Source organism: Lycium barbarum, chromosome 11, assembly GCF_019175385.1.
Source record: "Lycium barbarum isolate Lr01 chromosome 11, ASM1917538v2, whole genome shotgun sequence".
In the NCBI taxonomy this organism is placed as follows: Eukaryota; Viridiplantae; Streptophyta; class Magnoliopsida; order Solanales; family Solanaceae; genus Lycium; species Lycium barbarum.
In genome coordinates, this window is record NC_083347.1 from 101705958 (window position 1) to 101769337 (window position 63380).

A 63380-nucleotide genomic window follows, 5' to 3' on the forward strand; every position below is an offset into this window, starting at 1 on the left:
GCATAATTTGTATAAATGGAAGACTCAGAATGGATGGAAGCAGGTTGAGATTGGAAGAAATGCTCAAAACCAGATTGCTTTGACAATAAGAAAGGAGAATGGTGGTGCAAATAGACCAAGTGAAGTACATAAATCTGATGTTGTTCAAACCATCAACAAGTTTGAAGCATTAGAAAATGATTATGGTATACAAGAAGTTATGGCCTTGGATGAGGTACAAGTACAACAAGAGCATGTAAATTCAGTAGATGCTCAGAAACAATTGGTTGTTTCACCTGTGGTTAATGAGGTGGAAGCTGATAGTGCAAAGAGGGTCTTGAATACCAATGCAGCTGTATTTACTCTTGGTAAACCACATTCTTTACCTCTCAAGACTAAAGAATGGGTTGAAACAGTTTTTCAATCAGGAGTAGATAAGGTCACCATTAAATCAGGCCTGTCATGATATTCCTTCAACTACATTTGCTGAGGATGGAGGCACTAGTAATGCAAGGAAGTTGTGGAGTGAGCAGGTAGAGGAAGATGGGGAGGAAGGTGAAATAGTAGGAGGCATAAAAGCTGATGTTACACAGTCTATTGACTCTATTTCATCTTCCCAAGAAATCCACAATATGTTTGACAGGATGGATGATGCTGTGGGGGAAAGAAATGTCACTCAGAAGCTGCTGGATCAAAATCATGATGGGGCAATGCAGCTGAACTATGTAGCAGATATTAAGGCCACTGAAACTCCATCAAAATGCCCAACCAAAAACCAATAAGTCATGAAAACAGATGTAGTGCATGAAGCTAAGAATAGTGCAAAGAGACAGGCTTATGCCTCTAATCAGTCTATGCATGGTGGACAGGACAATGCTGAAGTTCTTAGTCATCAACAAAGCCATGATAATATAGGTGGAAAGCAGAATCAGTTGGCAATACAAGTATCAGAAGGGCCTATTATTCCCAAGGTTGGTAACTTGCAAGTAGCAACAGTTTGAGGGGAAAAGCAAAAAATAGACTTAGATGAGGATTCAATTGCTCATAACTTTATGAATGCTGCAAGGGAGGGGGATTTATCTCCCAAGCAGGTAGAGAAGGTTATTGGTAAAGGAAGGAGAAAACCTGTCAAAGAGAATCATGCATCTCATACCATTGGGGTGCACACAAGAATAACTGCATCTAAATCCTAACTTTAGTGATGAATGCACTAATTTGGAACATAAGATCGGTAAACACTAAAAAAGCTTTCAAGAGGCTTTTAACAATGCATACAAAATATAAGTTCTTTCTTATAGGTTTGATGGAACCATTTCAACAGGCTTATAAGTTAGAATCTTATAGGAGAAGGCTGGGAATTAAGACTGCTATGAACAATGTTTCTGGGAAAATATGGGCTTTCATTGATGAGGAGTATGATGTCACAGTGTTAATGGACACTGATCAGCAGCTTACTTTGAAATTATTCAATTGCAATACTGATCTTGATATGATAGTCACTTTAGTTTATGCTAAGTGTGACAGAATTGAGAGAATTGAACTGTGGGATTCCATGTATAATCTTGCATCAGACATGGATCCCCCTTGACTTGTTAGTGGAGATTTCAATGTCATTGTAGAAGAGGAGGAGAAATATGGTGGCTTACCTGTAACTTTGAATGAAGTAGAGGATTTCAGACACTGTATTCAGACCTGTAATCTTAGTGACTTGGGTTATAAAGGAAGCATTTTCACCTGGTGGAATGAAAGGGCTGCAGATGAATGTGTGTTCAAAAGGCTAGATAGATGTCTTGGAAATTTTGAAATTCAACAACAATTTCCAGGCCTGGAAGTTAGTCACTTAATTAAGTTGGGATCTGATCACTCTCCACTTCTAGTAGAATGTAAACAGGAGGTGCAACAATTTAAGAAATCCTTTAAGTTCTTAAATTTCTGGACAAAGCATGCAGATTTCCTACAGGTTGTGAAGGATAATTGGCAGACAGATGTGGTGGCCAATTCTTTCATGACCTTTAATGTCAAACTTAAGAAGCTGAAGAAGGTGTTGTCTCAATGGAGTAAAATAACATATGGTGATTTCTTCCAGAATATCACTAATCTGGAAGAAGTCATCAAAGCTCATGAGGCATTGTTTGAGGCAGATCCTTCAAATGCCAATAGGGAGAAACTTCAAAAAGTGCAAGCTGAGATGACAAGAGCATTGCATATAGAGGAGGAATATTGGAAACAGAAATTTGGCATGACATGGTTCTAAGAAGGAGATAAAAATTCTAAATTCTTTCATGCACATGTTAAAGGAAGGAGGAAAAGGCTGCAGTTGAAAAGAATACAGGATTCTCAGGGTCAATGGCTTGAAAATGAACATCAAATTGCTGAGGATGCTGTGAGGTTCTATCAAGCTCAATTCCATGAAACAATAGTTCCTACTCAGTTTGATATTTTGAAGCATGTCCCTTGCATGGTCATAGATGAACAGAATGAAGAATTGACTGCTGATCCTACTTTGGAAGAAGTCAAGCATGCAGTGTTTGGCTTGAATAATGCAAGTGCTGGAGGGCCTGATGGTTTTACAGGCATGTTCTTTCAAGCATGCTGGGAAATTGTTGGAGGGGATATATTCAGCATGGTGTGGGATTTTTTCAGAGGACATGAACTTCCAAGGTACATAACTCACACAAATCTGGTGTTGTTGCCTAAGAAGCAGGATGTGCAGACCTTTGGTGACGTGAGACCAATAAGTTTGAGCAACTTTGTTAATAAGATTTTCTCTAGAGTTATACATGAAAGGATGGTTCACCTACTGCCTGATTTAATTTCTCAGAATCAAGCAGGTTTTGTGAAGGGGAGGAGTATAGTAGAGAATATCTTGTTGACACAAGAGATTATTACTAATATTAGACTCAGAACCAAGAAAAGGAATCAGGTTGTGCCTAATGTAGTGATGAAACTTGACATGACAAAAGCCTATGATAGGCTGTCATGGATATTTCTCACAAAAGTGATGAGGAAAATGGAATTTTGTGAGATGTTCATAAGTTTCATATATGAACTAGTTGGGAATAACTGGTATTCTGTGCTTATCAATGGCCAACCACATGGTTTCTTTCACTCAACTAGGGGTGTTAAGCAGGGTGACCCTTTGTCTCCTACACTATTCATCATAGCAGCTGAAGTTCTGTCAAGGGCCTTAAATTCATTGCATAATAACTTGTGGTTTACTGGTTTTGGCTTGCCTAAGTGGAGTCCAAAAATCAATCATCTTGCCTATGCAGATGATACCATCATTTTCACATCATCATGTGAGATTTCACTAGGCTTGATCATGAGGGTGTTGACTGAGTATGAAGCAACCTCAGGACAGTTGATCAACAAAGCAAAGAGTTTTGTGTACTTACATGATAGGGTAGAAGAGGAGATATTTCAAAAGGTGGAAAGGGTAACTGGTATTTCTAGGAAGGAGTTTCCTCTGATGTACCTGGGATGCCCTATATATTACAGCAGGAGTAAGATGGCAATTCTACTCAGAACTGCTTGCAAAGGTAAGAAACAGACTGCAAAGTTGGAAAGGAAAACTTTTGTCCTTTGGAGGAAGGGCAGTACTCCTACAACATGTGCTGCAGGCAATGACTATGCACCTATTGGCAGCTGTGGATCGTCCATCTTTTGTAATAGACAAGTTGCACAAGATCTTTGCTCAGTTCTACTGGAGTAATAATATAGGAGAGAGTGGCAGGCATTGGGCAAAATGGAAAAAGGTCTGTTTACCTGTGCAGGGGAGAGGTTTGGGATTTAGATCAATTGCAGACATGTCAATGGCCTTGTTTACTAAGTTATGGTGGAATTTCAGGACTAAACCATCCTTATGGAGCGCTTTCATGAGCAACAAATATTTAAAGAAGAATAATCCAATTCTTGTCCCTTGGAAACAAGGGTCTCATGTATGGAGGAAAATGTTGCAGGCTAGGGACCTGATGGATCATCAAATTTGGTGGCAGCTGAGAATGGGCTCTTCATTATTATGGTTTGATAACTGGTCTGGTCTAGGCCCATTATATTTCATTGTCCCTCCTGAATTTCAATGTAATGAAGCCATAGAGAATGTTTCTGATGTAGTTATTGATGGTAGGTGGCATGTGCCTGCCATAAGAAATAATTTGCCTGAGGATTTGGCTGAATACATCTTGCATGAAGTAAAGCCACCTGCTAAACCTGGAGAGATTGACAAGCCTTGGTGGATGTTGGAGAAAAATAGAGAATTTAGTGTCAAATCTGCATGGGAATATTTAAGGAGCAGAGGTGAAAAGAAGAAGGTGTACAAGAAAATTTGGGTCAAGGGATTTCCATTCAAGATAGCTTTTCTGATGTGGAGAGTATGGCATTTCAAAATTCCTCTTGATGAGGTTGTAAAGAGTTGGGGATATCATATGCCTTCCAGATGCTTTTGTTGTGTAGAACCAAAGGAAGAGAATGTTCCTCATATATTCTTGAGAAGTACCACTGCACAAGCAACATGGAAATATTTTTGTGCAGCAGATGGAATAAATGTTGATGGTATGCACTTGCATCAGTTGATTATGCAATGGTGGACAGCTGATGTTCCATCCAGACTTCAGAATATTTTCTATGCTATCCCATCTATCATAGTTTGGCAACTTTGGAAGAAAAGAAATGGAGATAAGCATAGGGACAAGGTGTCAACTAGTAGAGTTATTTATCAGGCTTCTACTGATGTTCAGCAGTTGGTGAGAAGTAGGAAGCCTGGAATCAAAACAATTCCACATAGGTGGCATGATATTCTGAAGATTTTGGAACAGTTTGTGCCAAAACTACAAGTCACCAAGGTCATGTGGAAATTTCCACCTGGGGTGTTTGGAAGTGCAACACAGATGGGGCAAGTAGAGGTAATCCAGGCAGAAGTTCCTTTGCCTTTTGTGTGAGAAATTCATCAGGGGATCTGATATATGCAGAGGCTAGGAGAATGGGAGAGTGTACAAATACTGAATCTGAGGCTAAAGCACTTCTGCAGGCTGCAAGATATTGCTTGTCCAAACATGTCTATTCCTTCTTTCTGGAAACTGATTCTTTACTATTAAAGAATATCTTGGATAGAGAGTGGAAGCCTCCATGGAACATTACATTTGAGGTTGAGGAGCTGCTAGATATCATGGACCATGAGAGGTACAGGTTTTGCATATTATGAGAGAGGGTAACCAGTTGGCTGATCATCTTGCCAACTATGCCATTGATCATAGAGAGGTAGAGGTCAACTCATTTGCAGAATTGGATTCAAAGGGAAGAAAGATTCTTAATAGTGACAAGCTGCAGTGTCCCTATTTAAGAATCAGAACAAAAAGGAAATATTAAGGATGGAGCCTGATGTGGAGTCCATCATGTCTCATCTTACTCAAGTCCATTTGGAGGAGAGTAAGATGAGAAGTTTTATTTCTAACCAGGTTTTCTTTTTTGCAGGTTACAAACTTTGCAGTGGGAACAAGGTACAAGGCATTAGGAAGATTCATACTTTGAATCATATCTGTCATGATATGGAACAGAAGTGGTTCAATGGAGAGGAGATCAATGCTACTTTGATTCTTGCACAGAACATGATAAGTATGCATTTTTATCAGTGTACCAAGGGCCAAGATTGCTGGTTTTTCATGGATTCACATGTGGAAATCCTGGAGAACCTGATACATTTGATAATTGCAGAAGCATTGCACACACATGAACTCTTTGGTATCAAGGCTGTAGTGTGTGGTATTAGCACTTGGTGCTCATTCCACTACAATTTTGGTATTAAGGAGGGAGTGTGGTGAAATTCATGAAGGTTTTGAAGGCAGGAGGATAGATATTGATAATTCAAGTACAGACAACTGGTTTGAATCTGAATTTGAGGGTCCTGTGCAACAGTGTGAAAAAAGTGATTTCCACAGAAGTTACATAAGGATGGCATGTGTACATGATTCAGATCTGGTGTCATGGGATTGAAGGCAATTTTCTACAAGGCCAATCAGTCTTTATATGCTGGCAAAACTTCATGCAGTGGTATCAGCACTTTGTGCTCAATCTGCAGAAGAACTGTCATCTAATGGAGACTGCCTTGGCTGCATCAAAGGGATTTATACATTAAGAATTCACCTATGCTGCTGCATACATAATTGCAAGAAGGTAACAAGGAACAGCAAGCAAAGGACAAATTTGGGACACAACTACATCAGTAGCAGCTGTATGGCCATGCAAAATTGTTTTTTCTGCATTTTTTGGTGACAGGTTGTGTGTACATATCTTACAAGGTGTAAATTCATAAAAGGAACCTTGGAGGCTGTTCATCAACACTCAGATCAATAGGACCACTCTAGTATTCTGCAGTATATCATGTGTATATTGCGGTATATCAGCTGGTTTTTTGAGTGCCAAACATGAGTTAGTGTTAGTTAAAGGTTACATAATTGCAGACATGAGGTTGGGCAAGATTGTAGAGGCTGATATACACGTGTATCATGCTGGTATACACAAATATACTGTTGATACACATGGACACATTGGCTTACAGGATGGGATTAGCAGATTTATTCTTCAAGTTTTAGTTTTTTACTACTTTGTTATTTTAGTCATTTGTAGTACCAACTTAAGCCATCATATAAGACTTAAGTTGGTCATTAGATTAATCATGATTTCTATTGGTCTATATGACCACCTTTGTAAAGACATTACCTTGCTTTGTTTTTGAGAAAATATATAAAATCAGCCCTAGGCCACAAGCCTAGTGGAATTTGTTATAAAAAAATAAAAGTGTAAACCACCACATCCAAACTCACGGGAAAAAATAAGTGGACCCCATATTAACAAAATCAAACAATATTAAAAAAAAAGTGAATCCCATATTAAAAAAATAAACAATGTTAAAAACAATTGTGGGCCCCATATTAAACATCAACCAGTATTAAAAAAAAGGAGAAGAAAAAAAAGTGGAATCCACCACATTCAAACTCACAGGAAAAAAAAAGTGAACCCCATATTAACAGAATCAAGCAAAAACAATTGTGGGTCCATATATATTAAACAACAATTAATATTAAAACAAAATTGTGGGCCCCATATTAAACACCAACCAGTATTAAAAAAAAATGGAACCCACCACATTCAAACTCACGGGAAAAAAAAGTGGACCCCATATTAACAAAATCAAGCAATATTAAAAAAAAAATGAATCCCATATTATTAAAATAAACAATGTTAAAAAAAATGTGGACCCCATATTAAATACCAACCAGTATTAAGAAAAAAAAGAAGAAAAAAAAGTAGAACCCACCACATCCAAACTCACGGGAAAAAAAAGTGGACCCCATATTAACAGAATCAAGCAATATTAAAAAAATAAAAAAGCGAATCCCATATTAATAAAACAAACAATGTTAAAAAACAAATGCTTAGAAGATCAAACAATTAAATCAATAATGATGGACTCATTGCCACATGCGTATCAACCCATTAGTGGGAGCAAATGAAATTATTGTACAGCAACATACTTAAAATATTTATATATTAAAATAAGATAAAATTTAATTACTTTTTTATTTTTTCCTTACTATAATAAATGTGAAAAGAGATTAATGTCATAAAAGAAAAAATAATATTAAATAGAGATCAAATAATTAATAAGCTAAATTAGTGAAATTATAATTCTAATTGACGATTCCTTAAAAAATTGTGTAAAAAATAACATGACAAGTAAAATGAGTTAAAAAAAAAATATTTACTAAAAATCCTTTGTGGTCCCACCCACTTTTTTATTTAAGGGCAAAAAAATGACGTTTTATACTTTATATTACCAACTCTTCTAAAAAGTAGATAGAAATATTTTATTATATTTCTATTTTTCTACTATATAGAAGCATCGGTTTACCCATGCTTCGTCGACAGTCACTCTTAAAAAAAAAAAAAAAAAAAACTGGACCCCACCATCTCCAAACTCATGAAAAAAATAAGATGGACCCAATATTAAAAAAAACAAAGGCAACGTCAAAAAAAAAAAAAAAAAAAAGTGCACCCCATATTCTAAAAAATCAAACAATATGCATGTAATTCCTAAAGTATCCCCATGGCCCCACATCCAAACTCACGGGGAAAAAAGTGGAACCCACCACACCCCATGTTAATAAAATCAAGCAATATTAATAATAAAAAAAATGAATCCCATATTAAAAAAACAAACAATGTTAAAAAAAAAAGTGCTTAGAAAATCAAACAATTAAATCAATAATGATAGATTCATTGCCACATGCGTATCAACCCATTAGTGGGAGCAAATGAAATTATTGTACAGCAACATACTTAAAATACTTATATATTAAAAAATAAGATAGAATTTAATTACTTTTTCATTTTTTCCTTACTCTAATAAATGTGAAAAGAGATTAATGTCATAAAAGAAAAAATAATATTAAAGGGAGATCAAATAATTAATAAGGTAAATTAGTGAAATTATAATTCTAATTGACGTTTCCTTAAAAGACCGTGTAAAAAACAACATGACAAGTAAAATGAGTTTAAAAAAAAATATTTACTAAAAATTAAAAAATAGAAGTTCTTCATTTAGATAAAAAATCAAATTTCTACTTTGTTTCATCTTAAACATGTAAAATTAATATAATAATTTGAATTAGAATTATCCAAATCAAAATTTGATAAAAAATTATATGTATTACTTTACTATTACTGCTATATAGAAGAGCCGGTTTATAGAGGCAAGATCGTCGTCCGTGTTCGGTCCTACTTTTTTATTTAAGAGTAAAAAAATCTTTTGTGGTCCCAGCCACTTTTTTATTTAAGGGCAAAAAAGTGACGTTTAATACTTTATATTACCAACTCTTCTAAAAAGTAGATAGAAATATTTTATTATATTTCTATTTTTCTATTTTTCTACTATATAGAAGCATCGATTTACCCATGCTTCGTCGACAGTCACTCTTAAAAAAAAAAGGTTGGACACCACCCTCCCCAAACTCATGAAAAAAAAAGTGGACCCCACCCTCTCCAAACTCATGGAAAAAAAAAAGATGGACCCAGTATTAAAAAAAAAAAAAAAAAAAAGAAAAAAGGCAACGTCAAAAAAAAAAAAACGTGCACCCCATATACTAAAAAATTAAACAATATTCGTGTAATTCCCAAAGTATCCCCATCAAGTCAATAATAGTGAATTCATTGCCACATGCATATTAACCCATTAGTGAGAGCAAATGAAATTATTGCACAGCAAAAAACATGGACCTCATATTATTACTTTTCTTCAAAATATTTAATTGTTGTATTTGCTATTCCGCCCTGCCATTTATTTGTTATATATTTAAAAAATAAGATACAATTTAATTACTTTTTTATTTTTATTCTTACTCTCATAAATGTGAAAAGATATTAATATCAAATGAAGATCAAATAATGAATAAGGTAAATTAGTCAAATTATAATTCTAATTCACGTTTCCTTAAAAAACCATGCAAAAGACAACATGACAAGTAAAATGAGTTAAACCGAGAATATTTACCAAAAATTAAAAAATAGCATTTATTCGTTTAAATAGAAAATTAATATCTACTTGGTTTCGTTTCAAACATGTAAAATTAATTTAATAATTTTAATTAGAATTATCCAAATCAAAATTTGATAAAAAAATAATAAGTATTTTACACTTTTAAATTAATCGAATTAAAATTGAAAGTATCAACTGATGCTTAAATATTGCTATTATTTTATCTCAAAGAGAGGAAAATAGTTTTCTTTTAAACAAGTCTTCTCTTTTAAAAAATATTAATAAATTTTCGTAGCAAACACGGAGCACAAACTACAATGTTATACTAATCGTATTTTGAACATAGTATATATATATATATATATATATATATATATCACTATCTAAACACAACTACATATACATAAATGCACTATAATCCGAAGTGTTGGGCCCGTGCGCAGCACGGGCATATGTCATCTAGTCATACATATATTAGTTTGTTTTTTACAATTCTGTGTTTTGGTTTTCCTTTTTCGACGCTTTGGACCCTTTCTTTTTCGATTTTAATAAAACTTGCCCCTTGGGGTTATAATTTTAAAAAAAAACATATCTTCTTCTTTTTCCTCTTTTCCCTTTTTTTTTTTAATAGAAAAACAAAATTAACAATTACAATATGAGACCAAAAAAATGGGAAAAGTCTCCGCTTTAATTTGGCCAATATGATGCCGCCACGAAAACCCCAATGGCATGTGCAGCCGTTAGATTCCTTTTAACCAAATTTTATTGAACTAATCAAAGGAACATGGTGGCTTCATATAATACAATGCAAAGCGAACGAACACGATTCATGGATGTTCAAGCAAAACAGAAAAAGAAAAAAAAAAAAAAAAAAAAAAAACTAGGAATTATCCCATTTTGCAACAAACATTCTAAGGCCGTGACCACCTAAGCAAAGCAAAAATCGATGTTTCTTCTTTTTAATGTCTTACTCATGTTTTTCATCCGTTAAATGAATTAGAAAAACAGAGCAATATACATAATCCACATATGTATATTCTAGGTTATCTAGTTAGATGCAAGTGCGGCTCTGATATCAATTGGTGGAATACAGGCATAAACAGCGGAAGAAAATAATCAGGATCGCACTTGCATATGATATAGACAACACATAATTAAGATATTAATCAAACATAAAAGTGATACTTATCTGTTGAAGCGTGAATGCAACCTCGAATCTAGCCTTCAGAGCAAAAATCATCCGCGCGTTCATCCTCCAGTTCCACGGTCTTCTACTGTCTAACTCGAATAATACCAGAATCTGTGAAATTCGAAAAAGTGTAGAAACTTGTAAAACCCTTAGCCTCCTTATGGAATAAGACCCCTATTATATAACTACATGTTTTAGGGTCTTCCTCCATTTCCAAAACCTGTTGGGTCTTTATTTTCCATCAAAAAATAATATTCCATTTAATTCTTTATTATTCGGGCACAACAGGGACAACAAAATTTAATTAACGAGGCTTCCTATTACGGAATTAATTCGAAATATCTGAATTAATCCTACCATAATAAATTACGAATTATTCCACTGAAAAATCATAATTGCACTCCTCAATTCAATTTCGAAAGCTTTCATTAGATCTCATTTAACTCCTCATGTTAAGATTACAGCTACCAATCAATTAAATTAAATTACTGACAATTTAATTCATTGACTAATTGGATCCTTTGTATTTCCGCTTAACTTATATCATGTGACGGATACAAAATCCACCTGCAGGGTTTTCACATGATACTTATAAGTATTTATAAAGGCGTATCATCAATCTCAAAGTCGAGACATGGATTCTATCAACTAATTATTATTTCACAAATGTATGTTGCCATTATCCAATTTACCAGGAATACATAGACCCGCAATGAGTCGTACCTTTTAATAAATCAAAATAATGAACAAATCACATTGATCATAATAATTATATCAAGATTAAGAGTATAAGAACAATTAATGAACTAGAGAATTTGTTTTATATATTTAGTACAAAAACACTTATTTCTACTTCGTCCGTTCAATACATACAAAATGTACTAGCACAAGAAGACGAAACTATACCGTTCCCGAAACTATACCGTTCCCATAGTGAAGATACATTATATTAATCTTGTGCTACAATCATAACGAAGGCTTTGTCCAAATTCCATCTTAGATTGTGAACATAATCTTTATACTTATAAGAATAGATGATTTAATATTCCGTGTATAAGCAAAACTCTATATACTAAATTATCTACTATATAAGTAAAGGACACACATACTAGTACATGATTTATTTAACTCTTTATTTAAAATTGAATAAATAATTGTTCCATAATAAATACAATATCCAAACACATGGTTAATAGTATATATCCCAACACACATAACATTGTAACAATATCACTAATTTGTTTTTTTGTTTTTAAAAAAAAAAAAAAATCAGTACAAACAAAGTGTATATATATCATGAACCAAACACAATAATTTAAATTAACACCTTGAAATAGTAGAGATCGACCACAAAAATTATCATAGCTTCTATCTGTGTGTGTGTGAACACAAACCATCCCATCTAACCCTCTGTTTGGATGGTTGTTTCCCGTGGTTCATTAATGTACAGTATGGTATGGTACAGTATGATGTTGTATTGTATTGTACTATATTAATGAATACAATGTTTGGATAGACTGTATCGGTTGTTGTGGTTTAATAACATTTGTATTGTTTGGTTTGACTGTATGGTACTGTATAATAACTTGTAAGTTTACTAAAATACCCTTAACTCTTAATTAGAAATAATTTATATATATTAATAAAACTCAGTGCGGGAAATGCGACTGAGATGGTTTGGGCATGTGAAGAGGAGAGACATAGATGCCCCAGTGCGGAGGTGTGAGAGGTTAGCCATGGATGGTTTCAGAAGAGGTAGGGGTAGGCCAAAGAAATATTGGGGAGAGGTGATTAGACAGGACATGACGCAGTTACAGCTTACCGAGGACATGACCTTAGATAGGAAGGTGTGGAGGACCCACATTAGGGTAGAAGGCTAGTATATAAGTCTCGTTATCTTTCCTTATTAGTAGGCGCATTAGTGCATTATAATTTCTTGTGCTTTGATTTATGTTATTATTTGCTACTTTCTGTACTTTGATTACTCTATTTTATCTGTGCCGCTTTCGTGATTTGCATTTCCATATCGCTTTGAATTCCTTGATTATCCTGTTTTACTGTGTCGCTTGCATTATTTCATTGCAATATCGTTTTAAATCTTTTAACCTTATCTGACCCCCTTTTTATGCTTCTATTGAGCCGAGGGTCTCTCGGAAACAGCCATCCTACCTTGGTAGGAGTAAGGTCTGCGTACATTATACCCTCCCCAGACCCCAAGATGTGGGATTTCACTGGGCTGTTGTTGTTGTTGTTGTTGTATATTAATAAAACTCAGGTAAAGAATAAAATAGGAACTTTAAAAAATAAGTAGGTAGTGGGTGGGGGAGGGGTGCGTGGTGTGAGGTGGGTGATTGTGAGATGAGAATAGGGGTAGTGGGTAGTAGGGTGGGGGTGAGTGGTTGTGGGGGTGGGGTGGGTGGTGGTTAGGGGTAGTGGGTAGGGGTGGTAGAGGGGTGAGTAGTGTGGGATGAGGGTGGGGGTGAGTTGTTGTGGGGTGGGGTTGGGCGGTGGTGAGGGATAGTGGGTGGTGGTTGGGGTGATGAGGGGTGGGTGGCAGAGGAGTGGGGTAGTTGGGGGGTGGGGGTGGGTGGTAGGGTGGGGGTGAGGGTGGGGTGAGTGGCGGGGGGTGGGTGGTAGGGCGGGGTGGGGTTAGGGTGAGTGGCGGGGGGTGGGGGTGAGTGGTAGCGTGGGGCAGGGGTGGGGGTGGGGGTGAGTGGTAGCGTGGGGCAGGGGTGGGGGTGGGGTGGATGGTGGAGGGTGGAGGGTATAATGGAAATACGTAACCACGGAAAACCATCAAATCCGTGGTTTAAAAAATTGGGACTTTTCATGGTTATATAACCATGGAATAAATCACGGGTTTACAACACCACGCCACATAATTTTAAGAACAATGGAAACAAACATGGTTTCCTAGAAAATCATACATTAATGAACCACGGGAAACCACCATCCAAACAGGGGATAACTAGTCGACATGTAAAACATGGGAGGGAAAAAAGAAAAAAAAAAACTGGCATTTAATGGTAAATGTAGCAAAAAGTATTATCCCTAGAATCAAGAAATTCACAAAAGAATGCCAGAATATGAAAATTTACCAGCGAGGACACGTTCAATACGAATGTGCAAAATCAGCTTTAACGATATGTAGTCGTAAACATTTATATTTGAGGAGTTTTTTACACCTAATCAGCAGAGAGAAAACTGAAAGTGCTTTTGTTCAAGTATTAAAAAAACATAACGACGATAATTCAAAGTACCTAGCAAGATGCTTCATCTTCTGATCCTTTGGCAGACAACATTTGGGCTCTGATTCTAAATATCATATCCTCAACAGCATACTATATGTAGTGTAACGTTCACGGTTTAAAGTATTTTTGTTCAAGTAGGACTGATATTACTATGAAAAAAGACCGGATATAATATGAATTTATGAGATATTTGTAAAATAAAAAGAATCCTACTCATATTCTAAAAGCATTTGTAAAAAGAAAATTAAAGTAGCACCATTCAATAAGATTAATATCGATCATTGTATAATTCTAAGTGTATTAGGATAGCAGCCCAACCGAATTATAATAGCAGTCCAAACGAATTATAATTCAAGTCCAATTGAAAATCCAGCTTGAAAAAGAATTCCACCTTTGGACAATTATATCCACTCCTATACAAATATTTAAGGGCATAAAAGTCGATCAACATTTAGAGGATATTTTCGTCATTTAACATTTAGCGAAAATTATTTGTGCTTTTAATAAATATACTAGTCTCTATGAACGTGCTTCGCGGGTTAATATCGTGTTAATTATAGCAAGTGCTTTGAATCACAAGACCATTTGTAAGTATCATAATTATAACAGAAAAGAGTCAAATATACCCCTGAACTTTGGAAAATAGTTTATCCATACTCTTCGTTATACTATTGGTCAATTATGCCCTTACAGTTATACTTTAGGTTCAAATATAACTTTCTTTTATACTTTGAGTCCAAATATACTCTTCATCTGTTAAATTTGTCCACATTGGACATGAGATATGACGTGGTACTAACAACTCGGTGAGGTGGACACCACATGACATGCCACCTCACCACCCCAACCTATTTACCCCTCTCTTCCCCTTCTTCTTCCACCACTACCATTTACTCCCCTCCACAACCTTTGGAGAGATCACAAGTTCTAGCATGAGCCAAGATTCTTTCTAAAATTTTAGATCGAATATATATATATCACTTTTCAATTGCATCCAAAATGATGAGGTGGATGGGGTGGTGAGGTGGCATGCCATGTGGTATCCACCTCATTGAGTTGTTAGTGTCACATCATATCTCATGTCCAATGTGGACAATTTTAACAGAGAAAGGGTATATTTGGACTCAAAGTATAAAAGAAGGGTATATTTGAACCCAAAGTATAACTGTAAGGGCATAATTACCCCAATAGTATAACGAATGGTATGCATGAACTATTTCCCAAAGTTCAGGGTTATATTTGACCCTTTTCCGTAATTAAAATTAGGTGGTAACCTAAAGTAAATTTGTATATTAACCAACAACTCCATTATAGGAAGTTTTGGTTCTTAAAATTATTATGCATCATAGCGTCTCAATCTTACTAATTTCAACCCTAAATACAAACGCTGCACCAAATATAATTTGCAAATAGTACTATATGCTTCAATTTTACAACTTGAATATTATAACAGACTCGATAAATTAAAATAAAACCTAATTGACAAACAAAATATTATTTGAGAATATCAAGAAAGAAAGAGAAAGAAAAAATATATTAAGTACTCAGGAATGGAATAAATATAAACACAACTGCAATTAAAATTCACCTATACCAAAGGAATGAAAATATTGGATAATATGATATTAGAGGAAATACAATAAACCAAATTTAATACATTTTCAAAGAATTAAAATTATCAAAAGCCTTAGTATACGTTGAATTGGTAGGGCTGCTTTAAAACTTCACCATTAGTAGCACACTAATTCTAAAACAGGTTGTAAGTTGATTACAATTAGAAGTGCACAAATTCACAATTTTACCCAATATGAAATTATTTATCAATACATTATTTATCTTTAAGGGTATAAAAGTCGTTCAATATTTAAAGGATATTTTGGTCAGTCAACATTCTAAAACAGGTTATAAGTTGATTAAAATTAGAAGTGCACGAATTCACAATTTTATCCAATATGAAATTATTTATCAATACATTATTTATCTTTAGGGATATAAAAGTCGTTCAATATTTAAAAGATATTTTGGTCAATCAACATTTATATTCATGCTTTAATAATAATAATAATAATAATAATAATAATAATATATATATATATATAAACAAACTGAAAAACAAAGAAGGAAAATTTTCCAGAAATTTGGAATAACCAAGTAGAAAATATTTACGATACTTTGCTCCAAAAACAAATATTGAAGTACTGGTACGTAACTTGATTGGAAAATCTTGATCAAAATTTAAGAGATCAAAAACTTATTACCATTGGCCTTTTACTTGAGTCTTCTTTATCCCCTTTTCTTTCTTTTTAATCAAGAAACGATTTTTTTCAAAAAATGGAAGTGCCGACGGATTCTGCTTTAGCTGAAAATAGTCAATTATTTCATTACACGCTCTTTTTACATTCCTATGACATTAGACTTAGATATCTGTACACACATGCTAAATGGTAATGTTTTCCCCAAATAGCCATCACCTGTAGGGGACCCATGGTGTCCATGTACCACTCGTTCCGGAAAGAACCGCAGCCCACGAGCTCACACTAGGCTACATCGTCACCCCCTGTCAAATGTGCCTTAAAAGATGTATATGTTCCATCTCAATCATCATCAACAACTTCTCATAATCAAATCACAAGGAATGACTCGAGAACATGTATTAAGTAAACATCAATGAAGTATAACCAATTCACACAAGTCATAATAAGACCCATACATAACCTGCTCAATGATAATATACTATGAAGCTATCTCAATCAGTCTCTGAAGGATATATACGAACACCTTCCTTGCAACGAGCTCAAGAAAACAATTCAAGTTTGTCAATCTCAGCAATAGGGAAACACTTCACACAATTTAATTATACAACTAACAACAATCACCCAAACTCCATGTCCGAGGTCCTAGACATGCTTTCTCCCATAGATTCTACGACATATACAATCAACTAATCAAAGTTTAACTCAAGGAAATCGTAACCTACCTCGAAGCCGAACTGGAACAATGCAATCACTCCGCAATAGCTTTTCCTTTCCTCAAAGCTTCGGAACGTTCAAAGTTTAGAATTACAATTCTAAGTAAGTAAAGGGTCATCAACTTAACAATAACAAATTGGGGATGGCAACCCCACAAAATCTACCCTTAATCAATGAGTTAATTATCCTTAGGATCATAATCATCCTAATGCTAGTCTCAAGCATCATATTGAATCAATTAATGGATTCTCTAATCATTTCAACCCTACAAATCTTGTTTTTAGCCAAAGTTCACATTTTTATTGGAACCCTAGGTCTCAACAAACAATTCCCATCATTGAATATTAAATTCTCATGCTATGAAGCGATAACCTCTACTCTTAGATAATTAAACAACATTAAACCACAATAAACAATACCCACTAATATTCTAGGGTTTCCTTGGTATTTGTGTTCTACCCTCCAATTCCCATTAAAGGTCCTTTGATTGAAATAAGAATCTAATAAGAACATTATGCGAAGAAATTTAGTGATTAAGGTGTACCTTTGATGGAGAATAGTTCCCTAGCCTTAGAAAGTCTCCTCTATGCTCTTGGGAACTATTTTTGGAATTATGTGAGGAATGGGTCAAAATAAAGTATTTAAATCGGATTTCTGACTTCATAAGGACCGCTACAGTGGTCCCCGCTTCGCTGAAGAAAGACATGCCTTCGCTGCAGCGGGACCCCACCTCGATGCAGCGATACCATGGCAGTGGAAATCCTTCCACTGCAGCGGTGAATTTAAGGAAGTGAGCACAAAATTTTATCACCTTTTATACTTAGTCTCTCAAAATCATTCTAAGGCCTTATGAGCACAGGCTAACAAACAACCAAGTTAATAACACATCACAAAGTCAGTTATAAGTCACAAAATAAAAAACATCAAACACACTACAATTTACTTAGGTCCGCTCACTCCTAACCTCAGGAGAGTACTAGCAAGGGTAGAATGATAAAATTACGCATAGCGACCAAGCGGGTCGTTACATCATATACCAATAACCGTTCGTCCCCGAACGGACACGAGGGAAGGAACAAGGGAAAACGGTACCTGACTCAGCGAAAATATGGGGATACTTATTATGCATATCTGATTAGGTCTCCCAAGTGATTTCTTCGACAGGACGATTCTTCCATTGGATCTTAACTGTCGCGATTTCTTTTGATCTCAACTTACGCACTCCCTATCTAATAACAGGCTCTTTCTCATAAGACAAATTCTCATCTAACAGGACCGAATCCCAATGCATGATATAGGACCCATCATCATGATACCTCTTCAGCATAGAGACCTGAAACACCGGATGAACACCGGACAACCCTGGGGGTAAAGCTAACTCATATGCTACCTCCCCCACACGATCGAGAATCTCAAAAGGCCCAATATATCTAGGACTAAGGTTACCTAATGTGATTCTTCGAGTTAACAAAGAACCAATCGACCAGGATCTTGTTCTTGAAGCGATTGATGGGCAGAATTCAAGAAACAGATGTAAATGGGGATATACTTCTCGGAATTATGTGATTTCAAGATGAGGAGGAAGATGGCGATTTGAACTATAAAAATAACTATTGAATCGTTTAAATCAAGTAAGTATTGAGGATACAACGATGAAAAGAAAATTAGGGTTCTGGGTATGAAATAGAACGAAATTGTTTTCAAGAAATGTTTTCTTGAATGATCAAGAACCAACAAAGTTCCCAAGTCACCACTTGAAATCAACTTATGTGATAAAGAAACACCACACGCTATTGAAAACAAGATAAAGACTATCACCACCTTGCTTGGAACCAAAAACAAGGATAAAGAAGACCAAATAGAGAAAATAACTCTATTGCAAACTAGGGTTTATGCTAAAAAAACGTGAATTCTATATTTACAAGTCATGAGAACCCTTTATATAGGCCTAGGGTCTCTTCTTTTATGACTACAAATCTCTATTCTACTCTAGAAAGGAAATAGCTAAAAACAAGGAAAGTAAAATCTCTATTCTATAAGGAAGAGAATAAAGAAAACTAGAACCCTACTAGAACTAAGATAAAGATCCTACTAATGACAGGAAATTAAATCCTACTATAATATAAATCAAGAAACAAGAAGCCTATTTAGAAAAGGATTAAAGAAACAAGAAGGGGAAATAATCTTCAAACTTGAGCTTCTTGGACTTTTCTTTTTCTTGAATTTCAGTCTTGTGTTTCTTGATTTTCTTGGATTTCTTGATCTTCTTCATCTTTCATCATTCTCCCCTTGTTGAGAAAGACTCGTCCTCGAGTCCAAAGGCTCCATAAACGATGAAAGATTAGCAAAAAAAAAATTGGGAACAATCCATACTCACCAGGCTCTAAGTTCCATTTTTTCTAGCTTGTCATAGACCTTCATCATATTGTCAACAAGATTTGCATATGGTCGAACCAAATCCCATTTTCTTAATAGTAACTTTGTTCCATGATTTCTCAAATATATCATCTTAAATTTATCTTCAATGTTTAAGCCATGATCAAAACTTATTTCTTTTTAATCTTCATGAATCTTGAACACTCCCGTGTCGATGTGGTAATTGCATGCAAAATCTGAGTTAGTGCCACAAAAACCTTTAAATAAATCAAATTCATATACCTTTGGATCAGGGTTAGAGAATAAATCATGTCTTCTTATGAGCTCCTCGATGATTTTGATGCTCTCATATTTGACATGATTATAGCCATTAACCTCAATGAAATTGAGAGATATTAAATCTACACTTTCTTGCAAAGATTCAACCTTTTGAGGAATAAATATTGCTCGAATTAGATAATAAATTAAACTCTCATTCACAGACTCCTTTTTCAGCAACTTATTCTCTTTCTCTTCCAAATCTTCATAGACTATTGGTCCTATGCAATCCGTTACTTTGGTTGGTGTGGAGTAAGAAACAAAATTTGTATTCTTTTTGAAATCCCTTTGTGGAAACTCAATCTCACAAATAGTTGGATGCTCCAATGGATCCTCATCAAACTTTGGAGGTAAATCCTCCACTTGTGGATCCAATACATTCTCCTCCTCCGTTTGTTGTTCCATATTTATGGGACCAATGATTTATAATTTGTTCACAAAAGAATCATCAACATACTTGGAGTTTTTAGCAACATCTTCTTGATTCAAGAGAACCAATTTAATTTTTTGTTCATCCTTTGTAAAAGAGTAGGTATTACGATATTCATCATATTTGGCACACCTATCGTACACCCATGGTCTTCCAAGTAATAAGTGGCAAGCATCCATCTTTGTTACATCACACCAAACAACATCTTTATATATTTTTCCAATAGAAAAAGAAACTAGGCATTGACGAGTTACCTCTAACCCACCATCATCATTCTCAAATTTGATGCTACAAGGATATGGATGAGGTTTTGTTGACAAGCCAAGTTTAGAAACCATCTCTTCAGAAACAACATTAACATGACTTCCTTTATCAATGATTACCGAACATACCTTATCATGGGAGGTACAACTAGTGTGGAAAAGAGATTCCTTTTTCCATAGTTTTTCATCCTCTTGAACCCAACGTCCTCTTGATTCTTGCATATAATCCATAATATTCCTCAGAGCAAAACTATGCTCTGATACAAAATTGATGTGATTCTTCGAGTTAACAAAGAACCAATCGACCAGGATCTTGTTCTTGAAGCGGTTGATGGGCAGAATTCAAGAAACGGATGTAAATCGGGATATACTTCTCGGAATTATGTGATTTCAAGATGAGGAGAAAGATGACGATTTGAACTATAAAAATAACTATTTAATCGTTTAAATAAAGTAAGTATTGAGGGTGCAACAATGAAAACAAAATTAGGGTTCTAGGTATGAAATAGAACAAAATTGTTTTCAAGAAACGTGTTCTTGAATGATCAAGAACCAATAAAGTTCCCAAGTCACCACTTGAAATCAACTTACGTGATAAAGAAACACCACACGCTATTGAAAACAAGATAAAGACTATCACCACCTTGCTTGGAACCAAAAACAAGGATAAAGAAGACCAAATAGAGAAAATAACTCTATTGCAAACTAGGGTTTATGCTCAAAAACGTGAATTATATATTTACAAGTCATGAGAACCCTTAATATAGGCCTAGGGTCTCTTCTTTTATGACTACAAATCCCTATTCTACTCTAGAAAGGAAATAGCTAAAAACAAGGAAAGTAAAATCCCTATTCTATAAGGAAGAGAATAAAGAAAACTAGAACCCTACTAGAACTAAGATAAAGATCCTACTAATGATAGGAAATTAAATCCTACTATAATATAAATCAAGAAACAAGAAACCTATTTAGAAAAGGATTCAAGAAACAAGAAGGGGAAATAATCTTCAAACTTGAGCTTCTTGGACTTTTCTTTTTCTTGAATTTCAGTCTTGTGTTTCTTGATTTTCTTAGATTTCTTGATCTTTTTCATCTTTCATCATTACCTTCCTTTCCAAATCTCATCACACCCTTCATGGGTGAGAGTTTCAACAACACTTTTTCCCCCACCATAAACTCAAGATCCCAGACTTTTCGATCTGCCTACTCTGAGCTGCTAAGAGATTTTCCTGAATCACCCTGACCTTATCTAAAGACTCTTTCAACATATCAGTACCCCAAGGTCGTACTTCGAATGCATCAAACCGCCCAATAGGTGATCTACACTTCCTCCCATAAAGTTCCTCGAACGAAGCCATATCAATGCTCAAATGGCAACTATTATTATAAGTGAACTCCGCCAATGGTAAAACTAGTCCCAATGACCACCGAAACCAATCACCCAAGCATGAAGCTTGTCCTCAAGAACCTGAATCATCTGCTCGGACTGACCGTCTGTCTCGAGGTGGAAAACAGTACTAAGGTCCAACCTCATATCCAATTCCAAATGCAAATTCTTCTAAAACAGAGATGTAAGCGTTGTGCCCCTATCAGATATGCTGGAAATCGAAACCCTATGCAGTCTAACAATTTCACGAATGTAGATCTTGACTAACTTCTCAGCATAATAAGTAAGCTGGACCGGAATAAAATGTGCGGACTTAGTTAACCGATCAATAATGACCCACATCAAATCAAACTTAACCAAGGTCTTTGGAAAACCCACCACAAAATCCACGGCTATCCACTCCCACTTCCATTCAGGAATGGGCATCCTCTGAAGATTACCACCAGGTCTTTAGTGCTCATACTTAACCTGCTGACAATTTAAACACTTAGAAACATAATCAGTTATATCACACTTCATCCGAGCCCACCAGTAATGCTGCCTCACATCACGCTACATCTTCGTAGCACCAGGATGAATAGAATATCTAGAACTGTGGGAATCCTCTAAAAGTGTCTGAATCAAGTTATCCACTCGAGGAACGCACACGCGCCCCTTAATTCTCAACACGCCCTCTTCATCAATCACGACCTCCTTGGCCTCACCACTTATTACCTTGTCCCGAATTTTGCATAAACCCGAATCATCACATTGTTTTGCCTTGATCTGATCTAGAAGAGATGACCTCACCTCAATAAAGGCCAACACTCTGCCAGAGCCAGATAAATTGAGTCGCACCAAACTGTTAGCCAAAGCCTAAACCTCCATGGACAACGGACGCTCTGTAGTGACCAAACGAGCCAAGCTGCCCATACTAGCTGACTTCCTGCAGGCTATAGTGATCAGTGAATATCTCACAATGGACACCATATAGATAGTGCCGCCAAATCTTCAATGCAAACACCACTGCTGCCAGCTCTAAGTTATGAGTAGGATAATTCTTTTCATGAATCTTTCATTGCCTAGAAGCATAGGCAATAAACCTTTTATCCCTCATCAACACAATGCCCAAACCTGAACGGGAAGCATCACAATAAACCACAAAATCCTTATCCTCCACAGGCAAATCAAGAATCATTGCTGTAGTCAACAAAGTCTTGAGCTTTTGAAAGCTCTCTTCACACTCATCGGACCACTGACAAGGTACTTTTTTCTGCGTCAAACGGGTCAAGTGTGACGCGATGGAAGCAAACGCCTTCACGAACCGGCGGTAGTAACTAGCCAAACCCACAAAGCTGTGAATTTCTGTCACTGATGTGGGTCTAGCCCAATCTCTGACGGCCTCAATATTTTTGGGATAAAAAATAATCCCCTCCTTCGAAACCACGTGCCCTAAAAAGGACACCGAATCTAGCCAAAATTCACACTTAGGGAATTTAGCATACAATTCCCTATCCCTCAACAATCCAAGGAAAACTCTCAGATGTTTTTCATGATCTTCCCTGCTCTTCGAATAAATCAATATATCATCAATAAATACAATAACAAAAGAATCTAAGAATGGCTTAAAAATTCGGTTCATCAAATCCATAAAAGCAGCAGGGGCCTTAGTGAGCCCGAAAGACATGACAATAAACTCATAATATCCGTATCTAGTCCTGAGAGTTATCTTAGGGATATTCTCCGCCCGAATCTTTAACTGATGGTAGCCCGATCTCAAATCTATTTTAGAGAACACATATGCTCCTTGAAGCTGGTCAAACAGATCCTTAATGTGAGGAATAGGATATTTATTTCGAATGGTGACTTTATTTAACTGGCGGTAATCAATGCACATCCACATAGTATCATCCTTATTTTTCACAAAAAGCATAGGAGCACCCTACGGAGAGACACTCAGACTAACAAAACCCTTATTGAGAAGGTCCTGAAGCTATTCTTTCAATTCCCTCAACTCTGTTGGAGCCATATGATATGGAGGGATAGAAATAGGGCGAGTCCCCGACTCTAAGTCAATGTAGAAATCAATATCACGGCCTGGTGTCATACCAGGTAAGTCCGCAGGAAACACCTCTGCAAACTCACAAACTACATGAACTGACTCAAGTGAGGAAGTCTCACCATCAGTATCACATATATGCACCAAATAAGCCAAACGCCCCCTCTGAACGCGTTTCTTAGCACGAACATAAGAGATAATTTTCTTTGGAGAGGGATTAAGGTTTCCTTTCCACTCAAGTCTAGGTATCCCGGGTATAGCTAAGGTGATGGTTTTAGCGTGACAGTCTAGGATCGCATGGTAGGGAGATAGCCAACTCATACCCAGAATAACATCAAAATCTACCATGTCTAAAATCATTAAGTCTACCCAGGTACTATAACCCATAATCGTGACGGTGCAAGATGGAAACACTTTATTTACAACCACATAATCTCCTACCAGAGTAGATACAAAAATAAGAGTATTAAGCAAGTCACAAGTTGTATCAAGACTCCTAGAAAAATAAGTAGACAGATACGAAAATGTGGAGCTCGAATCAAATAGTGTAGAAGCCTGCCAGCGACAGACTAAGATAGTACCTGTGATAACTGCATCTGAGCCCTCGGCCTCTGGCCTGCTTGGCATAGCATAGATATGGGCACGCCCAGCACTTAGCCTGAGATCCTCCACGATCCCCTTGAACTGTTTGAGCACCACCCCTTCAACCTGATAACCGCCTCTGTTGGACTGAGCGCCACCTATACCTATCGTGTGACCACCTCGCTTGGTCGGAGTACGGTTCCCACCGAAAGATCCCCCTCTTCTAACCGGAGTCGCTGGGGACCTAAGAGCATGAAACTGACCACTCTGGTTACTCTGTCTGAGTCTAGAATAAAATCTCTTGATGTGACCTTGCTCGCCACACTCAAAGCAAGCATGATTAAGAGTGGGCCTCTGAATTGACACTGAAGAAGCTGAATAACCTCCCTGATCTAGAACTCAAGACTGAGATCCCCCTGCAAGGCTGATAGAGAACTAAATGACTCCAGATGAGCCTCAAACCGAAGCCAGCATAGTCTGCTGAACCTGACGGCCCGAGTAACTCTAGGATCCCTATCCTTTAGAAAACGTACCACTAAAATTACCACCCTTTCAGGCCTTCTTCTCTGCATATTTGTTATAGCCATCCTGAAGGACACCCTCAACAGTCTTTACGTGATCCACAACCTCCTGAAAAGAACAACCCCTGGTCACTAACTAAAGAGCTAACAACTGAAGGGCAGTATTCAACCCCTTCATAAAATATCTAACCCTATCCTCCTCAGTAGGAAAAAGATGGAGAGCATAACGAGCCAATGAGTGAAATCGGGACTCGTAAGCAGCCACAGAAGAATTTCTCTGCTCAATGTTGCTGAACTCGTCACGCCTCCTATGCCTCATGGTACTAGGAACATACTTCTCAAGAAAAATTTAGTAGAACTGAGTCCAAGTTAATGGAGGCAAATTCACTGCTCTACACTCTACGAATGCCCTCCACCATAGCTTAGCATCTCCCATGAGCTGAAAAGTCAAAAACTCTACTCCATACCTCTCAACTGCCCCATCTTGTGGATCCTCTCGTGGCAATTAATAATGAATTCATAGGCATCCTTTGCCTCAGTACCAAAGAACTCTGGAGGCTTCATCTTAGTGAACCTCTAAAACAAATCATGTTTGTCATATGTCATCACCTGTCCTCCCACTGGCCTAAGAAATAACTCAGGTCCTGGGGCCTCATCCAAACGGGAAGCCACAGCTGCGGCGTGCTGTACCCCTGGTGCCTGAACTGGAGCCTGAGCCGGACCACCTGCCCTCATACCTTGATTACCTGCTGCTGTTGGTAACACACCTGCCTCTGTTAAACCATTTAGTAGGTTTAACACTCGAATCATAACATCTTATAGCACTGGAGTAGCAATAATATCCGGCTGAGATGGTGCTGCTACGAACTGTGCTGCCTCATCCTGAACAACTTGAGGCTCAGGGGACTCAGAGCGTTGCTGACCACCTGCAAGAGCCCCGCTCCTGGCTGGTGCTCTGTTCGCCTGCCTCTACCACGACCATGGCCCCTGGCTTGGCGTCCTCCTCCATGAGTTGCGGCCCTAGCAGCCTGTCCTCACCCTCGAGCTGCGGCCAGCGAGGGTACTTCGTTAGCTGCTGCTGCCGTACAAGTTCTCACCATCTGTGAGAGAATAGAAAGATAAGTCAAATACCAATTTGAATCATCCAAATACCAATTGGAATCAAGTAGCACAAAAGAAAGAGAGAAATTGAAGTTTTCTAGTGTCCCATAGACTCCCGAAGTACAGACATCTCTGTACCAATCCGCAGGACTCTACTAGACATGTCCTTGTATGATGAGATCAATGAACCTAAAGCTCTGATGCCAACTTTGTCACGTCCCAAACAGACGTGAGTGGCACCCACACTAGTCCTATAGTGAGCGAACCAATCTCTTAACCCATTATCAAGCCAATTCCAATTACTTAAACAAACTAATAAGCATCACTTACGAATAATGGAATAAAATGTCTGACAATAAAATAAACTAAATAGCAAGTGCGAAAATCTAGCTATTACATCCCCAAAATCTGAAAGTCACTGTGCAAGGACTCTAACCAACAATGTCTAAAGAAGAAATACTGTCTAAAATAAACATAATGTCTAAGATGAAAATAGACATCTGAAATAAAGAAAGATCTTCAAGCGGCATGGCACGGATAGGAGCTCACCCTCTGATCTTGTAGTGAATAACCTCAACTAGATGCGAGGTCTAGAAAACATCTCTTGCTCAAAGTCTGCACTCACAAAAAAGTGCAGCAAGTGTAGGTCAGTACAAACAATACGTACTGGTAGGTATCATAGGCCGACTAAGATTAGTATCATGCATACATACATAAAATAAGTGAAATAGGCAAACAGGCACAACAAACATGTATCACACATAATATCCTCAAATAATCCACTTTCAGAATAAGTCACCAATTATAAACAATAAAACACCAATGCTCAAGCCAAAAGAAGTAGAATAAACAATTAAGTTTCAACTCTATCACATATCTGTACACACATGCTAAATGGTAATATTTTCCCCAAATAGCCATGACCTGCTGGGGACCCATAGTGTCCATGTACTACTCGTTCAGAAAGAACCTTAGCCCATAAGCTCACACTAGGTTACATCGTCACCCCCTGTCAAATGTGCCTTAAAAGATGTATATGTTCTATCTGAATCATCATCAACAACGTCCAAATCACAAGGAATGACTCAAGAACACGCATCAAGTCAACATCAATGAAGTATAACCAATTCACACAAGTCACAATAAGACCCACACATAACCTGCTCAATGATAATATACTATGAACCTATCTCAATCAGTCTCTGAAGGGTATATATGAACACCTTCCTTGCAACGTTCTCAAGAATACAATTCAAGTTTATCAATCTCAACAATAGGGAAACACTGCACACAATTTAATTATACAACTAACAACAATCACCCAAACTCCATGTCCGAGGTCCTAGACATGCTTTCTCCCATATATTCTATGATATATACAATCAACTATTCAAAGTCTAACTCAAGTAAACTGTAACCTACCTTGAAGCCTAACTGAAACAATGCAATCACTCCGCAATAGCTTTTCCTTTGCTCAAAGCTTCGGAACGTTCAAAGTCTAGAATTATAATTCTAAGTAAGTAAAGGGTCATCAACTTAACAATAACAAATTAGGGATGACAACCCCACCAATTCTACCTTTAATCAATGGGTTAATTATCCTTAGGATCATAACCATCCTAATGCTAGTCTCAAGCATCGTATTGAATCAATTAATGGGTTCTTTAATCATTTCAACCCTACAAATCTTATTTTTAGCCAAAGTTCCCATTTTTATTAGAACCCTAGGTCTCAACAAATAATTCCCATCATTGAATATCAAGTTCTCATGCTATGAAGCGATAATCTCTACTCTTAGATAATTAAACAATATTAAACCACAATAAACAATACCCACTAATATTCTAGGGTTTCCTTGGTGTTTGTGTTCTACCCTCCAATTCCTATTAAAGGTGCTTTGATTGAAACAAGAATCGAATAAGAGCATTACGCGAAGAAAGTTAGTGATTAAGACTTACCTTTGATGGAGAATAGTGCCCTAGCCTTAGAAAGTCTCCTCTATGCTCTTGGGAACTATTTTTGGGATTATGTAAGGAGTGGGGTCGAAATAAGATATTTAAATCGGGTTTCTGACTTCATGAGGAAATAAAATTTTACCACTTTTTATACTTTGTCTCTTAAAATCATTCTAAGGCCCTATAGCACAAGCCAACAAACAACCAAGTTAAAAACACATCATCGAGTCAGTTATAAGTCACAAAACACAACATAAAACGCACCCCAATTTACTTATGTCTGCTCATTCCTAACCTTGGAAAAGTACTAGCAAGGATAGAATGGTAAAATTACGCATAACAACCAAGCGGGTCATTACAGGGACCCATCCACGATAGTGTATGTACAATTAAGTTGTACAGTTTAAGTAAATATTATATATTGTTTGCGTATCTATCTATATTTATAAATATTATCTTAGTCTTTATTATCGTTTATAGTGTGACATCCTAAATTGATAATAAAAAAAATTGTGACATATTCGAAATAAAGTTACGCATTAATTTAAAAATAACACGAAACCCTAAAACATAAATCACTTAAAGCTAATGACAACAAGTCGTCAAACAAAAACTTACTTCTAGCACTTGTCAACCACTAAAATGACAATCCAAAGTTTTGCGTATCCTTGATGTATTGAGCTTATCTCATTAATTGCACAAAAATAAGTAGGGTTCTATAAAAAATATTAACGTTTCGGAGTCTCGAAGCATGATTAATCTATGACTAAAATACATAAAAAAGCGTGAAAATGTCAAAGAAAGAGAGTTTAACCAAAACAAAACAAAACAAAACAAAAGAGGTTCGTTAATGCAGTAAAATACTAAGTTAAAGGTACTTTTGTATCATATTTTTTTTCTGGGTATTTTGGTTCAAGTCCATTTTTATTGGGTCATTTTGGTTCCGGACTCGAGTTGTGCGGTGATATGAAAATTGAACAATATGCATCCATGTGGAATTGCAAAGAGGAAAACCAAGAACCTTACATTTTGCAATTTGAAAGTTCAAGAAGACAAAATGACATCCCTCACTTAAGCCCAAAAAGTGCAAGATGCGATACCCGAGAGTTGGTCTCTTTGCTATTCTACTACCTCCCCATGAGCATCATCGTAATTTTGATTCAATGTTGGGGCGACAATTCATATCCTGCAACTAGAGAGAAAAGTGGTAAAATTCACTCACGTCATGCCACGACGTTAAAAGTGACGCTTTACGGGAGGCTGCCCATATTTCTTTAATTTTAATTTGATTTTGTGTTTTTTATTTTTAAATAAGTTTATTTTGTTATTTTTTTATTAATCTACCAAACTTCATAATTTTTTAAATTGATTTGAACAAAATTTAGAGTGTTAAAGTAGTTGCACAATGAATTTTTTATTTTATTTTGCATAAAGTTCAACTGTCCATTTTTGACCCAAGTAAGTGACTTGTTTGTTTTAAAACAAAACCATAAAGTTACCTCTATTTTCCCCTTCTAGACAAAACACTGCACGCACAGCCCCATTTTTCAGAAACACAGCAATCAGGCAATAGTTTTCTTTCTCCTCTCCTCCTCTTTTCTCTCCCTTGCTTTCTCTTTACTGGCATAACTTTGTTTTTCTTTTCTCTCTTCTCACATTTCCTTTTTCTTTTTCTGTGATTTTTTTATGTGGAGCTTAGATCACAAAGTGCGAAACTTTAGCGTTGTTTGATTGAGATGAGGTTGTGATTGAACTATATTTCCCACATTTTTGGGAGACTAATTCATGGTCCTTGCTGTGACATAGAGTTTGCTTAAGTGATACGTGCAACTTGCTCGACAAATTGTTTCAGAGGAAAATTAAATAGCTGGGGGAGTCTGAGTAATCGTGCAACATTAAGAGATGCGTAGAAGTCAGTTTTGGTGTGAGAGATTTTTGCTGAGTTTGGCCAAAGAATGGCGTAATGTGTAAATGGGAGAGGAAGTGAGTTCTCTGATGTTTTTTTCTTTTCTAAATGCATATTTTCATGATTGGAGAATCTTGATTTCTTGCTATTTTGTGGGATTTTGAGTTTCATAGGCTGAAAGGTAAGGGATATTTTTGTGCTCATAAAATGGTTGAGTACACATTCTCCTTGCAAGATAAATTTAGTTGATCAAAGTGAAAGAAACGACTTTACGTGAATTGTGCTTAGGAAATATATTTTTGTGCTAATTCATTTGATAACACTCATTTGGAAATTAGGAGACAGGAGAACCGCAACATATGTATTCTTTCGTACAGTTGAAAATTCTCAGGTATGGAATTCAATCTTCCTTTGTGACATTACACTTTTTGCTCTAAAGTGATACATAGTATTTGCTTCTTATTGATTCACATTTGAATATTTATTCTCAAAGTGAGTCATTCTCGGAGATATCTTCTCTATCTTTTTGGAGTGTGTGAGGCTAATTTGGAACTAGTAAAGGGACCATAAAATAGGTGTTATAATTGCACTGAGGACAACACAACATTTTAAGTTGGGGAGGATTTATTTTGATAGATATTTTGTGATGGGGTGTGATATGTTATAATGGATGATAATTTGATAGATTGCTTTTATTTTGGCATTTTTTATGACATTTATATTAGTATGATTTGCTTTTTTTTTAAATATAAATATTACTAGCTTCTTTAGTTTTTTGTAGTTAAGTTGTAGGAATGATGTTGGAATGTGATTTTTGCCCGTCGACCAATTTTTAGCTTGCTTGGTACCAACTCATTTAAAACTTGCCATATGAATTCTTGAATTTTGAAAAGGAAAAATGATTGAAGTAAGGACTCTTGTTGTGACTTTTCGACTCAATGTTTGACTCTTTTGCTCACTAAATAGTCTCTTTAGACTAGAAGTGACTTTTTGAGTTCATTTGTTTCAATTGGTTTTGAATATATATTCTACTTGGGTTTTCATGTGCCATGTGAGGTTAGGTTTATTTGTGAGTTCTTTTGCATATCTTGTGGTCTAAAACTTGCCTAGCATGTGTTTCAAGACGAAATTCTCGGTTACACTTGATTTGAAAAATGATGTTAGGCTTTCCTTGGATCGTTTTGAGCCTTAAGTTGCCTACCTTTTGAATGTTTCCCTAGTAAACCCCCCTTAATTTGAGCCTTAAACCTTTTTTATTGGCACCTATGTTACAAGCTTTACCCTCTTATTCTTCATTACCCTATCTTTTGGCATCCTATCTCCCTAAGTATTTTGAAATTGCAAAATAAGCTAAAAGCCTAAGTTTGAGGGTGATGGTTAGTAAAGTTGTGATGTGGGAGTTGCTTGAAAGGTGAAAGGGGTGACAATTTTTTTTAAAAGAAAAAAAAAGAAGAAAACGTGAAACCTTTCTATTAGTGTTTAAAAAAAAAAGGAGGAAGGAAGAATAAAAAGTTGTGAATAAAGAGAAGACTAGGTGGTGGGATGAAACCAAGTGTGGCTACATTAGTGGATAAATGCATGAAGGTCAAGCCTATGGTACTACTTGTGTGCATTTGAACCTCTTTGTGTGTGTGTGTGTGTGTGTGTGTGTGTGTGTGTGTGTGTGTATGAGAGAGAGAGAGAGAGAGAGAGAGAGAGAGAGAGTTAATTCTTTCTATCACAGCCCAACTGGAGGGCCATGACGGGCACCTGGAGCTAACCTGCCGAGCACTTATCGTCATACCCTCACAACCATATCTAGGTGAGCCACATGGCTAACTCGCAATTCCTATGCATCAATAATACAAATCTCATCAGGGTAAGGCACTTTTATATTAACATCATCAACTATGCCCATATACATATACACAAGCCGACAAGGCTAACAAAATGACATACAAAATATGAGCCGACAAGGCTGGGAGACATCTAGATATACACAACTGTCTACGAGCCTCTAAGAAGAGTATATAATATCATAACGACGGGACAGGACCCCGCCATGCCCATATATGTGCACCAAAAGAATAATACCAACTATCTCGGCTCCGGATCAAATGGAGCACCTCTATGCAAGCACTGAAGAGGCAACCTACTGGTCTGGTCTATCTCCCTGTCTACCTGCGGACATGAACGCAGCGTCCACAAACAAAAGAACGTCAGCACGAACAATGTACTGAGTATGTAAGGCATGAATAATAACATGATACATGGATTGTTAATACCTCTTAAGATGTTCATTATACTTACTTAACCTTCCTTTGAAGAAAACAATTTATACATACACTTATAATGATACCATACCCGGCCATATAGGTTCGGTGTCATCCATACTCGGTCATATCGAGGCTCGGTGTTATCTGTACCCAACTGCAGTGGGGTGCGTGCAGTAGATATCAAACTCGGACACATAAGCTGGGCGTTACAAATAGCCATACATACATACATACACATAGGATTGCATAAGTATCATCAACATCATCATCATCACTATGTCTTTCCTTAGAGGGTCAACTATCGTAGGATGAGATCAATGATATCATGAGAGTATCAAGACTTATGAGCTTTAGCACGTCTAGAAATGGAGACGTCATGGAAGACATGGTGAATTTCATGAATAGGTGTACAATAACGAAAATCATGTCTTAAGAAAGAAGGGTTAGCCTTACATACCTTTATGTCTTCTTAACTACTTAACGTTCACCTACAAAGCGCGAGAAATCTACATTCAAAAGGGTTCATACCAAGGTTAGGATTTAAGGACACTCTTTAAGTTCAAACTAGTGCAATTCATGAGTTAGCGAAAATTAGGCAACATTTCCCCTATTTCATCTACCTCCACCCAATTCCAAAACAACTCCCAATCAACCACGACATTATTAAAAATACCATAATTAAGAGGCTTCATTCAATCCCCAAAACTCCTTTTCAAGATCACTCATAATAATAATCTCAACACAACCCCATACACACTTACATACAACACTTCCTCAACATCATTAGTACCACCCACAAAAAGATTATACTCGTAACATGCCAAGAATTGTAATTCAAGTTAACATATAGCTCATAATATCCTCAAATTAACACTTGAATTCTATTTTCATTTTTCTTCCTTCAACCAAATGGTACAACAATCAAACAACCTTAACTATATGCAAGAGATGTAAAAACTTACCTTAGTCACACAAGAACAAGTCTTGGATCAACTTTCTCCACTAAAGTGAAGTCTCCAACATCAACACCAAGGTAAATATTGAGTTTCATAAACCCTAGCAACCTTCTTAGCACTTGAATCTCTTGATTCTCTTGGATTTAGCTTGGATTAGTTTATAGACTTAGATAAGAGGGTTTTGGAGAGATCTAGGGTCTCATTTGGGGAAATAATGAATCCAAATGAAGTAAAACAAAATATTTAAAGCGTCACTTAAAATCCCGTCAGGCATTTTGACGTCCACTTTGACGGACCGTCAAAATTCCTACGGTCCGTCAAATGGACCGTCAAGCAGTCCAGCCAAAACATGCCTCACTGTGACTATTTCACGGTGGATGATCCACCATTTGATGGGCCGTCAAATATCCTACGGTCCGTCAAATGGTCCGTTAAACTACCCCTTTCCGATAAGTTGCTCCCTTCAATTTGTTTGACTTCCAATCCTTATGGAACCTTCTTGGCACTTGTGTAAGACTTCATTAACCATCTACAAGGGCCCTATAGCTCCTCCTCAAGTCATTACTAAACAAAGTAAAACTCAATTGTTGTGAAATCTTCCTCAAACATGACTTGCATTCTACTTCCTTCGACGAACTTAATTTCACAGACTCGTATGACTTCAAAACCCTAAGGTATGCGCTTAAAGTTATCAAATACTCTCCTTACTCTCGTAAGGAATTCATGTCCAATTTAGGCTTACGTTAGTCTACTCATAATGCAACGACTCAAAATTTCTGAGATGTAACATTCCTCCCCTCTTAGGAACATTTGTACTCGAATGTTAGACTCTTAGGGATTCTACAAAAATTTCGCCAGAGTTTCCCCTGCAATATGCCACTACCATCCTATCACAGCAACCTAAAATATATGGCCTCACAGGGCTACAACAACAACAACAACAACAATGGCTACACACGACTAAGAAATCATCAAAAGACAGCATTATATACCTGAGGACATCGTCTCTGCCTGAGTCTCTTCTGGGGGTGGAAATAAATGCGGATACCTGAACTTCATGTCTTCCTCAGCTTCCCAGGTCATTTCCTCTCTATTATTATTTCCCCATAAGACTTATACAGAAGCTACATCTTTGGTTCTGAGTCTCTAAATCTGCCTATCTAGAATGGCAATAGGAACTTCTTCGTAAGACGATTGCTCGGTGACTTGGACGTCATCTACCGGTACAATTCTGGAAGGATCTCCAATGCACTTGCGAAGTATCGATACATGGAAAACCGGATGGACTGACTCCAAATCCGAAGGTAGATCTAATTCATAGGCCACCTGGACTACCTTGCGGACAATCTCATAAGGCCCAATATACTGAGGACTAAGCTTGCCCTTCTTACCAAACCTCATGACGCCCTTCATTAGCGACACCTTCAAGAATACCCAGTCCTTCACTTGGAACTCTAAGTCTCGTTGACGATTATCTGCATAGGATTTCTGACGACTCTGAGCTGTTAATAGTCGATCCTGTATAAGCTCCTTTTCTATGGCTTGCAGGATCAAGTCTGGCCCTATTAGTTTAGTTTCTCCCACTTCGAACCGCCCAATTGAGGATCTGCACTTGCGCTCATACAAAGCCTCATACGGGGCCATTTGGATGCTGGAATGATAACTGTTGTTATAAGAAAACTCAATAAGCGGTAAGTGATCATACCAACTACCTCCAAAATCCAACACACACGCCCATAGCATATCCTCGAGAGTCTAGATGGTACGCTCAGCTTGTCCATCAGTTGAGTCCCCAAACCTTCTTGAAAAGATTTCCAGAAGTTGGTTGTAAACTCTGTCCCTCTATCGGAAATAATAGATACTGGACACCATGGAATCGCACTATATCCTTGACATAAAGCTTTGCATAATCTTCAGCCGCGTATGTAATTCTAACTAGTAGGAAATGAGCTGACTTCGTAAGTCTATCCACAATTAACTATATAGAATCATATTTATGCTTAGAACGAGGTGAGCCTGCGATGAAGTCCGTATTAATCACTTCCCATTTCCAAGTCAGAATTTCTATAGCTTGCAACAATCCGCTGGGCTTTTGATGCTCAATCTTTACCTGCTGACAGTTAGGACATTGAGCTACGAATTCTGCTATATCTTTCTTCATTCTGTTCCACCAATATTTAGATTTAAGATCATGATACATTTTCGTCGCTCTCGGATGAACAGAATAGCGGGAACAATGGACTTCCTCCAGAATCTGATGATGTAATCCTCCAACACCCTAAACACATAATATGCCTCGATATCTGAGAACTCCATCTGTAGAAATTTCAAAGGATGACTTCTTCTTCTGAGGAAATGTATTCCTGTAATGAACTAATATGGGATCCTCCTATTGGCGTTCTTTCACCTCAACCACCAAAGACGAAACACCTGAATTCTGAATGGTGGCCCCTATATTGCTCGAGTCCATTACCCGAACTCCTAGGCTAGCTAACTACTGGAGCTCACAAGCTAACTCTCTTTTCTCTAGCTGAACATCACATAAACTTCCCATAGATCTACGGCTAAGAGCATCAGTCGCAACGTTCGCTTTCCCGGGATGATATAGAATGTTAACATCATAATCTTTCAACAACTCCAACCATCGGCTTTGTCGAAAATTTAATTTTTTTTGCTTGAAAATATACTGAAGGCTCTTGTGATCCGTATAAATATCAACATGAACGCCATACAAATAATGTCTCCACATCTTCAATGCATGAATCACCACAGCTAACTCAAGATCATGGGTTGGATAGTTTTTCTCATGTTTTCGGCACTGCCTTGAAGCATAAGCAATCACTTTACCATGTTGTATCAACACACATCCTAACCCAACGCCTGAAGCATCACAATAGACAACTAGCCTTCCAATCCTTCTGGAAGAGTTAGAACCGGGGCCGAAGTTAATCTATTCTTTAACTCTTGAAAACTACGTTCACAAGCATCCGTCCATTGAAATTTAGCCAATTTCTGAGTTAGCTTTGTCAACGGTGCAGAAATTGAAAAAATGTCTTCTACAAATCTTCTGTAATAACCTGCTAAACCCAGAAAACTACGAACCACCATAGGTGTTGTAGGCCTTGGCCAAGTCTTCACAGCTTCAATCTTCTGGGTATCCACCCAAATACCATCAGCTGAAATAATATGCCCCAGAAAGGACACAAAAATCAAAGAAAACTCACATTTTGAAAATTTCGCAAATAGCTCCCGGACCTGAAGAATTCTAAGGACGGTGCGTAGATGATCTGCATGTTCTGCCTTGGATAGTGAGTATATGAAGATATCATCGATAAACACAATCACAAACAAGTCTAGGAAAGACCTAAACAAATTGTTCATCAAATCCATGAATACTGCCGGTGCATTAGTCGGTCCAAACGACATTACCCGAAACTCAAAATGACCATATCTGGTTCTAAAGGCTATCTTTGGAATATCTTCCTCTCTAACTCTTACTTGGTGATACCCGGATCTTAGATCTATTTTAGAGAACCATTGGGCACCCTGCAACTGATCGAATAAATCATCAATCTTTGGAAGCGGATATTTATTTTTGATCGTCACCTTATTCAGCTGTTTGTAATCAATACACATTTGCAAAGAGCCAAATTTCTTTCTTACAAACAATACAGGTGCTCCCCAAGGTGACGAACTAGTTCTAATAAAGCCCTTCTCAAGCAAATCCTTCAGTTGCTCCTTCAACTCTTTCAACTTTGCAGGAGTCATTCTATAAGGAGGAATATATATGGGCTTAGTATCCGGTAACACATCAATAGTGAAATCAATATCTCTCTCGGGTGGAAAGCCTGGAAGCTCATCCGGGAATACAACCGAAAACTCATTCACTACGGGGACAGACTGAAGAGTCGGTGATTTGGCTTTTATATCTTGAACCCGAACTAAATGGTAAATACAACCTTTAGCAACCATCTTCCTTGCCTTGAGATAGGAAATAAACCTACCTCTCGGGGACGCTGTATCTCCCTTCCATTCTAAAGCGGGTTCTCCCACAAACTAGAAGCGAACCATTTTTGTTCTACAATCAATATTGGCATAGCAAGAAGCCAACCAATTCATTCCCATAATGACATCAAAATCTACCATTTTTAACTCATGTAGGTTGGCCATAGTATGGTGGTCACATACTACAATCACACAATTTCTATATACCCGACTAGCTATTACTGGGTCTCCGATAGGTGTAGATAGCTCAAAAGGTTTGATTGACTCCGGTTTTACCCCAAATCGACCAGCAATATAAGGAGTAACATATGACAATGTGGATCCTAGATCAATCAATGCATAACATTATGAGAAAATACCGATAATGTACCTGTAACAACATCAAGGGAGGACTCAAGATCCTGTCACCCCGCCAGAGCATAAATACGGTGTTGAGGACCACTAGAACTGGGGCTCCTCCTCTACCTCTGCCATGGCAAGTTGGTGTCTGTGAGCTTTGTCTCGGAGGGCGTATCGATGATGAAGAATCGACTACTGACCCTGTGGCTTGGAACCTACCCCTACTACCTATCGATGGACAGTTACGCATGATATGGCCTGGCCGACCGCAAGCATAGAAAGCATCTGAACCTAATCGGCACTGGCCCCAATGTAGCTTCCCGTACTGAGAACATCGTGGTAGGGTAGTCTTGCCTGGCCCGAGTCACCCCTGTAATGAGAACTCGAAGCTCTAAAACTCTGGCCCGGTCCGGAGTGGATAGGTTTATCAAATCTCTGGCCCGCAAACCGTAGAGGCGCACTAGTCATGGAATGGCCTGAATGCCTAGAAAACTGCTGTCTTTGCCCTTCTCTGAACTCACTAGTTGGACTCGAAGATCTAGCCCTCTTAATATAGGCCCTGTCATGCTCACGCTCACTCCCTTGTTGTTGCTGCCGTTCTTCTAGATTTTGGGCATGGGCCTAAATGCGAGAAATGTCCATACCGTCCTGAAGTGCGGCAGTCAAGCACTTATCCATCAAATGTGGACCTAGGCCACTCATAAACATATGAACACGGTCTCTCATATCCGCTACCATGGCCAGAGCATACCTAGCCAAAGAATTAAAGCGGAGGCTATACACTAGGGCACTCATACTTCCTTGTCCAAGATTCAAGAACCTGTTAGCTCTAGCCCATCGCATCTTGGGAGGCAAATAATGTCGAAAGAAAGCATCCACAAACTCTTGCCATACTGGCGAGGGTGCATTGACTCCTCTAGAAGACATCCAAACCGTATACCAATGGACCACAATATCCCGTAATCTATAGGAGGCCAACTATACCGACTCGACGTCCAAAGCATGCATTAACCGAAGTGTCCTCAACATTCATCAATGAAGCTTTGAGGGTCCTCATGGGGTTTTGACCCAAAGAATTCTGGAGGGTTCAAACTAATAAAATCACGGGCCCTGGGGCTGACAGCGATATCACCATGACCGGTACTTTGCCGCTGAGCCTGAGCGGCGACTAACTGAGTCAGCAAATGAATAACCTCTTTCACGTTTTGGCCTGAGGCATTTGGTGGAGGGAATGAGAGTGTTGGAGCTGGGGCTGAGGCTCTTTCATGCTTCTATGAAGCAGGTGGTGAGTGAAAGGACCGAGATGGAACCTCATTATGAGACTCACCCTCTTCTATATTTGTCGGCGATACTCTCTCAGTCCGCTTTCCTGCCACTGTCTTGCCCTTTTGGGCTGCTGTATTTTTTTTTTACAGGTATCATTGAAAACATAGCATACTGTTAAGGAAGGAGAAATTCTTATATCATGGCTCTATCGCACGATCTATGATGAAAAGAAGGTCATTCATTCATAAATGCCTGCAGCCTCCCGTTTATAAGTGTGGCATGCAACACACCTATAAACAAGACTCTATTGGACACGACTCGTAGGCATACCCTAGGACAAACTACTTTGATACCACTTTTGTCAAAGCCAAACCGGAGGGCCATGACAGGCACACGGAGCTAACCTTGGCTAACCTACCGAACACCTATCATCATACTCTCACAACCATATCTAGGTGAGCCACATGGCTAACTCGCAATTCCTATGCATCAATAATACAAATCTCATCAGACTAAGGCACTTTTATGTAAACATCATCGACTATGCCCATATACATATACACAAGCCGACAAGGCTAAGAAAATAATATACAAAATATATGCTGACGAGGCTGGGAGGCATCTAGCTATACACAACTGTTTACGAGACTCTAAGAAAAGTATATAATATCATAAAGACGGGATAGGACCCCACTATGCCCATATATGTGCACCAAAAGAATAATACCAACTATCTCGGCTCCGGATCAAATGGAGAACCTCTATGCAATCACTGAAGAGGCAGCCTACTGGTCTGGTCTGTCTCCCTGTCTACCTGCGGGCATGAACGCAGCGTTCACAAACAAAAGGACGTCAGTACGAATAATGTACTCAGTATGTAAGGCATGAGTGATAACATGATACAAGTATGAAGAATGACATATGATAAATGGATCGTCAATACCTCTTAAGACGTTCATTATACTTACTTAACCTTCGTTTGAAGAAAACATTTCAAATATACACTTATAATGATACCATACCCGACCATATAGGTTCGGTGTCATCCATACCCGGTCACATCGAGGCTCCATGTTATCCGTGCCCAACTGCAGTGGTGTGCGCGCAGTAGATATCATACCAGGCCACATAAGCTCAGTGTTACAAAAATCCATACATACATATATACACATAGGAGTGCATAAGTATCATCAACATCATCATCATCACTATGTCTTTCCTTAGAGGGTCAACTATCGTACGATGAGATCAATGATATCATAAGAGTATTAAGGCTTATGAGCTTTAGCTTTTCTAGAAATGGAGACGTCATGAAAGACATGGAGAATTCAATGAATAGGTGTACAATAACGAAAATCGTGCCTTGAGAAAGAAAGGTTAGCCTTATATACCTTTATGTCTTCTTAACTACTTAAAGTTCACCTCTAAAGCCCGAGAAATCTACATTCCAGAGGGTTCATACCAAGGTTAGGATTTAAGGACACTCTTAAGTTCAAACTAGTATAATTCATGAGTTAGCAAAAATTTGGCAGCATTTCCCCTATTTCATCTACTTCCACCCAATTAAGAGGCTACATTCAATTCCCAAATTTTTTTTTTAAGATCACTCATAATAATAATCTCAACCCAACCCTATACACACTTACATACAACATTTTCTCAACATCATTAGTACCACCCACAACAAGATTATACTCATAACATGCCAAGAATTGTAATTCAAGCTAACATATATCTCATAATATCCTAAAACTCACACTTGAACTGTATTTTTATTTTTCTTCCTTCAACCAAATGGTACAACAATCAAACAACCTTAACTATACGTAAGAGATGTAAAAACTTACCTTAATCACACAAGAACAAGTCTTGGATCAACTTTCTCCACTAAAGTGAAGTCTTCAACATCAACACCAAGGGAAATCTTGAGTTTCACAAACCCTAGCAAGCTTCTTAGCACTTGAATCTCTTGATTCTCTTGGATTTAGCTTGGATTAGTTTATAGACTTAGATAAGAGGGTTTTGGAGAGATGTAAGGTCTCATTTGGGGAAATAATGAATCCAAATGTAGTAAAACAAAATATTTAATGCGTCCCTTAAAATCCCGTCAGGCATTTTGACGCCCACTTTGACGGACCGTCAAAATTTCTACGTCCGTCAAATGGACCGTCAAGCAGCCCAGCCAAATATGCCTCACTGTGACTATTTCATGGTGGAGGCTCCACCATTTGACGGGCCATCAAACATCCTACGGTCCATCAAATGGTCCATCAAACTACCCCTTTCCGATAAGTTGCTCCCTTCGATTCGTTTGACTTCCAATCCTTATGGAACCCTCTTGGCACTTGTGTAACACTACACTAACCATCTAAGGGGCCGTATAGCTCCTCCTCAAGTCATTACTAGACAAAGTAAAATTCAATTGTTGTGAAATCTTCCCCAAACATGACTTGCATTCTACTTCCTTCGACGAACTTAATTCCACTGACTCATATTACTTCAAAACCTTAAGGTACGCGCTTAAAGTTAGCAAATGCTCTCCTTAATCTCGTAAGGACTTCATGTCCAATTTAGGCTTACGTTAGTCTACTCATAATGCAACGACTTGAAATTTTCGAGATGTAACACTTTCCATTTGATATCCATTTGTGTTTTGAATTTCATTTTATAAGTATGGGATTCTCTCTTGAGAGTGAGGGAACATGATCTTTGAGTTGTGAACTTATTCAATTTTTCAATTGTGAGGAATGAACAAAAAAAAGTTATTTTTTTATGATGAGGCAGATTTTGAAGCTTTAGTGTCATGACTTGATTCCTACTTTTATTAACTTAGTGTTTGAGCACTTGAAATGAAAATGAAGTATTTGAGAAATTTTTCGTAATTCATATATCATTAATTGTTGCTACCAATTAAAGTCATGTGTTTGTGCTAAAAGTAAACTTTTTGACTTGATATGATGCTGGTGCACTATTGAGTTGATTCCTTTGAAGGATATCTATTGATTTGCCTGAGGACAAGCAATAGTTTAAGTTTAGGGGTTTGATAAGTTGACATTTTACCACTTATCTCTTCTTTAAGCTTAGATATTTGCTATGTTAGATTAAGAAAAATAGTGCATTTAATGCCATTTACTTCTATTTACAAATTTATATGATTTAGAAGTGATCAGAAAGAAATCAAGTGAAAAGAGGCAAAAAGGTGCCAAATTGAAGAAAATGAAAAAAGTCGCTAAAACTACAAAAACTTGACAGAATTAAGCTAAAATTTGGGACATATTTTGTCATTTTTGGACTTGGAAAAATTGGAGAACTATAAAAGCAAGAGTTGGAGAAATTATTTTTCCACTTTGGCCATGTTTTTCAAGCTAAATGAAGAAAATAAAGAAAATAACTAAGAAATAAAAATGAGAGCAATTACATAGAATTAAAAGAAGTAAAGGCTGGAAAATGAGGGAAAAAATAAAAGATAAATATGTGAAATTTTGAAAAATATGAACAATTTAAAAAGTAAAAACAAAAAAGAAATTAAAATAATAGAAATAAATATAAAATAAAAGAAATTAATAATTTAAAAAAAAAAAAAGTTGTCATGTAATTACACTCATTTCTCACCCCTCCACCCCCCCCCCCCCCCCCCACCCCGAGTGTAATTACACCCTTCCAATTAAACCAAATTCCTCTCTAACTTGGTAATTTACTTCGCCAAACTCTCCATCCAGTTCCAAATCCCTTGTGGCTTTCCAAATTACTCTCAATTACAACTAATTCCAATTTGCTTGTTTGCTTTCCAAACAGGCTTACATGTGGATTAACTGCATTAATGAAAAAGGTAGATGCAACCAAATCTACATATATCTATATATAAAGCTAGGCAATAGAAAAGTGAGGTTGCACCTCTCTTAGGCTAGTATTTGTATTTATCTTTTTTCTCAATTTTTTGGTCTTTTCCTCTTATATTCCCCTTAAAATATTTGCTGAAAATGAAATTACTCTATCAAAAATTAATAATTATCTACATTTATTGCTCAAAAGACATTTAAGAGTATGAAAGAATTTAAAGTGTATTAATATTCATAACTCTTTTGCCTATCATATTCATAACCTTCAAAAGTTTAATGGGTAAGTTAATGATATAATTATATGTGTCCTCCCATTATGCCTATATATGACTACAAGTCTGATTGCCAATCTTCATCTTCATCATGTTTGATATAGAATTTTACAGAAGTTAAAATAATGTTGAAAGATGATTCTTTCCAGCAAAAATAGGAACCGAAACTAACCCCATCTCTATTGTAATATCCCTTTTCTTGTTTTCTTCCCCACGATATGCAGTATCTACACATTCTCAAAAACTTTATTTCATTAGTGATGGCTATGCTCACATACATGATATTTTGGTGTCTACTTTTGTTTACCCCTGAAAAGGGTACAGTTGAATTTATACGTGGTTTAAAGGATACGTGCTTTGGTTTGCTTGAATTAAAATCAAAATGATAAAACAATTATAAGGAAATATGAATAAAAGAACAATAAAATAACAATTGGAGCTTACCCTCTGTGAGATCTCGGAGCGATTTCCTCAAGTGTAGTGACTCCGAATTATCTTTATGCCTTAAGAAGCTTTAAGACCGAAGTAATATGAAAAGACTATGAAAAGCGAAAGAACATGTTAACTGAATGTGATAGAGCTTTTTAGTAAGAGTATTGCCCTGTGTTTTTTTTTGTAATCTTCATTACAAGTTATATGCCCTTATTTATAACAGGGGAAATCAGTACTTAAATCCATAATCTTCACTAATAATGACTAATTAAGAGCCTTAAATGCCTCTTAAATTCTAATCGTAACGTCCGCATCAAACCTGATTCGGTCCACTAACGGCTACAAATCCTGGAATATTCATTAAATGACTTCGTCGAGCTAATACCTCGGAACAGATTTACTTCGAAATGGTCACCTCAGGTTCTATCGTAGTCCTTTCCTTTGAAATCTTCAAATTTTTGTACTGCCTTGGTAACTCTTCCTCCCATTTCCTCGTGCCAAATTAACTATATCCACGTATAAAGCTATTTTTAGCGCGTATACAGTTAGTCCTTTCATTTTCCGGTGGAAAACATTGATTCCGGGGAATGGATTTGAACTGAAACCGAAACAGAGCGGTGGCGGGAATACCGAAAGCCAAACTCAGCCGCCTAAAAAGACATTCTTCACCTTTGTCTTTAATGCACTCTGCACGATACTGAGTGCTCATTATTGCTCCATTGATGTGATTAGCCTCAGAAACGGTTGCCATTTGAATTTCCAACCCTTCATCTTCCAATTTTGAGTGTATAAAAGGTAAGAATCTCCTCCATATTTGCTACACATTCACTTTCCTTTCACAACTAAACTCTATATCACAATCTTTGCAACCTCTTCCTTTCAAAAAAATTCCTTTTAACAATGTCTTTCGTCCCCTTATTAACTCCATCACCTACTAATTATGCATCGACGACGCATACTTCACAACAAACTCCAATGAATTCACATGACTCAAGGGAGAGACGTGAGTTCTTTGCCGCTGATATCCTCCTCGCTGCTTCAAATACCAAGATGACTATCAAGTTTCAAGTTATCTTTAGTCTATCGAAAACTTTGAATCTTTTATTGATACAGCCACTATCCCTAGGGTTCGGGATGATTGTAACTTGGACGCCGACATTGATGTTATCCAAGTTAGCAACGAAATTAGAATGAATCATCACGTTGCAGGTTATTCTCTGACCTACACATATCCTTTCGAAATTGGCTATTCTTTACCCATTCCTCAAGTTATAGAAGACTTTTGCCGCCGTTATCGAATTTGTATTGGACAAGTTTCTCCGCAAATTTGATGTTGGTTTACTGTATCAACCTTTTGGCTAACATAGCTGGAGTTTCCTTTACCCTAGACCATTTGATTCACATTTACGTCCCTCGAGTTATTCGAGGTAGTCTGGGGCATCTGTACCCTCCTGGGAGGTAAGGTCTCATTGATCTAGAAGATGACTATGACAAAGGATGGCTACACCAACTTGTCATAATCCGGAAAAATCAACTCCATCGTCCTCTATCGGAGCCCTTTCTTGAAACATGGAATTCTACCCCGATTTCAGCTGAACCGGAGCTCGTAATCAAAATATTTGATTGGGTCGTCGCATTGGTTGGAGCTTCTCGTGACCTGACCCGTTCTTGGAGAAGTATTTCCTCCGAATGGTGGAAAGGAAAAAAACCACGGACTTCCGACAAAGCATCCTAACTCAAAAACTGATCCTTCTAAGGAAGATGCTACTGAAGATGTTGGCTCTTCAAGTAAGAAACGAAAGCAAAAAGACGTTCCAATCATCCCGATTTCTTCCATAAGAATTGGCTCCCAGATTCGTTTGTCGCTTACTTTCAGAGGCTATGAAGAAAGTTTCAAATAAAACCAAAATGCCATAATCTTTCTTGATGATGACGAGTCGTCATATGAAGTTAATGATGTCATGTCCAACAGTCCCAGTGAGTCAACTAATGATTCACATGATGAACCGGCCCCACTAACTACTAAGTCTCCACCGAGGCATTCATTGTCTTGGGGTGAAATAGCTTCTACGGGGTCATCCACCCGTCCTCGTACCTCTGCTACTCAATTAAAGTCACCCTTGAACCAGCTGGAAGATGCTCTTCTTCAGGTATGCACGCTTTTATTCAGCTGGCTCCCCTCGTTATTTTTCCCTATTCTGATATGTTACTTTATTCAGGGTCACATTGCTACTACTTCGGCCATTGGAATGGCTCGCTTGTTTATTCTTTCCCAACAAGACGTAAACCTCCATGAAAAGATTGAACGTGTCCGAGGGGAAAACAAACAACTCAAGTCAGGGCTCCGAAATTTCGATTCCCTGCAAGCTGCATTGACTCTGCACTTACATGACGCATCTGACTTATTGAAAGACAGAGAAAATTACCTCCAATCATTGACTACCTCCTTCGTGAAACTTCAAAAAAAGAACTTCCAACTAGAGGCAACTAATTCGCAAATCCGAGATGAACTCACCAGCGTGGAAGTTTCCCGTGATTGTTTCAAGGTTCGGTGCCAAAAGTTACTCCTTCACCACAACTTATATATTTTGGAAGCGAAAATAAGAACTTTCTAGGGAGCTTCTTCTCCTGGTTTCAATCCTCCAACCTCTCTTATCGAAGTGAAAAAGAAATAAAGGCCGCTGAATTAGCCTTAGTTAATTTTGGCAAACCCGAAATTATCGAGCCAAAGGATAAATTAGTCGAGATATCCGAGGCCGCATAAACTTCGAATTTTTCTTTACTTTTGCTTCATTTTTTTTTTAATTTTCTAGACCATTCGTTTGGTCATGTTATGTACAGTTATTATAACCGAGATTATAATACACTTGATCCAATCGAGTTGGTCTTATAAAGCATCTTCTTTTCATTGCATTTATCCATTTTATATGTTTCCTTGGAACCGACTAGGTTTTTTTGTTTTTTTATGCACGAATATTTTGAAGTTAAATAACCGAAGTAATTATATTGACAACTTTTTTTTAAATTTTCACTTCTTTCAAAATAATAAATTCACCTTCCAAAATAGACGGGAAATTAAAACGTCTCCACTTCTCCATGTTCTGACACACGTTTCGTCACGCTGTCACTCCAAACACGTGTCAACTGTTAACTGGAGAGCTGAAGCGGTTTCATGACCCGAACCGTCACCGTAATGATGATAAACCCTACTATAAAATCTCTTCACTTCCTTATTTTTATCATTTTACTTTCCTCTCAAACTCCTTCACCTCTTCCAATATTTTCCTTGCCTTCAAAAGAATTTTCCGCTTATTGCTAACTCTCTTTTCCGATCACTACTAGCTTTTCCGATCAACACCCTTAACTAAACTCCTTCTTCTGCTCAAATGACTAGCACCAACAAAAATAACACTTACGCTGCCTGGGCTAGTTCCACTCCTCCACCTTCTTCTCTGACCACGACGGCTCCGTCTACGGCGGTTCCGGCTAAGGCCATGGAACTTCAGATGCTAAAGCCATTAATATGTTACCTTCCACTTTCAACTTTTCTAAAGAATTTTTTGTGAGCACAGCTACCACCAAAGATGACCGTGGGACACCGGTTGATGCTTACCCTTCATCTATTACCTCCAACGATGAAAACAAAGTCCGAGAAGATTGTGGCTGGAAAAGAGTCCCGATGGAAAATGACTCTACCACCAACTCATCATCAAGTTTTCGGAAAGTCATTTCTCAAACTATCTTCCCATTACCGGAGGAGTCCATTCTTACGGTCCGACCAGGTTTTTCCAACGTATACACTTATCCTTTTACTCTAAAATTCGAACCACCCATTGATATCGTCATCCTGGATTCGTGTCACACTTACAACATGTGTTTAGCACAAGTCGGTCCATCTGTATGGAGATTAGTGGCTTGTCTCCGTTTCTTGACATCGGAGGCAAGAATCCCATTCACGCTAGACCATCTAATCCGTCTACACACCCCCATATTCTTCCGTGGTGGTGTGATTCGACTAAATAAACGAGGAAAGAATCCCTTCATTTTTGAACTTGATCAAGACAACAACCGTGGCTGGACAGAACGTTACATCGCAATCCTCACAGCCGAGATCATTCCGACATAATATATGCCCTTTCCGAAGGCATGGAACTTGACCCGTAAGTTTTTTTTTTGGTACTAACTTCTCCTTCCCATGTAGCCACCGCCTGGACCTCTGGAAACATAGAAAATCATCACAAATGGGTCCAGGCCATTTTGGCCATCTCTGACAAAGCTTCACGCAAATGGAAAGTAATTTCCAAAGACCGGTGGAAGGCAACACACCATGGTTTGTATTTACAAATATAACCTTTTTTTACCGTAGGAAAATTTTCTAACTTAGCTCTTCATGTTTACCAGGCCTTCCAAAAGGATCTTTTATTCCGAGGGTGTTGGCTGACCTGAAATTAGACGCAAACACATTAGCCCTCGTGATTTCCTAGGTTGCAATCCCGAAGAAAGCTGCTAAGCCTCCCTCCATGCCATCAACCCCATGGTCCCAAAGAGGAAAAGACAAACAAGGAACCCTACCATCCCTGAGGTTGCTGCTCTTTCCTCCGAGACCCCTGCTGCCACACGGAAACTTGCTTTGACTTCGGTAGTTGCTCCTATTAATGGAGCTACAGTACGTTCTACTCCTGACTCAATGGAGGTTGTTGACCTCGACGGAGAAGAGACGGAAGATGACTCCGCTCCTATTAAAAGATTAAGGGTCACTCCTGCTCCAACTGCTCCCCCAACTTCCGCTCTGGATACTGCTCTGGCTTCAACCGTTGTTCTGTCAACTGGCCATGATGACCTCGATCAATACTTTGAAGGGGTCTAAGCCATACAAGCTCAGGAAGTGTATATAAGTCCTACGGGTTTTTAGCATCTCTCAGTCCCGACGATACTTCCTTCAAGAAGATCTCAGAACACCTCATCCCAGCATAAATCCTTCCTACCGCCAGACTACCACTATCTCCATTTTTTAGGATACCAACTTCTTAGGCCATCCGGTGGGGATTGCAAGCTATTTGAAACCTCTTGTCTCAGAACAAGACAAAGAGAAAATGAACAATGTCTCCTGGAATTGTTTGATCAACGAAGGGATGCACTCGTCCAATAGGATATTCACAACTTTACTTATTTCTTTTTTTTTTCTTTTTACACTTACCGCCGTAACTAATATTTCCCCTGCTTTCAGCCATCCTCCCTGGTCGGTGAAGGCTTCCGTCAAGCCCTTGAAGAAAATGACGATCTAAGGGCTCAACTGGATGCTCAGGAAGGACAAATTCTGAACTTGAAAGCTGAGCTTGAAAGAAGGGATAGGCGAGCCGCAGGTGACCTTCCCTTGATTCAAGAAGAGCTGATCAAGTATAAGAATGACTACATTCGATCTATGGATGATCTCAGCCGAGTTCAGGATGAAAAGTTCACTCTGAAGCAAGAACTCGATCAAGCATCACTGAACCTCGAAACTCTCCAATTCAAACTTGAATTTTTGGAGGGGATTCGAAGAGCAATTCATGAGGTCTTTGTAGCCTCTGAAGTTGATCGATTAAAGAGCCAATTCACCAAAATTAAAAATGGGTGGGCTTCTGAACTGGCTACTGCCACTCAAAAATTTGAATAAGATTTGCAGCAGTCCTAGGCCGAGAATCGTCAACTTAACGACATTATTGGTAAGCTGAAGTCCGACCTTAATGCTTCTTCTCGAAAAAACTAAGAGACTGAACCTCAATTAGAATGGGCTCAGGAAAATCTGAAAGCAGAAAAAGCTGGTTCTCTCTTTTCAAGGTCGAATACAGCAAATGGAATGTTCGAAGGTTCACCCTAGAACAGGCTCGTGATGGCCTTGGGGATTTGGACTCTAAAATTGTTGAAGCTAATGTCACGACCCAATTTGTGGATCGTGATGGCACCTATATCGTCCCCCCAGGTAGGCGAACCATTCCCAACTCATTTTAAAAATTTATAAAAATTATGCGGAAATAAACAATGATTTAGTTAACAGATTCAAATCGTAATGATAACAAGTGCGGAAATAACAACAACCCCAAAATTTTGTCTGGACTAGTAAAAGAGCTACTGCCAAGAAGATATAAGTCTGATAAGAAAATATAAATCTCAAAATATCAATATTGTCTAAAAAAATACAAAATAGACAGCCAAATGCAAAGGAAGAGTCTCTGGGTTGCAGATCTAGCCAAAGCTCACTCTGGAATCTCTGCCAAGTAGACTCGAATCACTCTCGATGATAGGAACTAGAACTAGCAACAAACTCTGCACTCAAAGAAGAGTATAGCAAGAGTAGCATCGGTACAAACAACACGTATTGAGTAAGCATCATAGGCCGATTAAGATTAGTTCACGCATATAAGCATAAAATCAACAAGATAAATAGCTAGGCATATAAAACTCAAATCATGGTCACAGAACATTCCATAATTGAATCACAGCCTAAGATGAAGCTTCTAAACCACAAGTCTAACGAGTCTCAATACTCTTACACAATATTCACAAGTCCAAGTTCCGACCCTAGGTAGAGTCGCTACTCCACAAATTAACTTAGTTAATAATCATATCTATACCACACAACCGTTTCAACAAACCATACCAAAATCAGAACTAAAAGAACCATATAATAATGCAGAGTAAAAGCTAATGAAGTGCAATGCAAAATATAATGATGTGCAATGCAATGCAATGCACTGGCCAAATACCTCAAACCTGTACACACATATTAAATGGTAATATTTGCCGAAATAGTCATGACCTGCAGGGGATCTATGGTGTCCATATACCACTCGTTCTGGAACGAACCACGGACCACGAGTTCACACCAAGGGCACATCGTCACCCCCTGTCAAATGTACCTTAAGTAGATGTATATGTTTCATCTTCAATTATTATCAGTATTATCCATCACAATGTATGTCTCAGCGTAATCCAGTTCATTAGTATGTATGGACTATGAAGAGTTAGCAATATCAATGTCAAACACAAGGCATCATGGTACAAGTATTTCATGAATCGTTTCCCATCCATTTCCATCATGTATGAGTGAATGCATGCATAATTCTTAAATCAATGTAATCAATGCCAATGAATATACTATGGAAGGCACCACGCTATAATCCATATCAATACTTATATAAATCAACTCAACAGTAAGCATGATCAATCAGTGAAATCAAATGCAATGAAAGTGCAAGTCACAATGCTATAAGCCATACCAAGACTTTAGATAAGTCAGCTCAACCATGAAATGAATCAGAGAAAACATCTCAGTCAACACAAAGAGTCTATGTCCCCTTTTACTTCCACGTATAACGAGTACACCTCACAACTAAGTCTTGTTTCACCAAGGTGTTCCATCTTATCGAATATCATCATCCACACCAAGTCATAACTCAATATCAATATAGTTATGCAATGAAATGTATGCCATGCACAATATCATCATCAACAGTAAGTCATACGTCAAGTTTCCATTTGAGTATTACTATAAGTATATATCACGATGCAGGTCTAAACTCATTATCCTTCCTTTCTCCGATGATATTTGTCACAATAAGAGAGAATGGAGTACAAAGCGTATCACAACACAACAATTCAGGTAACAAGTCTAATCACAATAATAGGACAACAAGCCACCATCAACAACAACCATCCTAATAAAACTCCATCCCGAATCACCACAGTATGAATAAAACTACACCTTCACAATGCGTAAATAATGGTGACTAGCCCACATAATCAGAAGTCATCCCAACCTATATAATATCCAACCATACCTCTTATCCGAAGACCTAGTCATGCTTTCTCCCGTCAATTCTACACAAAATATATATGTTTCACTAATCAAAGTCTAATTAAAGTAAGCCGTAACGTACCTCGAATGCAAAACAGGAGCCATGAACTACTCCACATGAGCCTTCTGTTTCTGAAACGCCTCATAAAAATGGTAGTCTAGTATATAACGATAGACCATAATGCTAAATAAGCTACATACCATCTAATCAACAAAAACATCAATTGGGGAAGAAGACACAATTTCTTCAACCCTTTTCAAATGGATGGAACCATCATTAAATGGTAATTCTATCATAATCTCACTCGTAACAATCATTATCCTCCAATTTATAGGTTTCTAATAAATTTAACCCTTTCAAAACAGATTTTAGGCCAAAATTCCCATTTTTATTAGAACCCAAAGTTTCAATACACAATTATCATTATTAATAATCGAATTCTCATCCTGGAAAGTGATAATCTATAATTCTAGATGATTAGATAACAATAAAATCAACAACCCATCAATTATTTAAGGGTTTACTAATTCTAAGGTTCTAGGATTTTCATTCACCATTAGAGAACCTTAAACTAGCCATGGAACTTAATGAACAAGGGTAAAGGAACAAATAAAGGTAGGGACTTATCTTTAAAGATGCTTTCACCAATGGATGGAATAAAATTCACCTCTTTCTCTCTTGAAAATTGTGTTTGGGGTTTTGTGGGTAATGACTTCGAAATTTTAATATACAAGTAGGTTTCTGCCCCCCCCCCCCCCCCCCGGGTCTTCATTGCAGCGGTCCCTAGCTTCATTGTGATGGATTTGTCACAACGGTCATGAGTTTCACTGCTGCGGACCTCCCGGTACAGCCCGCACTAAAATGACTATAACTCTCTCATCTGAAGGCGAAATGCGATGATTCTTTTTTATATAGCTTCTTAATTCCAATACGGATCTAATGGTTCAATAAAAACAAAAAACAAAGGTTGTTTGATCAATATGGTGCCCTTAATTTCCAAAGGACTACAGCGAAAACATCGAATACGAGTGCGACACAACCCAAATGCATCTGAAACTCTTCGATACCTCACCAAAACTTGTGGAAAAGTCAAAAATCATCATACTAATTTGTTGGGACTTTCAAAATATTGACACGAGTTCATCTTAACCCGATGTTGACCATAGTCAACTCTATCTCTTTAACTTAACTAGTTCCCCCACCAATGACGCAAATCACACTGAAACCTTTTAGGAATCAAATCAATGACTTTACTAACTCATAATTCATACTAACGGGACTTGAGAAAGGGTCAACAAGGGTAAATGGGTCAAGTGTTATTCATTCCCAGGTAGACCCAAAGCGGAGGCCTCAGATGCTGTCATTTTAGGTATCGTTTGTGTCCGACATAGAGCAGCATCTATATTATTTGTGTTATATCCCGTATCTTGCATATTCGGAAAAATTTGAAATAATTGTGACTAGTAAGAGATGGGGCAATATTTTGATGTCATTCAATATGTATGTTGTTCATGAAAAATATTGACACGAAAATATCGAGGAAGGCTAAGGGAAAAATTGGAATTTCGGAAATTAGTTTCGTGAATTACAAAATGTGACCCATAAGTAATTGGGCTCAAAAAAATGAAAACAAAGGCCCAACATTTGGAGGGTGGCCGGCCATAAGGTGAATGGCCCAAGCCCATTTAATTAATTCATGTGACAAATTAATAAAAGATGATTAAGTCATCTTCAACCCATAGAAAATTCAAGAAACTTTGAAGAACAAAAGACCACCCCAACTTTCGGCCAAGGAGGGAGAAAAAAGGAAGATCATAAATCTTGTCCAAAAAAAAATTGTTTCTTCTAGTATTCTTACTAAGTTGAAGGCCCTCTTCAACGTGGTATAATTGTTGAAACAAGAAAACCGCTCGTTGTCGCAAAATCATAACCTTAGCTAAGTTGAGAAAAAAAAAAGGTAAGATTTAATTCTCTTTTATGTGTTATGGATGGTTTGTTTATCTTGTAATATGTAGGAATGGAAAGAATTCATGAAAATATGGAGTAGTGCATGGTGGCCGTGTGTATAGGTGTGTGGTCGTGTGCATGTGTGTGTGTAGGAGTAATGAACCAATTATTTTATCTAGCAATTTGGTTGTTGTTGACATGTATTTCATGATGGAAGGAGAGTTTAACAATTTAAATGCATGTTGGACTTGTTGCGGGCTGATTTGCAAGCTAATGTAAGACTAGTGTCGTTTATTGTTTTTGCGGAAATAACATTGTTAACGTGTGAATTGTTAGCGTAGTTCATGAATGTGGAAGATAAAAATATGTTGTGAACATTTATGTCGAAGGTTGGAAGTTTCGGGTGAATTATGGTTTCGGTGGAATTTTTGTATATTTGGTAGAATGATATGAAATGCTCTTGGATTGTATTTGAATGATCTTGAGTTAGTAAATAAATATGAAAACGTTGATATTGGTTTGGAAATGTGAAGTTGGAGTAGAAGTTGTTGCGTTATGTAGAAAGGGAGACTATTGATGTTAGAATGTGTTTTGTATTGATTGTTGATGTTGTTGGTATTGTTGTTGGTGTTGTTATTGATGTTTTGGCCGAGTTAAATTCTCGGGGATGTTGAATTTATAGGGGAAGTGCTGCCGAAATTTCTGTAAACAAATATGGATTTAAGACTGAATTTCTAAAAGCTTATAATTTATATTTGGTAATTGTGACCAATTGTAGATTTTGGAGTAAACGGGATTTGAATTTGGAGTAGCGTAAGGAGCGGAAAAGGTATGTAAAGCTTTACCCTTCCTTCTTTTGGCATGTCTTAGACATAATAGGTTTGGATACGAGCCTCGGGGACAACTCTATTTCTAGAAATCTGAGTTTAAATTTGACCCTTTTTCATTCAATAGAATTGAATTAAGTACTCCATGCCTTGTTGAAACAATTGCTTAAACACCTACAATTTGCCCAAATGGAACCGGACTACACTAAAACTTTCATAAGTGACTCCCTAAGGCTTAAGGTACGTAATTTGTGTCCGCCACCTCGGTTGACCCGAGGTGGGCCCACTATTTTCGAATCCGCTCCTATTGCATTATTGACTTGTTTTCGAGCAATAATTAAAGGAAACTTTTAACTACTCCCTCAACTACTAAACGATAAGTGTTTTGACTATTCCCTTGAGTCTTATAACATATTTTGAAGTGTAAAACGATCCCAGAAAGATTATTTTGACATAACCCATTGTGACATCCGCAAGACATACACTATGATTATTGTTCGATTTCTTTTATATGATTTATTATTTGAGTTGTTCTATCGGGTCCCTTAAATGTTGTATATGATATCTTTCGCACGGTATTCAAAGGAAACTTTTGATCATTGTTCCGTTTATTAAACGATAAGTGTTGTAACTATTCCAATGAGTGTTATAACGTATTTGGATATGTAAAACGATTCTAAAGGCTTTATTCTGATACCATCCATCGTGCCATCCAAAAGATATATATACATTATGACTATCGTTTGTTTCCTTCGAACTGATCTGTCGTTTGGATTTACTTTGAAATGTTCGTAAAAGTCTGTGGTAAAAATGTCCGTAACTTTCACATATTAACTCCGATCGACTCGGAATATGTATATGATCTTCAAATGTCGGTAAGTGTTCATATCTCTCGAGTCTGGATATATGTGTACATGGTTTCTCACTGCTCTGTTCGTGCAAGCCTCAGTATGTTATTCACTGCGCTCGGGCCAGGTTCTGTTATGTTATCGTGCATCTTCTCTGCATTGTTCACCGCGTCCCTCTCCCCTGCGGGCTGGGTTCTGTTATATGCATGTTTATGATGATACGGGGCGGTGGCCAGGATGGCATATGATATGTGATTCACCGCGTCCCGCAGCAGAGGGCCGGGTTCTGTTACATGCACACATGACATATGACTTACTGCGTCCCTTAGTAAAGGGCCGGGATCTGTTATCTGCATATATGTTATATGATTCTGACATGCATTGATATTTCTGTTCACCGCGTCCCTTATTGAAGGGCCGGGATCTGTTACATGTACATATGATATCTGTCTTTGACATCTGACGATTCTGTCCACCGCGTCCCTTACTAAGGGCCGGGATCTGCTATATGATTCTGTCCACCGCGTCCCTCACGGAAGGGCCGGGATCTGTTATACACACACACACGATATACGATTTTGATATGCACGATTTGTGTTTGGAAAGTAAGTTCTCTGGTATTCTGTATCCTCTGTACTTCTTCTGACCTATGATATTGATATATATGATCTGTGTCTAGAAAACAAGTAATCTGTCATTCTGAATTCGTACTTCTTCTGACATACGACTTCGGCTCAGATGATCTGTATTTGGGAAATAATTAATCTGATATTCCTAGTCTGCACTTTTTTGACATATGACATCTGTATACGTGATTAGTGATCGGGAAATAGTGCTTTGATAATTCAGATATGTATTTACCTTTGTACTGTTGATTCGGTATGTTCTATTTTCTGTATTCCTTGCTTTACATACTCAGTACATATTCCGTACTGACCCCCTTTCTTCGGGGGCTGCGTTTCATGCCCGCAGGTACAGATGCTCATTGAGGTGATTCGTCAGTCTAGGGTATCTGTTCTGCTGTTCGGAGTGCTCCTTTGATCCGGAGCCTATACTTTTGGTATAGATCTTTTTATTGTACATACCTTGTGTTTATGACTATTTTGGGTACGGCGGGGCCCTGTCCCGTCATTTGATTTTGTTGTCTGTATTAGAGGCTTGTAGACATGTATGTGGGTCATGGGTCGTGTTTGTTCAGTGATGCTTATTTGATTTGTGTCCGGTTTTCTCCTACACTACGTTAATATGATCGATTTATGTGTTATGGCATAAGTAACGATTTAAATGATATATATATGATTTTGTATGCACGAGATTCATAATATGTAAACGCAAGTGTAGTTTGGTTAGTGAGTATGTACGGGTGCCCCTGTCGAGCACTAGTCGTGGCCTACGGGGTTGGGTCGTGAAAAATTGATCCTGGATCTACTTATTCATATGTGTCTTCATATCATGCTGTTGGCTGGGACTTCACTTGTGATAGCATAGCAGTACCTATTCAGGTGTCTACTCCATTCAGAGATTTGTTATGGTTGATCGAGTCTATCGATCGTGCTTGGTTACTTTTATGGATTATGACACGTGGGTAGAATTGATGATACTTGATATGGTGGATTTTGATATTATTTAGGGTATGTCCTGGCTTTCTCCTTATCATGAGATCTTGGACCGTCATGCCAGGACAGTCACTTTAGCCATGCCGAGCATTCCTAGACTTGAGTGGAGGGGGTACTCCTAGTCCTGCTCCAAAGAAGATTATTTCCTTTCTTCAAGTGAAGAAATTAGTCAACAAGGGGTGTTTGGCTTATCTGGCTCATGTGTGTAACACTACTGTTGCATCTCTACCCCTTGAGTCCATTCCTATTGTGAGCGAGTTCGCGGAGGTATTCCCGTCCGATATGTTGGGTATGCCTCTCAATCGCGGTATTGACTTGGATCCGAGCACCTGCCCTATTTCTATTCTGCCATATCAGATGGCACCCGCCAAGTTGAGAGAGCTTAAGGATCAGTTGTAGGATTTATTGAGCAAGGGGTTATTAGACTGAGTGTCTCCCCTTAGGGTGCTCCTGTGCTGTTTGTGAAGAAGAAAGATGGATCTATGAGGATGTGCATCGATTATCGCTAGCTGAACAAGGTTACTATTCGGAGCAAGTGTCCTATGCCTCGTATTGATGATTTATTTGACCAGCTTCAGAGTGCTTCAGTGTTCTCAAAGATTGACTTGCGTCTAGGATACCATCAGCTAAAGATCAGGGTTGAGGATATTCCAAAGATAATTTTTCGGACAAGATATAGGCCTTATGAATTTCTGGCGATGTTATTTGGGCTTACCAATGCCCCGGCTGCATTCATGACTTTGATGAATGGTATCTTTAGGCCATTCCTCGACTCTTTTACTATTGCGTTTATTAATGATATCCTGGTGCAATCTAAGAGTAGAGAGGAGCATGAGAGCCATATTCGCAGTGTACTTGGGTTGTTAAAGAAGAATAGTTTGTTTGCTAAGTTTTTGAAGTGTGAGTTTTGGTTGGAGTCTGTGGCATTCTTGGGCCACGTTGTGTCTAAGGACGGGATCATGGTTGATCCTCAGAAGATTGAGGCTGTGAGGGATTGGACGAGGCCCACTACTGTAACCGAGAATTGTAGTTTTGTGGGGTTGGCTAGTTACTACTGCCGATTTGTGAAGGGTTTTGCTTCTATTACTTCATCGTTGACCAGATTGACTCAGAAAGATGTTCCCTTCCAGTTGTTCGATGATTGCAAGGACAGCTTTCAAAATCTCAAGAACCTTTTGACTTCAGCCCCGATTCTAGCACTACCTGTAGAGGGTAAGGATTTCTCAGTCTATTGTGATCCATCCCATGTAGGTTTAGGGGTTGTTTTGATGCAGAAGGGTAGAGTCATAGCCTATGCTTCTCGTCAGTTGAAGATCCATGATAGAAATTACCCTACCCATGATTTGGAGTTGTTGGTCATGGTCGTCGCTTTGAAGATCTGAAGGCATTACTTGTACGGTGTCCATTGTGAGGTTTTCACCGATCACCATAGCCTTCAGCACGTGTTTCCCTAGAGAGATCTTAATTCCAGGCAGCGCTGATGGATGGAGCTCCTAAAGGACTAAGACATCTCTATTCCTTATCATCCGAGGAAAGCTAATGTTTTTGTTGATGCCTTGAGTCGCAAGGCCACGAGTATGGGGAGTTTAGCCCATTTGGTTGTTTCCGAGCATCCGTTGGCCATGGAGGTTCTGACTCTGGCCAACAGCTTCGTTCGTCTTGATATTTCACCACCAAGAAGAGTTTTATCTTGTGTGGAAGCGAGATCGTCCTTGCTAGATCAGATCAGGACTCATCAGTATGAGGATGCTCAGTTGAGCAAAATCCGAGATAGGGTTCTGAGGGGCGAGGGGTGAGCCCAAGGAGGCCATGATTTATTCTGAGGTTACTTTGAGGATTAAGGGGCACGTGTGCGTTCCTCGTGTTGGTGACTTGATTCATTTGATTTTGACTGAGGCCCACAACTCTCGATATTCCATTCATTCGGGAAAGACTAAGATGTATCGGGACTTGAGGCAGCATCGCTGGTGGCGTCATATGAAGAGGGATCGATTTTGTGGCTATGTGTGGTAATTGTCAGCAAGTTTATGAGCACCAGCGACCCGGTGGTGCACTTTAGAGGATACCCATTCCCAAGTGGAAGTAGGAGAGGATTGCCATGGCTTTCGTTGTGGGTGTCATGCCCTATTTTTAACGGATTAAAACTAGTTCACAACTTATGACTATGTTTCCTCTGGGTTTTTTGTAAATTTTCAGAGTCGCCACCTAATTTTAGGAAATATTAGGAAACCAATTGTAAAATGTAGACTCCATTTTTTAGTCTTTGAAACCTGTGAAATTCTAGGTAAGGGTTTTATTTACCCCGAGGGGAAGGTATTAAGCATCCCTCAGAGCCTATCCGAAGATAGTCTTTAAACTTAGCTTAATTAACACTAGAGGGGGATTATTTATTATTTATTATCACCTATTTAAAGAATTGCGGAAAAAAAAACTACTCTCTCAAAACTATTTGTATAAAAAGGGGGTTTTTAATGTAATTGTAATTATGTGAGTAAATGCATATATATATATAAAGGAAGTAGTTAATGCTAGTGTGTGTGCATGACAAAAATATGTATGACATTTGTTTTATCTAAGAGTGGTATGTATAATATAGGATAAGAGGACATATATAAGAAAAATAACGTATATACGTGATATGTATATCATGGGTAACAAAAAAAAAAACTAGTTATTGATGCTATGATAGTACTATATGTGTACATATAATGAAAATACGATTAAGGAAATTAATAAAAAATAAGATAGTACAGGTATGGTATGCGCGTATGAAAATAGTATGTTGGTACATCCGTAATAAAGGAAAGCAATTAAGATAAGATGTAAAACTATATGTATTGGGAATATATATATTGTTTTCAAAAGAGTACGTATGTATATTTTAGAAGATGAGGTATAATATGATTGTTGTATATAAGGACAGTATATATAATGTAGAGTATGAAAATGTATATTTTTTATGAGAAAATAATATATACATGAAGTATATTTATCGTAAAAAAAAATAGTGTAAAAGGTATACTTTTAGAAATAGCCATGAAAAATATAATAATATGTATAAGTACCGTGATATAGGTAAGTACACGCATAATGAAAAGATTGATTAAAAAAAAATAAGATAGTATATGTGTATTAAAATAAATACGTACCTTGTAGTTCTTGTAAAATAACTTGGCCACTATACATAAGCCTAATACGAAGTTCTTAATTAAACTCAAAGAATTTGACCTGCTCCATATGCTAGCATTAAATAAAAAATGATCGCCCATAAAATATGCATCTTACCCTCTTGAAACCCCTATTTATCTCGCTCATTTTTTTGTCAAAACGGATAAAAGAAAAAAAAATCATCCTTATCTATTAGTTAGAAAATGTTTATAACCTGTGAAATACGCAAAGCTAAAGGGAAACCAAGATTTATACTTAAGGAAAAGTGACCAACAACAAAGTTCGGGCGTTCGCGAGTTCACAAACAAGAAAGAAGCAAAATACTACTAATACAAACTCATAAAAGATGTTAGTCAAAGGGTCCATATGACATATAATAATACAAAAGATATAAAATTTTAAGAGAGTAAGAGGGACGGGGACACTTGACAAGAACGAAGGCCGTTAGACACAAGCACGCGGATGCCGCTACTATTTTTTTTTTTTTTTCTGAATCTGGGCAGAATCCGGAGTTGCCTTAACTCCAAATGCTCCCGAGTGTTGCATGAAAAAGAAAACAAAAAGAGAAGCAAAGGATCAGCAGCGATCTTAATCATAAGCACAAAACTAGTTAATGAGAATAATTACATAAGCTGAATGAAGCACGTGTCTTGCTTGGTTTCCAGAATTTACATAAGACATCTCATTTAACTTTGGAAAGGATTTATTACAATTCATATATTTATTTCAAAACATCTTTACCATTACCCATAAAACATCTTAATTTCACGATTCAAACACGAAAACGCAAGCTGGAAATTTTACAACTAAACTACCTTTATAAAATGAAGAACCTTTCAGTTGTTGGTATTCCAATATTCGAAAGGATTCCATATTTTGTTTTAAGGTTCAAAGAGTACATAGAACTTTCAACAAAAACACAACTATCAGACAATATCTGGCACGCCCAGTGGGACATCAGAAAGAGTAAAAAAGAACCAGCAGCCCTTTTTTTTTTAAAAGGGAATCAGAAACAGTAGAAAAAAAAAGCCTTTTGTTTATTTTACGATCATATTTTTAACTAAGATGGCAATAATGGATTCACGTAAACACTTCAAAGAAGAATTTGGACGAGCGACGAAGCTATTCAAACTACACACTCGGTAGATGTAATCCCCACAAACCAGTAGCCTTCTGTTTTCGATTTTTAAAAAAAAATAACTCAAGTGTAACCTTTATTCTTTATAACCAATAGCCCAATATGTAACAGCACCAGAGAGGTCTCAAGTGCTGAAATCAAATAACAACAGGTTTGAAGCTTCAAATTAGGCAAAGTTTAGGCTAGACACACATTCGGGCCAAAATGCAACAGTTCACTTAGTGGAATAGCTTGACTTCAAAGTATTCAACATTCAGGCCAACAATCTGCCCTTGAAGGGCAGCGGTAAATGGCAAGAAAGCAGCAGCAATAGGGTATAACAAACATTGGACGGCAGCTAATTTTAGACAGTAAGACAGCAGCTAATTTTTCCAAAAAAATGTAGCACTTTGAGAGCCTTTAAAATGCAGCAATAGTGGGCTCAAGCTGGCCAAAAACACAACAGCAATTTTTGCCTCAAACCTGCCGAAAAAGTAGCAGATTGTTTCTCGAAATACAGTAGCAAATTAGCTCAAAACTGCAGCAACACATCTGCAGCAAATGCAGCAGCTTATTGCCCCAAAATGTTTCAAAATGCAATTCATTTCACCCCTCAAAAAAAATGCAGCAAAGTAACACATCAAATAGCAACAGGGAAGCAACATTTTTATCCCCAAGTGTAGCATTTAGAGTCTCCAAAGTGCAGAGCAACAACAATAACCTCAAAAATGGCATTTTCAGCCCAAAGCACAACGGGCATTCAGCCCGAGAATGCAGCAACAGTTTGCCTCACAAAAGGGGCATTTCAAGATAGCAACAGCCATATGAAATGTAATAGTGGTTCAACCAACAAGTATAGCAGCAATCAGAGGAAACAGCCCATGGTAGGAGTTTTTTAAAGATTCCAATATCCCAAATTGAACAGATCAACAGCAACATAATAGCTCACAAATATAGCAGATTTTTTCAAGGTTTAGCAGCAAATCAGGAAGCATTTGGGATTGGGAGATTTCATCAAGTCATGCAAAGAAAAGGAAGGGTGGAGAATAAGTATTCAAATACCAAAGAGGGTCTTAACAAGATAACATCGGGTGGAAACAAGGCATTTTATATTGCATAAGTCATATTAAAACCTACTTTTGAGAATCTGGTTTTTCTTATTATGCAAACCAAAAAAAGAAATTGTCAATCCTTATATTAGTTCACAAGCATGAGTGAGTCTCATGTTAAAGCCAAGAAATACCTATGGGGAAGCATTTTACTCAAGTCTTTGCAAGCAAGGTAAACAGGACAGATCCTATACCACTGAACCAGGAAAGCATCAGCCGACCAGCAGCTCATAAATAGACCAAAACTCCAACTTAAAGAAAATTTAGACAAACAAAAAGGGCTACTAGATACTCCAGTACATAACAAAGTAATGAACATTAAAACCTAATGCAGCAACCAATCCACCAGAGGGAAGTCAAACTAGAATGTTTCAACAACTAATTATACTCAACCTAAATGTAGAGTGCAAATGGAAACCAGCAACATAATAACCACAAGGATCATGTTACAAGGCTACATCCTTAATCAGTTGTCCCAAAAAAAGTTTCAAGTAGAAGAGGTTTTTAAGTTTTATGCTCCACATTAAATCAACTTACACTAATCATAATAGAAGGAAACTGAAGCTAACACATCCTAATAATTATACCAAACAGTGTCCGCATTAAATTTAAACACACACTTTAATCCTCATCATCAATTTTACCCGACCTTAAACTGATCTAGTTCGAAACTAAAAGAAACGGTGAATATACTTAACATATGAAAGAAAGTGAATTATTCATTTGACTCTAACAAGATTACAACTAAACACACTAAATAAATTCAGAAGTGACAGAACTAAAGAAATATATAGAAAAATGCCAAGACGAGCAGCGACGAGGTTGAACACATATTCGACGAAATTAGTCGATTTACACTAATTTACAACAAACGAGGAGAACGCATATTCCAGCAGCCAACTAAACCAAATAAATGACAAGAAATACTTGAACGACTACATCTCTACTTCTACTAAATTAAAGACGAAGATAGGACGAATGCGATTACCTTCTTTGTGATAGCGAACTGAGGCTAACGTCGTCGTCGAGTCTCCGAATCCGCTTGAGGAGCTTGTTTAGCCGAGAACCACCAAAGAATTCGACAAAAAAACAAACTTAAAGTTAAAAGAGAATTTTTCAGACCAGCAACTTAAAAAAAAGATTTTTTTTTTTTTTTTTTTTATGAAAAGCTTGATGAAAACAGATGGAAATCCCTCCGTTCTTCAAGGAGACCCATGTGCATTTCCTCTGTTCTATGCTCGCTACGCCCTTGTGCCTTTAGTTGAAGTATAGGTCGTTGATTCAATCGGAATGAATCTCAAGTTTTATCCTCAGGTTCGGTAGGGGGCGTAGGAACGGATAGCGCTCTTAGTTAGCTTAGGAGCGGAGGTACGAGACAAAAAGGTTCTTACTCCAGCTGTTCCAAGAGTCTCCGCTAGTTGAACCGCGTCCAGTAGACTCCCTCTTCCGCGTCGGAGGATGACAGAGCAATCACGCCTTGCTCCCTCCTGACATCTATTGGGAGGGAACCTCCTTTCAGAGTGTGATTCGTCGTTTCCAATGCGGTTAATTGCTATTAGGCTTTTGAGGCAGGACCTTCCCTTTCCTTTGACCAACGGGCCCTCAAACCTTTATGATTTCGTGTCGAACCTGGTCTCCATCTTCGAACTTCTCGTTCGATGAGACCCAGGTCTCGCTGTTTCCGTTTTCTAGGTCACGCCTTAACCACGTTAGAAAGCGGAGTTGGCTAGCTGCCGTTGCCAAGGTAGATAT

The 63380-nt window shown here is 37.7% G+C and overlaps 1 protein-coding gene and 1 long non-coding RNA gene across 2 annotated transcripts; both read left to right on the forward strand.

Annotated features, from left to right (window-relative positions):
- The first annotated feature begins 3785 nt into the window (after window positions 1-3785).
- On the forward strand, window positions 3786-4916 carry LOC132620026 (uncharacterized). The gene has a single exon (XM_060334759.1). It carries the CDS (start codon window positions 3786-3788, stop codon window positions 4914-4916), a length of 1131 nt encoding a protein of 376 aa, XP_060190742.1.
- Window positions 4917-29062: 24146 nt separating this feature from the next.
- On the forward strand, window positions 29063-55862 carry LOC132618712 (uncharacterized). Its single transcript, XR_009574272.1, has 4 exons — window positions 29063-29871; window positions 30133-30185; window positions 53722-53772; window positions 55591-55862. It is a non-coding gene; the product is annotated as an uncharacterized LOC132618712 (long non-coding RNA).
- Window positions 55863-63380: the final 7518 nt, after the last annotated feature.

Coding starts and splice junctions, on each gene's coding strand:
- LOC132620026 (XM_060334759.1), top strand. CDS start 3,786: ATGTCAATGGCCTTGTTTACTAAGTTATGGTGGAATTTCAGGACTAAA.